We start from the raw sequence: 72,089 nt of genomic DNA on the forward strand, positions 1-72,089 counted from the left end.
AATTTAGCTTAAATCCTCAAAATACTGAAAATCGGAAGGTACCCTTATATGGAGGCTATACCCAAACGTGGACCCAGGTCCACGATTTTTGGTGGATATGTTTTGTGACCACTAAGAACCCTAAGTACCAAATTACAGCTAATTTAGTAGGAAAATGTGGCTTAAATATCCAAAATACCGAAGATCGGAAGGTACCGCTATAAGGGGGCTATACAAAAACATTAGCCGATATTGTTCATATTCATCCAAAAATGATGCTACAGCATCCACTAGTCAAATACAATACGCTAACGTTTAAAAATTAGCAAAATAACGAATTGCAGAAGAACGATAGACGCCGGCTTATTCAGTCGACGACCAGCAAAAAAAAAATCCTTTCATATCGACTACAAATGAAGGAGCCAGACTGGCATTCGCCAAGACCCATTTGAACTGTTTTCCGATGAAACTATGTTTAATTTAAAGTATTCAGATGGTAAAAGGCTTGGACCAAATGGGCAACCGTTAAATCCTAAATATTGCAAAGACGCTGTAAAACATGGAGGCGGAAGGTTTTTTGCTGGTCGTCGACTGAATAAGCCGGCGTCTACCGTTCTTTTGCAATTCGTTCTTTTGCTAATTTTTAAACCTAAGGGATTTAGTATTTGACCGGAGAATGCTGTAGCATCATTTTTGGATGAATATGAACAATATCGGCTAATGTTTTGGTATAGCCCCCTTATAGCGGTACCTTCCGATCTTCGGTATTTCGGATATTTAAGCCACATTTTCCTACTAAATTAGCTGTAATTTGGTACTTAGGGTTCTTAGTGGTCACAAAACATATCCACCAAAAATCGTGGACCTGGGTTCACGTTTGGGTGTAGCCCCCATATAACGGTAACTTCCGATTTTCAGTATTTTGAGGATTTAAGCTAAATTCTCCGAATACCGATTATTTCGCCTGCAATAATTAATAATTTAGTATCCTTTATGCCTAAAAGATGTGATTGTGTCATCCAGAATAGAGGATAAGCAACGAAATAATGATTTCAATAGTTTTTGCTGTACCTCAAATGGGGGGCGCTTTAGTTTTGTCCGCTTATATTTGCGACCTAAAATGTTTTTTGAATTTTAACTTTTGTTTATTAAATTCTGATCTCCTTATTTTTGTATTTTTCGATTATAAAGATATAAATAAATAAAAAGAAAAATAAAAAATAAATTTATAATTTAGTTTTCATAAAAAAATTATCATTTCAAAAAAATTTACTGAGGGGGTGCTTTAGTTTTGGCCGATACTGTATATATACATATATATATATATAATATGTGCTCAGCAAGGTTTCTTTATTTGCTGCGAAGAGTTCAGCCTTTCAAAAATGACATCTGGGAAGTTACCTGACGAAAATGTCGATTGTACGATCGCATACGTTAATATCTCAATGCCGCCTAGATAGGGCGGAATACAGGGCGACGAAGACAAATTCGATCTGAACGATCCCCTTTGCTGGCATTCTTACCTGGTTTCAGTAGCGGAACTATCCTGTCCATTTTAGTGGATTTAACCGTACTAGAGACGCCCATGCATTGTGCCCAGGTGTTCATGGACATAGACGATTATAAATGCGCCTGTGTTTTGGTGGCCTACCTGACTCTTGCTGAAGCCGATGAGCAGGGTTATAGGTCAAAATTTCTTCTAATGTTGTTGGTGGTGCAGGGAATTATAGCAAAGACTAGCAAAGAGAAAATATTGCTAACTTCTTGAATATGTATATAATTTTTAGGTTATGTTCATCTCTTACACATAGCCATTATCAATTTCTAAATGTTTCCCTAAATATGTATGTGTTTATGTTGTATGTAGTTGCAAACAGTTAATAATGCAATAAATATACATTTCTAATGCTATAACTAGTAGGTATATAGAATAATCAATCTTATGGCTCTGAATTGCCCTATTTTATAAATTTTTGTTCATGAATAATAACGCACTATATAATTTGTTCCTCCGATCGCTTCATATCATAATCTCTTCTCTACTAACGTGTAAAGGCACTTAGAAAATGTGCACCACCCATATCGAATTGTTGCTCATAGCTTTCATCCGCCGATGAGGAGGCATTTTGTGCATTGACTGCAGCAGCGGCTGCAGCCAGAGTAGCTACTGCGGCCAGACTATTGTTGGCTGCCACTGCAGCCGAGGGTGATGTTGTTGTGGCCTTTAAATGTTCCATATCGATTAGGGGTGGCTTGTCACCAGGCTTCCAGCGCCTATGAATACCCATTGATTTTAGCTTTTGACACACCGATGATGGAGAAATGGCATAGCCTTTTTCAGCCAAACGAGCGGATACTTTCCAATATTGAATGTTGCTATCCTCTTTGATTAGCTCTAAAATTTCTCGTGTAATTTCTTTGTCGCGCACCTCACGTTCAGCTGCCTTAAGACGACGTCGGGGATTTGAGGGTTTTTGTTCATGTTGTTGCTGCTGCTGTTGCTGAAGTTGTAATTGTTGCTGCTGCTGTTGTTGTAGTTGTTGTTCCTCAAGCTGCTGTTGCTGCAAACGTTTTTGTTGTTTCTGTTGTTCCAATTGTTGTTGCTGCTGTTGCAGTTGCTGTTGTCTTTGCAACAGTTGTTGTATTTGTTGTTGCTGCTGTAAATGCTGCTGTTGTAACTTTTGTTGATGTTCCAGCTGTTGTTGCACCAACAGAGCTTGTTGTTGTCTTTCAGCATCTGTTTCACGTTGATTTGCAGCAGTATCATTGCTTTCACTCATCGCTGATACACTCTCCTCCTCCGCCCTTGTCATTGTCGTCGTCATACGCATATCACGACGATTGCGATATGATAGTGGCACTCCTTTAATAATGGCATCTCTCAGTTTCCATGCTGTCATTTGTGAGACATTCAAAGCTTTTGCAATTTCCATGGTTGAGGCATTCTGACCCACCAACATCTTGGCCATGGCATATTTTTCATCATCAATGAAAACATTGGGTTTTCGGGGTTTCTTTTTGGGATTGTTCGGGGTGGTGGCATCGTTGGAGATTCTGAAAAAGTAGTGAATGAAATAAATTAGTGGGATTAATAGGTGTCTATAGGTAAATTGAATATCTATAAAATATATTCTATCTATTCTGGGAAAACATAAGATCATAGCTGCGTTTTATTCGCGATTGAAAACTGGGTGGAGGGAGTAAGTTTTTTTGGGTGCAATCTTTGGTGCGTTTTTGTTTGGAGGAGGAAGGGGGGAGGTGGCGAAGGTGAATCCCATCCCCAACTCAACTTGCTCGAATTCGATAAGAGTTTCACTTACGAGTGGAATTCGAGCGAGTGTTCGGATCTCTGCATAAGATATTCTGTCTGTAGAAGACCTTTTCGAAGTTACTTACGTTTCATTATTCTGCATTGATGCTATTGGCCGTATGGATAGATTAACCGGTAATTGGTGGCTGTAAGTGATAATAACATAACCTCAAAAATTGTTTGAAAATAACTTTACAAAATTATTTAAAACTTACATGGCTGCAGCTACTGCTGGTGTCAATTGAGATATAAGCGACATTTTATTAGTAGTTGTATTTGATCCAGGACCTAAAGGATCGGGAATGTTGTTTAGAGAATTAGTTTTTAAATATTTTTGTTGTTGTTGCTGTTGACTATTAACACCACATTTGTTCATATCAGTCTCTTGTTGTTGCTGTTGTTGAAGATAATTATGAGTATCTTCAGTCATTTCACTGTCCTGTCTACTTTCAGTACCATCTTCATCATCGTCGTCATCTGATTTCCGCTGTTGTTGTTGTTGGCGATGATGAGTATATTCTTTATTGGGAGTTAATTCCATAAGTCTTTGTTGTTGTACTACAGATATTGTATTTTGAAATTTTAGTTCTATGGCTTGTTGTTGCTGCTGTTGTTGTTCCTTTGCCGTAGTGGCCCTTTGAATAACCGATGTGGCCACTGCTGCGGCTTGTCTTAACGCCTGGGCTTGTTCAAGTTGTTGCTGATTTTCATGTAACATTTGTAAATGATGTTGTCCGCTTGTTAGATTTTGTTCTTCACCATCCTCCACTTCGTTGTTTTCCCCTTCCACTTCATCTTCTGTATCGGGATTTTCACTTTTTATATGTTCAGTAAATGGATGGTGATTTAGAAAGTTATCAGACTTGTGTAAATTCTCCCCAGTGTCCGTTGCGGTGACAGCATTTGGCTCATTCACATTATCGTATCCCACATTGTTATCACCTTCGTCTCCTTCCTCTTCGGGCGGATCTATGACACGTTCATGCAAACTGACACCATTGACCAGACTTTTACGCAAACGCCAGGCAAATGTGCGTGAAATATTCAGCTCGTTGGCTATGACAGTCGTTGTTGCTTCGCGCAAAATCAGTTGTTTGGCCAAGGCGATTTTGCGGGCATCTAATTTTATGCGGGTACGTCCTTTACGTTTGTTATTGGCCATCATAAGTCTGGAAAGGGTAAATAAAAACGAAGTATTAACGAAAAGATTTATCAATTGTTTTAAGGACTGGGAGATAGATGTAAAACATTGTCATCACCGTGATAAAGAAAATGAAAGGATTCAATTAATTGGGTGCCGTTTTTGTTCAGCGCCCGGAAATGCATCGTTCTTGCAATCAATTGCAACCCAGCAAAATGTTCGATGCCAAAGATGCCATTCAATCATGGGTGCAAGTGAGCTGGCATGTCATCTTTTTAGCATCTTCATCGATGAATTTTATATGAGCGTGGACCCCAAAAGATGCTATTCATTTTTGGATCCTAAAGCATGTCATTTACACCAATGCCTTGACATGTCATTTTCACGAATGCTTTGGCATGTCATTTACACCAACTCTTTGCAATGACAATTGGTGTGTCTTTTTACTTACTTAATGTTGCTAAAACAAAATTTTCAGCAACTTTTCCTTTATACAACTGTCAAAATTTGAAATATTTGTAATAATTATTACAAATTATCGAGTACGCAGCACACTTATTAGGTTTGTCCTTGTACTTTCTCAGTAAATATTACTCAGTAACTTATTTTTAGAGAGTAAAGCATTTTATACTCTTTCAAAGTCTTATGTCAGACTATGAAAATTTTCATTAACGTGAAAACGAGTTTATAGGTAAGAGGTGTGAAGGGGGTGAAACTCTGTACACAAGGTTCTGTAATTTGAAATTATTCTTTGTGTTTAAATTCGTAACTCTCAAACCAATGCAAAGCAATGAAAATATCAAAATTGTCATATGATTTCATATATTTGTGTAGACGTCAAAACGTTTTCAATGAATATAGCAAAACGTTTTCAATAATAGTCTGGCATAAGACAAAGGAACAAATTAAAAAAGTAAAAAGACAACATTCAGTAAAAATTTTCAATTTGATTAGAATTACCATTAGCAGATGATTAAAAATCAGCTGTTCGAACTTGCTAAATGTTGCTGGGAAAAATTCTTTCAGCAACTTTTAGCAATTTCTCAGCAAACAACTGTCAAAATTGTTCTCTCACTTCGCTCTCTTTTACTGAACTTTTGTGTAAAAAGACAGCATTTAGTAACATTTCGTAATAATTATTACAAATTATCACGTAAAAAGACACACCTATTATGATATTTGAATTTTAAACTTTTGACAACTGCCTAAAGCTACAAAATGTTACTGAACAAAATTCCTTCAGTAAAAATTATAAGTTCTCAGTAATAAAAATTTCAAAACAAGTTTCGCAATTCATTCTCTTTTACTGAACATTTGTGTAAAAAAAAAACAACATTCAGTAATAATTTGTAATAATTATTACAAATTATCGAGTACGCAGACACACTTATTATCATTACGACAAGAGTTTTGACAACGTTGGTTGTGATATCGAGTCTCCGACAACATCAATCCTATTGTAAATAATTAATTTTATATACATACATACATATCGTCACCATAAATGCCCGGAGACGTAACCCACAAAATCAAAACTTTACAGGAGAAGCAACAAACGTTATAAAATTAAAAACTGTTTTATGGAATTCTAATCTTATGAAGGCGAGTATATGGGATATTATCGATCATATACGAAGGGGAATTAGTAGTGAAACCAAAACCGCTGAAGTGCTTAGTTTTGAGATCTTCCATTACAACAAAATCTGCAATATTATCCCATTTTCAGAAATGCCATTTCTTGAATAGCATCGTTGTTTTTTAACGTAGAAGCTAGAAATTTTGCCAGAGCATGTATTTTAGGTTTATGTATCTGATTACGTCAAAAAACGAATTTCGATTTTCATGTCGGTTACGTCTTCGGGCATTTATGGTGACGATATTTAGAAAAAAATTTATAAAAAAACACAAAATTCATCTCTATTGGATCGATGGAATGGTTTCAAATGCTGACGAAAAGATCGGATCGTTCACGACTTCCTTTGCATGGGTTCAAATGCCGATGAAAATATCGGATCTTTCACGACTTTCTTTGCATTGGTTCAAATGCTAATGAAAAGATCGGATCTTTCACGACTTCGTTTGTACCAATGCAAAAGATGCCATGAAATCACGTCATCGCATGGAACCCACCCCTTCGCCGCGACAATAACCTTCTGTTCCTAGGGGACTTCACTGCTCAGCATTAGCTTTAGCATTCCGTTCTAGAGGGGACGAGATTTGAACAACGCTGACCCAGCAAATTGCGCTATCAACGAAGACGCACCTGCGAGGACAAGAGGAGGTACCAAGCCTAAAGACCGAAGAGTTAGGGAACCTTCTCTAATATGTTAGTAGGCGAGCATAAGCGAAAAAGGTAGGTGGAAGCAAATCAATATTGACACTCTCGATTCCGAGAAATAATGATGATAGGACGGCTGTTACTTTAAAGAGAGTGACAGTAACAGAACCGAATACGTACCAGCCTTTGAAGATGGGGTTGAAGTCAAAGGAGGTGAGTTCTTCGCAGGGTTCTGTGTCGTTCTCAATTTGACCCTTGGAGTTATAGGGGTCGATGTTGACGTTGAGCCTAGCCTGTCCTTTACAGAAATCGGGATTAGTGAAACCTTGTTACATTCAGGATTTCTCTTTGGTAGGAGATGATGTTTCTTTTCAAACTTGTTCACCACTCTGAGATTTGTCCTGATTTACTTGATTTCCCCCATCGAGACAGACGAGGATTTCCAGCTGTTGAACTCCTTGAGGTAGTTCATCGATCTGCGATAGCCCCTCTTCTTCTTAGCCAACAGTGTCACAGAGTTGGTTGTTGCGGTGGAAGCCATTTCGACCAAGATTTTCGTCGGGGTTCCATCTGCTAGCGTCCTGACTCGGAAGACTAGTTTTATCGGCTGCGGTCGATGGTCCGTTAGCTGGTGTCCGATGATCCCGATGATCAAGGTGTTGTATGTTTCCGCTGAGGTCGAGGCCAGATTATCGGCTGGTGTCCATTTCCTTATCCGATAAGCTTTCCTCGGCCCCAGCAGTAGGGCTAGAGGTTGCCGGCTTTGTTCAGCAGACTGTCATTGAACATTTCTAGACAGGGTCAAGGTATATTTATATAAGGTAGAAGTGACAATCAGCTGTATTCTTACTTTTTTTTGTAAATTTAGTTTTCTAAATGTAATAGGGTCTACTCATGAAATTTTAAACTTCAAAATCTGCTACCATAAAATACTGCTTTTCATTCTAAACGTGTAATAAAAATTACCTACGAGAGTTCTGAATGCGTTATATTTAAATTTTGATTCAAATTTGTTCTATTTTAGAGGATTTTCAAAATGTATTTATGTTTTTCCTGAAACAATTTTTGGAACGACCCTATTATTCAATATTTATCTTTGACAATTAACCCCCAGTTTTTGTAACTTATTTTTGTTCGTTCGTCTATATTCGTAATAATTTAGGCATTCGTAGCTCAGCCCCCAGATGACATACACATCTAATTTTTCGTATACCCGTTCCATATATCGTTAAGGATACTTCATTTAAAAATCAGCGCTCTACATTTGCGCCAAAGCGAGTAAATTGATTTACAAAATTTGACAATTCGTGTGAGAAGAATAAAAATTTTTTACAAAAACTGGGTGTAATTTTCTATAATAACAATGTTGGTTTTGCAAATTTGTTAGTTGTTGTAATTCATGCATATAACTTATATAAATTTGCCTTGGACAGGGTTTATTTTATCCGTCCCCTTCCGAAACTACCGTCCCGTCAACCATAAGCTGGGTTTCCCCAGTCCTTGTTTTTCTGATTAAATCTCCATGGGCGTTGCAGAATTGCCGCCATCATTGGGATTAGGTGTGTTTCTTTTGCTTTTTGTTAATTTTGTAGAGTCCATGTGTCATTGATTTAATGAGGACAAGGACCTGACAACTAAGTCAATGCTGCATTGAAACGTTCAGGTTTCAACGCCCATGAGTCATGGTTTTAATTGGGGTATGGTGGTCGACAATGGCATAGCCCTCTAGTGCCATGGGCAAGGACTTGACAACTAAGTCTATACTTTATTGAAACGCCTTGGTTTCAACTAGGTTCCGTTCTAATACAGTGTGTTCCCTAAATACAAATCTTGGAATACCGGTAGGCATGCGTTCGCCTGACACCCCGGCGTTAGGGGATATCTGATTAGTAGGAGGATAACCTTTGGCCGGTCACAATTTCCCCCGTTCTTCACTTCCAGAATGTTGAATTGTTATCCCTGGCGGGGATAGAAGCCTTGAAAGTTGGTAGGGTGATCATGCTACTAAGACTCGGTAAGAATGCCAGCAGAAGCGAATCGTACAGGCTGATCCCTTTCTTGATGTCGGTAGCGGAGATACTAAAGGCACTACTCCTCCCCATAATGAGAAACAGTTTCCCAAAAATCCACAGTACCACGGATCGTGTTCTAATAGTGTCTTTTTTACAACTCTATAGTTGTATTCTCCAGACTTTTCTCGATAATGGTCCGAATGTTGCAAAAATCCTGACTTGGTGATATTCTTCTAAACCGCTAATTCCATAAAACGCTTTCCATACGCTTTTGAGGCCTCACAAGAATTTCATTATAAAATCAGATTTTATTTTAACTCCCATTTAGAGAACAATTAAAATACGCCTAAAAGTATGCTACACCAAATAACATTTTGAACTACAACTGTGTTTAACTCACTTCCGGTTATGCAAATATAAGGCATTTTCAGGTTTACGCATTCCAATGCGTCGAGGAAAGTTGTTGTATTGTACAATATTCTGTTTGAATAGCTGCTGCAAGGGCCTAAAAATAACAAAGGAATTTAATAAAAAAAGAACACAAAGAGGAAATCAAAACAAAACTTACATTTTCGCCGTCTTTGAAGGACAACCTGTGCGTTTATGCCAGCCCAAATGATGACCAGTGGGGAATAGGACATTACAATCGGAACATTGCATGGGGCGACTGAAAAGAGAAAATACATAAACAAATTTGATAAAATAAAAAAAAAAATAAAATAAAAATAAAAGTAATTAGTTAGGTTAGAAATAAATAAATAAACAAAAAATACATCTTACAAATATGTAAAATTCTGCAGTCCAACAATAAAAAACGCCAAAAACAAAAAATAAATAAATAAATAAATAAATAAATAAATACATAAATAAATAAATAAATAAATAAATAAATAAATAAATAAATAAATAAATAAATAAATAAATAAATAAATAAATAAATAAATAAATAAATAAATAAATAAATAAATAAATAAATAAATAAATAAATAAATAAATAAATAAATAAATAAATAAATAAATAAATAAATAAATAAATAAATAAATAAATAAATAAATAAATAAATAAATAAATAAATAAATAAATAAATAAAAAAATAAATAAATAAATAAATAATAATAATAAATAAATAAATAAATAAATAAATAAATAAATAAATAAATAAATAAAGAGTTTTTTCGAGCTTGAGGCCTTTGTTGTTTTATTTATTTAATTTCCAATATTTCGAAATTTAGTGAATTTCATCTTCAGGGAAATTTTGTGTACTCGCAAATACTAAAAATAATAAAAACTTAAAAACTACTGTAGCGTTCCTACACCGTCAATTTCCATTATTGCACTGAACTTGACGGAGAAGGAACGCTACAGTAGTTTTTAAGTTTTTATTATTTTTAGTATTTACACATTTCCCTGAAGATGAAATTCACTGAATTTCGAAATATTGGAAATTAAATAAATAAATAAACAATAAAGTAAACAATTAAATAAATAAATCAATAAATAAATTAACCCACTTAACATTTTATATGAAAGTTATATTTCTGAGACTTTTTAAGATTTTTTATTAATTACTCTTTTCTCTAAAGCTTATAGTTTTCCTGCAATCGGGCCTTCTTTTTAAAGTCCCGAAAACTTTGAAGGGTAATATAGGTGTATTCTTCCATGTCAATTCCTTGGTTTTTGATTGAGAAAATACACTTACTATACTCCTAACAAATCCCTGACTTTATATGAATGTAACATTTATGATTTCATTTTTATCGCATATTTAAATTTTGAAATCCACTGGATTTCTTAAATGTAACCTTGCTTCAACTCTACTTACGTTTGATTACGTCGTTTTTTAACACAACGCCCTCGCCGAATATGTTTTTCAAGGAAACGCTTATAGAAATAGGTTTTCTTGCAATTCGTGCATTCATACACCGGTCCTGCGGTACCATGAACACTCTGCATATGGGCCTTTAACACCTGTCTCATTTCGAATATTTGATAACAATGAGGACATTGATATCCACGCATTGCAATGGCGGTATTTCCATCTGTTACGGCGCCATCTGCACCGATACCACCGCCGCCATTACTGCCTGAAGCTCCAGCCTCTTCGCTGGGAGTTATCAATTCAATTTCAGGTATAAGCGGTAAATGTTCTTCATCATCTTGATCATCGGAATCTGTGGCACTGGCATTGCCACCATCCTCATCACTGCCACCACCACCAGCTCCCGAACCCGTGTGATGATTTTGTAGGCCATTGAATTTACTCAAATGCTGTTGCATATATTCGTGCATAAGACGTATGGAATTGAAATCGAATGTGGGTTGTTTTTGTCCATTATTATTACTGCTGAGGCCCAATTTCATGGCAGTCTCTTGATATTGCCGCACATCATCAGCATTGGCACGCTCTTCATCATCATCATCGTCCTCATCATGTGTTTGCTGATGATCACCATTAATTTGTCTGTGATGTTGTTTATAGCTGCGTTCACTGTTCTCCTCTTCAGCATCATCATCGTCATCTGTTCGATGATGATGTTGCCCATTGGTTAGAACTTCTTCCGCTTCCGATTCATGATTGTCCTGCAGGTTATTTCTTTTAACTTCAATTTTAGAGAGCAGCAGTTGCTGTCGAAAGAAATTATCCGCATCTTCACATTTCTTTTTGAACTGACACGCTGATATGGTGTTTTTGGCACATGTCACACAAACTTGTTGTGGCAGGGTATCACCGCGTTCAATCTGCAAGAGAGAGAAAGGAAATACATAGATTAGTGATATTTAAAATGTGTTTTTATATAAATTGTATAAAATAATTTCGCTAAGTTTCTGGGTTCTGGTGTGTGCAAAAGCTGGGCAATGACAGAGAAAGTGTTCCAACGTTTCGTGGTCGCCCTTGCATGCCCTGCTTTTGCTAATTTATGCACAGAAGTGCTTGTAACCCAATGTGTCCCGGAAGAATGCCTGTCACTCGTACTATTCACCAATGCAAACATCCCAATTTCCAGACACCAGTTTTGGCTGGAGTTGCATTAGAACTTTCTGAATACCTCGGAATCAGGAAATCAGAAGAGTTGGTTAAAGTATTTGGGACTCTTGTATACTTATGTCGACAGTCAGACGGTCCTAAGACTCTCAAGTCGTAGGTCGTAAACTCACAAGCTATCCTTGATTGCAGAAGGACTCTGTTTGTACGTAAAAGTTTGCTCGGGCTAGCTATAAGTCAATCCATTTATCAATTGATGAATCTCTCCGGCCACTAATGTACTTTGAAAAGGCACATCTCAGATGGCATATGGAACCTGGATGTAGCATTTCCAATGTAATCTGGCTTGCGATCTTCCAATGTAGAACCATTTCCCTTTCCTTACTCGATAAGTTAGGGATGAAGATCAGTGTGGGACTTATTACTGATCAGTGTAGGGGTAGATCTCTAACGTCTAGATGGAATGAGAGTGGCGTCTACTACTACGATCGCTCGGCAGTAGGTTCTTCGGTGCCGAATTGACCCGGAACCAAACAACACTCGTATTTCGGCCAGCGGCTGCTAGCTCAGTGTATCTATATTTGTATCGTTTTTCTGTGTTGGAAGGAAGCATATCCCAGAATGCCTGTCTGGATGGAGACGAATAAAATCCAGGAGCAATATGGATTTGCTTGGTTTGTCACATTATATTAGCGGAGAGTGTCAGAGTTCGCCAGCTAGTCTAACAAATGACGTCACCTGACAATCCATGGTATCTCTTGGGTCGGACCATCTCTCCATAATTGTCTCCATCAGCAGACGTCCTGATTTCATCACCTTTGAACGCCGCACTTTCGTCAATCATGGGAAAGCTAATTGGTCGAGTTTCAGAGAGTTCACTAACCACCGCTTCAAGATCTGCCCAACCCTTCTTATGTTCGGAATGAAATCCGAGACATCATCACTGCTGCAATCGCTCGCTATATACCACCTAATCGAATACCAGCAACTATACCAAATTTCCCAGAAGAGGCGGTGAAATTAGCAAATGAGCGTGATGAGCTTCGTGGAGTCAAACCCAGTGAACCCAGAGTCAGGCAGTTGACACCATAATTTAAATAAAATAAATATATTCCTGTTGTGGAATTCCGTAATATTAACGAAATTTACAGTTCGCAACCAAAATAAAGTCGTCGCTAAGTCTTACCGATAGCAACAGTGTTGTCAACTTTTATTGACACTTTTCATTCATAATTTTGCGTCTTCATTTTACCGATTTTTGTCGGTAACTCAAACAATGAGTTACAGTATTCCACTACTGATCAGGAAAATTTTTGAGTCGTTCTAGCCATGTTTGTCTGTTGCAATCACTCTAGCATCCGCAATAATTAAGCTCGTACGCTATATTTTTGCAACCGAGTGTATTTTTTCCATAGGCAGGTCAAGTATGTATGAACGAATATGAGCTATATCGATCCACGTTTTGGTATAGCCCCCATACTGCTATACCTCCGTATTTTAGGTATTTTAAGGAGTTAGCTGCATTTTTTAGCCGAACTAGCTGTAATTTGATATTTGAGGTTCCCAGTGGTCACAAAATTTCTCCACCACAAATTGTCAAGATTGGTCCATGTTTTGGTATTTTTTTACCTAACTACTTGCAATTTGACATTTGAGGTTCCATGTGGTCAAAAAACTTCTCCATAAAAGATTGTAACATAGTAGGTATATTTTTTGGTGTAGCCCCCATATTGCGTTACCTCCCGAATTTTTCGAATTTTAATTTCATTAAATTAAAACCCCATAGAACGGTACCTTCGCTATTTTTAAGATATTAGCAATATTTTTGGAACAAACTACCTGTAATTTGACATTTGAGGTTCCTAGTGGTCAAAAAACTTATCCACCAAAAATGTTAAATATAGGTGCATATTTTGGTGTAGCCCTAATAAAGGTACCTCCCGATTTTCGGCATTTTGGAGATTTTAGCCACATTGAAGGTCTCACACACATTGTTTGGTCTCCTTTGGAGCTATTACATATTTCTGCACAGAATTGTCGGTATAAGTCTCCGTTTTAGTATTTTATTTTAGTATTTTTAAAGTATTAGCCACATAATCCAACCGAAATTTGCAGAAATCGGATGCCAATATAATTTATGGTAGAGGTTATAAAAATTTCGGTTGGGCTGAACTTAACGTTTTTACTTGTTGCGTATGGGTACCAGTAGTGCGATTCTCTAACATATTTTTTGAGTTACCGACAAAAATCGGTAAAATTAAAATGCTTATAAATTCGGTAATTAACGACATTTTTCGGTAAGTTAGCGACCAAGAGAAAGTAGTCGTTAAGTTCTATCGATAGCAACAGTGTTGTCAACTTTTATTTGAAGTTTTCATTCATAATTTTGCGTTTTAATTTTACCGACATTTGTCGTTAACTCAAAAAATGAGTTAGAGAATCACACTACAGAACATGCAGGTACTAGAATTACGATAAGTCTAAACAATGCTAAAACCTTAAGTAAGTCATGAACAAAAAATTTGGCATTTTTGTTCATGACTTACTTAAGGTCTTAGCATTGCTTAGACTTATCGTAATTCTAGTACCTGCATGTCCTGGCTCCCATATACTACATATGTATCAAACATTATCGGGAGTAGTTCTTGATTGAATTTATTCAGTCTAAAACAGTTTTTGATTTTGCCTAGAATTATCTAAGCTTATTTGGCATTAGTTGCTCTCCTGACAAGAAATTGTTATTTCTTTGTTTTTGAAACCTAAAATGCTTCGCATTCATTTAACAGCGCCATAATTCATAGTTCAAAGGTTTCCCATGTCTGAGGAAAAAAGTTTGTTCCTTCCGAACTAAAACCTCTATTTAGTTGTTTCACTATTACGACATCGTTAACGGTTATAGACCGTTATGTTTTTAAGTTAATTGAATATTCACGAATTTGTTCGAAAATAAGGTAAACACATTCATAGAATAGTTAATATATTGAGTAAATATTTGTATAACAAAAAGCTTTTTAATTTTTCTATTTCAGCAGAACACACACCAAAAGATGTACGCATATTTACATGAAGGTATACATACATACGTTATGAACATTATATCTACATAAATAAATGGAAAACATACAAAATTTCCATTAGGTGTAGTAGGAACATTGTACAAAATAATGTATTTTAAGATAGAGGATCAATATAGAAAAAAATAACGCTTTTCACTACTTGATTCTTATAGGTTATGGAACAGAGTGAACATTTTGTATAAAAACAGCTTTATGATGGTGCAGTGGAGGATCCTAAATAATTGAAATTTTCAATGACCATGAATTCTGAGTTTGAAAAAAATTGCATCTTTACATTGCATCAACATACAATACACATAACTTTCATTCATATTTAGTAACGGAGATCTTTTTGCACATTTTTCTTTTTATCTTTTGTAGTACTGCCATAACTAAACTCCATACTTTATGTCATTCTCATTATGTCATAATTACAATCTCCTATTCTTCTATTCTTACGTCATTGGTCAGCGTTTTAAAAACGGTCTTTAGCATAGAACTTATCAATCAAATCATCCGATTTGTTTTTCTTCTTTTGTTGTTTTTCAATATTTTATGGTTACGTGACATTACTGGTAATTGACTTCATTGACGCTCATAATGTCACCGTATCATAATTTGTTTTTGAAATATAATACGTGATACTATTTAGCAAATTACTTAAAGAGTACAACTAGTCGGTCTCTTGGGCGATATGATGAGAAGTAAAAATAACAAAACACAAACATAATGTTTGGGGTAACAAAATTTGTAAAAACTAAACGACACTTTTAAATGGAGATCTATGACTAATATCTTAAATATTTAAATTAAAACATTTAATATTTAAATGAAAAACAAACAAAACATGCTCAAAGTATCAAATAAAATATACTAGGAAGCATTTGAAATTTACAGCCTTTTCTGTAAAATTCTATGCGAACGAATTCGTTCGAATTACTACCAACTCCCTGTTTGCTTGAAATTTTTGAACCAATTCAAAAATATGTTCTCAAAAACAGAAGTTTGGTAGTAACGCGAATGAATTTGTTCGAATAGAATTTTACAGAAACAAGCTCTTAGTTTACCTCTGTATCTTATAACAGGTATCTTCTTCGACAGTATCATCTTCTAATTTCGATCTCTAGTCTTTAGTTTTTCCTTACAAATGGTTAAGTTTAAAAAAAAATACCGTATAAATCGTCCTCGTCACAAGAAAAGGTCAGAAGTCCATTTTTAGAAATTTTACAGGGAGAAGAAAAACAGCATATACGGTGAAAATCGAGCCTCACGATTTTGACTTGAAGTCTTTTATCCCCGTTTTCTTTCATATTTTGGCATATAACAGCCAACCCATTGAGATTTTCGATCTAACTTTAGACAAAATTTGTAGCCAAGACAATAATTAGGAACTCTCTGGTACATCGCAAAAGTATTGTCGGAATATGTCGATAAATTTCACTGTGCTACAAAAGTTGACCAGAAAAATATTTAAGCGTTCTGATGCAAAAATTCGATCGTGTTGTGCTCCATGGACAACGAAAATACTTTGGTTCGTTTGGGTTACTTTGTTTTATTATTGTATAACGGCAAAAGTAGTGAAAAACGGGGTTTCGAAGATTTTAAGAATCAGAAACTCAGCGCGCATATTAAGGTTTTCAATCGCCCCGGCCTAGTGTATATTCGTTATTATTTTTAATCTCACTGTGGGTCTATTTCTAGTTCTAGGAATGTGGCTACTTTGATGGGATGTAACCACAGATCTACTGAAGTTAGTTGAGTAGGTTTGGTAGGGCAGTTGAAAAGCTGCAGAGTGTCGTGTGGACCTGTGATGTGTCACCGATCCTTGTCCTATAGGAAATCAGACGGCTGCACCATCCAGAGGGCAGTTGAGCCTCATGTAGATGGTCCAATGAAGACATGAGGAGGCACCCTGTTGCAGTTATCGGGGTGGCATTCTGACAGGTTTGAATACTTTTCCATCGCATTGCATTATATTCGCGGACAATACTGGCGCCGCATTGCTTACCGCATACCTATCTATCACGCTGTATGTGGTCAACAAAGTTTCTATATCTTCACCCCAAGTGCTGCCGGTTAGGGACTTGATAATCGTGTTCCCATATCTGAGGTTGTCACAGATAGCTGTGGCATGCGTGGACTACATGAACATGCTATCGAATTTGACCCTTAGAATTTTAGGGGAGTTGGTGGTCAGAATTCTGCCACAATCGACCATGACATTCAACTCAGTGCTCACCTCTGCCGTCCATATGGTGAAAAGAGTGTCTGTAGATATAGTGGCGGATATTTTGCATATTCCTCGCCGGGAAAAAGTTGTTGGTAAGATCACTCAAATAGGAGTTCAGCTTTTCATAAATGACAACCTGACGCCAGGATCGTAAAATCATCCTCAATGGTGTCTGGAGGGGGCAGAATATAGAAGAGGTAGAGGTTAAGAAGATATGACCCCACCTTGGGGAACTCCTTGTTTCACTCAACGTGGCCTGGACTTCTTGTTCCTGACAACAGCGTTGAGTTCTTGACGGTATCAAAGGCTTTTGATAAGTCAAGTGCAACCATTACTGTGCTATCACACGTCTTTCTCTGGTTGAGTCCTCGACTAATATGTGAGGAGATGGGGTGCAGCGCTGTTGTCGTGCTGCTTACGGAAAATGTACTGATGATCGGTAACTGGATAGCTATTTCCGACGTTGGGAAGGACTAAACGCTCAAGGGTCTTTGCTACAGGTGACAAAAACGAAATCGTCGTACAGACGATTCACTTTTGCTGGCATCCATTACCCGTCTTCAATAGCGGGACCACCCTGCCCATTTTCCAGACTTCAGGAAAGATGTGGGTGGCTAGCAACAGGTTGAGAACTTTAGTGAGATACTCGACTCCTGGTACATCCAGCTGTTTTAGCATTACCATGGAGATTCCATCAGTACCCAACACTTTGGACGATTTAGAGTTCCTGATGACATTCGCAACATCATCCATTGTAAATGGCAGTGGAAGAGATCGACAGGAAGAGATCTGATGCGATGTCGTACTCTTCTCTTGGCCCTGTCACTACCTACCGGGGTGCTTGACAAACTGTCGATTGAAATAACTCGCTCACCTCTTCGGATCAGTCAGCATAACGTAGCCAAACGTGACTGAGATCCTATTTTCCTTCTTTCCAGGTTTCGAGAGTGACTTAACCTTTGCCCACAATTCACTTTTTCCGATACCCATGTTGCAATTCTTCACATTATTTAACCACATGTTGCGCTTATTCTCACCAACCAACCTGTTAACTTCCAGTGTCAGTTCCCTGACTCTGGGGTCACTGGGGTTGGCACGACGAAGCTCGTCCCGCTCATTTGCTAATGCCGTCGCCACTGCTCGGAAATTTGGTCTCACTTCAGGTATTCGACCAGCATGTATATGGCGAGAGGCTGCAGCTGCTACCCGAACATCCGAAGGGTTAGGCAGATCTCTGAAGCTTTGATTAGGGAACTCTCTGAAACTAGGCCAATTAGCTTTCCCATGGTTGATGAATGTACGGCGTTTAGAGGTGATGATAAATAATAGCTTTCTTCGTCCACTTCTAGGTATTTATTTTCCAAATCATCCGATGGTCCAGAATTGTACCGAGGCGAGTTACATATTTAGTTTCCGGAGAAATTACCAATGCAACTTTGTCTTCTGAATAGTACGAGTTCCGTCCTCATCGGGTTTACACTAAGACCATTGTCATGGGTCCGGCTTTATAGTTGTACCAGAGCACCTTACATAAGGTCAAAAACGATGGGTAAAAATAATATTACATATTACAATATTAAAGCACTACACGCAAAAATTTCGTCATCACCAGGCTTCTGGTGATAAGCCTGAGTAGAGGTGAGAGAACTCCACCCGTTTCGAATTGATAATCCTGCTTTTCATCATCTCACCGTCCATTCCGCTATGATGGCGGAAATTTCTGTGTTGTTAAGAGCGAAAAATACAAATATTTCATAAATAAATTCACAACTAACAAAAAAATAAAATATTGATTGGATCCTACAGTAAACTCATATGACCAAGTATGATGGTACGTACTGTCAACCGAACCCATCATTGTCGTTCAATACCGACACCACACACAACAATTTACATTTCTATTAAAATACAAACAAAAAAATAAGAGAATAAAGTGTAAAATTTCAAACTAAAAATGTAAATTATTCTTCAAAATAAGAAATAGGGAGTGGTCTTGAATAAACACAACAACAACAACAAAACACAAGAGACACACTCCAATAGTAAGTCATAAAATTCGAACCATCGACCGTTTTCCAGGCAGGCAGGCAGTCATTCAGTCAGTCAATGTACAAAACAAACAAAATATGAAACTATTCACAATTCCAAATTCTATACAAAATAAAATAAATATCCAATTGTCCCAAGAAAGAACAACAACAACAGCAGCAACGACAATAAGTTTTTGTACATCAAAAAACAATAAAAGCCCAACGAGCATAGGGGGTAAGACCGACCAATAAAAACTACAACTTCCATATACTGCTGCACACACACACACACTTACAAACTAAATTTGTGAAGAGCAGAAAAAATTATTAATTTAAAAAATAAATAATAAAATGTTCAAGTAAACGACGCAGAAGAAGAACGGTAAAGAAAAATAAACAAATAAAAAAATAATAAATAAACCAAAACCCCATAACCATGGAAGAAGAAAAAGAAATAACCTAACCTTACAAATGAAACATTGAACCGGGAACGAACAACTAAACTTTCCACTATGGTTTTAACTAAAAACAACATATTAACTGTGCAAGAAGACATTGTGTATGTGTGAGTACTAGAACAAGTGCAAATGAATTACCATTTCCGCAAAGTGTGGAAGAAGGAGAGAGAGAGAAAAAGAAAAGCAAAAGAGATAGAGCCACATTGTAAAAGATGTGTGACTTTTCTTGTAAACCTTATGTAAGAAGAAGAATAAAGAAACCGATTAAGAAGTCATTCTATAATCGGTTTTCGTGTATGTTCATCGTTTTCTTTATTGCAGTAAAATTGTTTTTGTTGTTGCCAAAATTTAATTAAAATCGTATTCAGTTTTTATTATTAAATAAAATATCACAGCAGTTGAACTGTGCGCTATGATTCGCCACTCTCTTCGCTCACATGCACACACATACATACACACATCTGAGATTGCACACATCCGCTTTTAATGTTTTAATAAAAAAGACAAATTTTAATTGGTAAAGTAAAATGTTAGGAAAAAATGGCAGTGATGTCGTTTCTAATTTGGATTTTTGTTGGAAACATCAATGAAGTAATTCCCCAGCTAACAATTTTTTCGAGGGCTCTAATTTCCGATTTTTTCCCAGATTTTTTACGAATCTCTGCACATTTTCTGAAGAATCTTAGTTCCGATTTCTAATCGATTTTCTGAGGATTTTTTTTGTTCGTTTGTTGTCGAAAACCCAAAGTGATTGCTTATAAAATTTGCATATACAATATTTAACTTTTTTAATATAAATGCAACATCTAACAATTCCAGCTTCCAGAAAATCTAAACTTTTCTTCGAATTTGTTTCCGAATTCGCACCGATTTTTTAAGAAAATCTAAATTTTTCTCCGAACGAATTCGTCGGGAAACTAATATTTTTTTAGAATTTCCTTAGAAAAAATTTCCGAATTCGGTGACCACGTCCATACAACTTTCAACAACAAGGTTTTTTTATCTGCACCCCTACTGCTGTCGGTCTGCGCGGACGACATGAACATGCTGTCGAATGTGAGCCCTAGAATTTTGTGCTAGTTTGTGGTCGGAATTCCGCTGCCATCGACCATGACATTCAACTCTGTTCTCAACTCTGCCGGCCATGTGGTAAGCTTATTGGCCGTAGATTTTGTGGAGGATATTTGCATATTCCTCGCCTGGAGAAAAGGTGCTAAGATCAGTAAAATAAGAGTTCAGCCTTTCACGAATGACATCAAAGAAGGTACCTGACGCCAAGATCGTACAATCATTCGCATACGTTACGATCTCAATGCCGTCTGTCGGGGACCAAATACATGATAGAGTTTAAACGGGGCTTGGACTTCTTGTTCCTGTATTCCACGCGCGACTGGCGTCCACACATACAATTGGCAGGATTGTTGTCTGCTCCACGTTCTCAAACAGCGAGGAGTGCTTGACAGTATCAAAGGCTTTTGGCAAGTCAAGCGCCACCATCACTGTTATATCACACGGCTAGCTCAAGTTCGACTAATATGTGACAAGCTGTTGTCGTGCTGCTTACGTAACCCAAGTTAATAATCGCCAAGTGGATAGCTATTTCTGACACTAGGGTGGACTAAAGTCTCAAGGGTCTTTGCTATGGGCGACAAAAGCGAAATCGGTCAGTCCGATTTACCATTGCTGGTAACCTTGTCTACCCATTTTCCAGACTTCAGTTATCAACGCTATCGAAGGCTTTAGAGCAGTATCGGGCTGAACATTGTGCTTGTATTGTGTTGTGTCATGTTTTTTGGCTATGAGATTTCAATTAGATATTTTAGTTTAGACCACTTAATGTTCAGTTTCTCCGATTTTTCTTAACTCATTAGCTCCTTCCCATTTGCTTTGTATGTATATAGAGTCATTTTTAGATAATTTGCATTGTTTGAAAAAGGTATTTGATATGCATCTATGGAATATTTTGGATGTGCATATTTGGTTTGTTGTAGTTTAATTTTATTTGCCAGTCACTTGTCCATGTTGTTGTATTATTCAGCGCTTCCTGTATGTTGTTGTTAGCTTCATGTTCTGAATCTGCCACTGTTAGGACAGCCGTATCATCAGCAAAAGTTGCAATTATGGAATTTTGAGGATTTGATACGTCATTTGTGGCTCCAATTTGAATCTTCAATTTTAATTCTAAAATAATCTCTCTTCTAGATGTGAGAATTCGACGTAAATGTTTATGATAAGTCGAGGAACATAGGGGAGCTTTCTTAGTTTCGAAGAATTATTCAATGATATTTATAATACGGTGGAATTGATCAATAGTTGAGTAAGAATTTCTAAATCCGCATTGGTAATTTGGAATGATATTATTGTGTGTTGTTATAATATTTTTTGCTAATAATTTTGACATGATCGCCAATTAGTCTATAAGAGGTGATTTCTGTTGGCGGCTTTCCACGTTATGCGATCATTAACACTTCCGATGTTTTTGAAAGTCTTGGTACATACCGCAGGTTGAAGCAGGCATTAAATAGTTGGGTAATTTTTGAGCAGCAGTTATATATTTTTCGCTTGTGAGTGATAGAAGATGTTTTTATACAACGTATCCTTAAACTATTTTATTTCTGAGTTGAGTTCTTTAGTTAATTGGTTAAGAATTGTTTTTAATGATGGATATCGAGTTTGTTGTCATTTTTGGTGATTCCTTTTAAATAAGATATTTTCTTTGATGTAAGCCGGGTATCTGTTTTCACAAACAGTAATAGGGTAGTTAGGCGTACTTTGCCAGGCAGCGGAATGGATAATATCCGTTATGGGGTTTCTACACGGTATGTTTTATGCACAGCTACTGTCACTATTTACAAATCTGAATTTTGTAAACATGGTGTGAACCATACAAAAATGTTTTGCATCAAAGTGATATGCCCTATATTCTCGTCTGTTCAACAAAAGGAAAACAACTTTTTTGTTTGTTCGCAATATAAAAAACGAAAACAGCAGACAACGAATGAAAAATAAAATTTTGCTGTGCAGAAGGAATTACATGATCGAAAAAACAGTGACAGTTGATATCCATAACATGTATAAAACATACCGTGTGGAAGCCCCATTAGATTCTGGACTTCGAGATCCAACTCTTCTATCGTAAATTCCTGAGAAAAAAACTGATTGTTTTGCCTATCGGTCAGATTATTTGTTAGGTATAGTAAGGTGTTCTTTTGCGGAATATTTTCAAACAATGCACTATAGGTAATTTGCCCAGTTTTTGAGGCAAAAAGTCGATTTTGCAACTTTTGAAAATAATATTTTTTAGCGAGCATTGAAAGAAGGACAAGTCAAAATTAATTAATATGAATGATATTTTTCAAAATAGCGTCATTATCTTAAACCGCGATAATTGCAGTCAAAGTGAGAATTTCGAAGAAGAACTAAAAAAATATATACTGTAAGGCATATTTCAATGTACGCGGAAAAGTAAACCAAATATAAATATATGTAAAATGGAATAGATTGGCAATTGCGAGAGGAATTTATTTAATATATAATATAGCTCAAACATTTTGGGTAGCGACCAAAAAACACAAAAAGTCAGAAATAAATATTTTATTTTTCTTATACTCACTTCATACAGACTTATACTAAATTGAGCGTGTTTGGCCGTGATTTTGCCTGCTAGAACACATTACTGAAAGTCTTTTACATTGGTATTACTAGATTTTAAAACCCGATTATGCTCGTTTTTTGATATTTATGAGATTTTATTAGGTTACTTCTCAATACAAATTCTTAAAATTGTGGAAGTTTGATTTGAGGAAATACATAAATAATAAATGTGAAAACTTTATCATGAGTAATACTTCGAAACTCAAAGTTACCGTCTCCAATTTAGAGTTGTGTAGTTCCGGAACGAACTAGTTCCAAGGAACTATTCCGGACAAGGAACTATTGGAACTATATCCGGCTCTTTCATTTATATAGTTCCTTTAGTTCATATAGTTCCAGCCGTGCATATAATTCCTTTCATTTATATAATTCATTTTCTTTCTTCGATCTTTCACGTTTGGTTCCTTCATCATTCAGATGCTGCCACATTGTTAAATAAATGTAAATTACATCCTCGTTACATTGCTGCAATTTATTTATTTGTATGTCAATTCATCCACCCATGGTATAAGTAAAGAGGTAGATTTAAATGAAGAAAATCTATAGAACCCTTGTTTTTCTTGAATTCCTAAAACTTCAAAATAAAAGCAACAAGTGGGTTTGTTTACAATGCATTTTTTGAGCATTTTATAAAAAACGCGAAAAATGAATGAAGAGTTAAGTTTTCTCCACATAATTGAGTTGTGAATATTAAACCATGCATCCACCAAAAAATGAAAACAAAAAAAAGAGAAAGATGCGTTAAACTACTTTATTCTCGGAACTATTTGGAATGAAGGAAATAAAAAGAACGAGGAACGAGAAAGATGCATTGAACTATAACGGTCCCGGAACTATTTGGAATGAAGAAAATAAAAAGAACGTGGAACGAGAAAGATGCATTGAACTATATCGCTCTCGGAACTATTTGGAACTATGGAACTATATTAAGGAACTAGTTCCTTTTGGCAAAAGGAACTAGAAAGATCGATCCGCTCCAGGAACTATATTACCCAACTCTACTCCAATTGATGGTTAATCATTATTGAAATAGAAGAAAGGGTCCACGTTTGTCGTTGAAATGCGAACAATTTTATATTGAGTTCATCTGCATCAACTTTAGTGAGGCCAGAGTCTTTACATTTTTCAATTCCCAGATCGTTAATAGTTTTTCACTTAGTGGGTATGCTCGTATTTGAAATCCCACCATATGTTTCTATTGTAGAATTGACCAGTAACCTACATATTGCTGGCGCTTAAAAACGTCACTTCGCAAATCAAGTGGTTTGTGGTTTTTGCAGGCACAACGTTGTCAGTTTTCAGCTCAAACTAAAACAGCTTAGTTTTACTTTTTTTAGAAATGCTAAAGCCGGTTTAGCCTCTTTATAACTTATGAGCTTTATTTTCAATTTGATCGTCCTTATATATAAATTATAACGGTACTTAATTCTAACATTTTGTTTTTCTCAATCTATCCTAAAACACAACAAAAACAATCCCTCCAATCTGCTGATCAACTTAACATACTACAGGTGATCGGTATTAGGGTAGTTCGCACTGATATTTGCATAGTCCCGGTCCACACTAAAGCGATTTCAATGAAATTGGGCGTTCTTAAATAGAGTTCCATACTAAAGTAATTTTATGAAATTGCTGTAGTGGGGAACTCGATCTAATAACTCCTAATTTCATGAAATTATTTCATTGAAATCGCTCTAGTATGGACCGGGGTATATGGATACCTATGTGTCTTTGTTTCTAATGTCATTTCAAATAATATCTCACACATTTTATAATTTCACACCACTGTGCAATTTGAATCTGTAATAAATTAATAATTGATCTGATTCACATTTCATGAGAAATTCGGTCCTCATTTTCACAAACAAATAACACAAACACTTGCACAAACAATTCGCTCTCACATGACAAAATGGAAATAAGATAAAAAACAACAATCACCCAACAACAAAACAAAAACCATGGATGGATGGTTGTTTGGCTTCGAGAATACATTTTGTGCAATATATTCAGTCAGGCAACAGCAACAACAACCATAAAAGAAACCCAATGCAGACAAACTCACACAACTTTATACATACAATTAAAATATACATATTATTGTACTTGTGTTGTTATTGTTTTATTTCGATTTTGTGTTAAATAAACACACCTATTCTGAAAATGCATTATCATGAGAAAAGATAATGGATTTAAGAATTTCCTTCTTAATTCACACAACAAACACACACGCAAGCACATGTTTAACTATCTTTCTCCCCTCTATGATGGTAAAATTTCAGCAGGTATGCTATGCTTGGTTGTACGTTTGTTTGTTTGAATTTCGTATGGGGAAGCCGGCCAGAGCAGAATATTTACCCCAACTCTCTTGCAACCAGTTTGGTTTTTGTCTACTCACAACCAAACCCACCAGGCTTTCAAACAAAACAAAAAAACAGCGGCACATCAACCTTACAACCAAACAAGAATAAGCAGACTAGGCTGAGTTGGGTTGATTGTGTGTGGAGCAGCGAACAGAGCAAATTGCAAAGTCATATTTCATAGGTCTCTCTGCAAGCAGAGCTCCAGCCAAACAAAACAAAAGAAACAACGACTCCAAAAGACGGAAAAGAATTACAAGAAAAACACACACACTAATAATCATTTTTGTTACAAAACTAAATTCTAAGTTGGCAAAATGATTGGAAGCAAGAATTAATAGCAAGCAGAAAAGCGAAGGCAGCACCATAGTCGTCTCTGCTACATCGTGCAAATGAAATTACAACCACTGTTTATTGAACCAACGACCAACCTTAACACCAACAAAAGCAACAACAACAGAAAATAGCACAACCCCTTCTTCCACAAACACGGCGTTCAATGAACGAATGTTGTTGCCTTTGCTGTTTCTGCGTCTGCCGTCGTCTTTGTCGTTATCGTTCATCAAATAAACTATAAATGTTTGCTTTTGTATGTTGTTGTTGGCTGAATTTAATGAAGAAACAAACCATCAGAAAAATATGAAAAATAAAGATCCCAATAAAAAGCCAAAGTTATGAAAAAAAGAAAAATAGTACACATTTTACAGTTGCGGTCAAAAGTGATTTAGTTCGAGTTATTGTCAAACCGTTGCATCTACAAACTTTCGTCATCAACGCACCATCTGGGCGATAATGGGATAGTGAAGCAATTACATATATAGCCTCTCCACTCAACTGTCTAACTTCAGCTGCTCGTGGTATACCCTGCTTTTAACAGAGATCATTGGCCTCTTGTGTTGACTTTGGAGAGTGAAAAGGAAACAAGGAATGTGGAAAAACTGACTCTTATGCCAAAAGTTGCATGGAAATCTCACAATAAGAACGCATATCAAACTGCTCTAAATGAAAACATTAGATTATTATCAGTAAATGCGTCTTTGAATGAATTTACTGACCTAATTGTGATGTCTTACCCAAAAACAGCATACAAAAAGAAATGGGAATATAAAAATAAATGGTTTGATAATGCATGTCTGAGAGAAAGGGAAAAGTCAATGAAGCTGTTGAGAGTATATCGATCTTCAAATCAGCAATGTGACAGAATAGAATATATCACACAGAAAAAAAAAGTATCAAAATCTTTGCAAAAGGAAGCAATTAGAATGTTATAATGGCATAGAGAGCAGGTTTGATTTGATCTCTGATAGCAAATCATGGTGGAAATTGGCGAATGAAATTAGGCAGAAGGAGAACATAATTGGATGTCATATTACAGCCGAAGCTCTAAAGAACCATTTCGCGACGCTTTTGAACCCCGATACCCAAACCACTTTAATATATTATGCTCCATCTCTCTCGAAAAATGAAAACCTTGATAAAGATTTTACTCTATGGGAAATAAAGACACAACTTCGTAAACTTCAAGAGAATAAAGCACCGGGAGAAGATAGAGTAACATATGAATTTTTTATGAATGCAACAGATGATTTTCTCATGCTACTTTGCAGACGGTATACCCAAATATTAAATGGCCTGGATGATTTCGAAACGTTTCGATCGAGTATTATTTACCCAATACACAAAAAGGGAGATGTTAACTTATCTAGCAATTACAGAGGAATAAGTTTCATGAACTGCATTGCCAAATTGATGATGGGTATGATAAACACTAGGATAACTGATTGGATAAACCGATTTAAAGTACTTAATGAATACCAAGCAGGATTTAGAAGTGGATATTCAACTGTCGACAATGTGTTTAACATATCAGCGATTGTAAATATAAAGTTTGAAGAAAAAAAGAAGGTATACGCATTTTTTGTAGACTTCAGAGCGGCGTTTGATACAATTCCTAGGCAATACCTTATATACAAATTGCATGAACTGGGATTATCAACAAAATTGGTGAGGTTTATAGAAAATGTATATATGAACAACAAGTCGGCGGTTTGGACAGGCAAAGAATTATCGGAATATTTTGAATCAACATACGGTGTTAAGCAAGGATGCCTATTGTCACCGGTATTATTTGCATTATATCTAAACGATATGCATGATTTTCTAGGAGGAGGTATTTATATAGACGATATTAACATACGATTACTCATGTACGCAGACGATATCGTTTTGCTAGTGGATGATGCCAAGACTCTACAGATGATGATTAATAATCTGTCGAAATATTGTGATATGTGTGGTATGGAAGTGAACCAGAACAAGTCGGAAATCATGGTATTTAGGAAGGGCGGCAAACTCGCGGATAATGAAAAGTGGTTATATAAAGGAGAATGTCTCCGGATAGTAAATGAATATAAATATCTCGGAATAACACTAACCCCTAGGCTCTCCTTCGCGAAGCACATTGAATACAAAAACAATGCATCAAAAACATGTTTAAATATAACCTGGAAACAATTCATTGGAAAACCAAATATATCTATATACGCAAAATGGAAAATGTTTCTTTCAACCTGCAGGTCAATCCAAAGCTACGGTGCTCAATTATGGGGTCATGCTTACTTCGAGGAAGTGGACAAACTTTATAGATATTTCCTTAAAAAAATTCTGAAACTACCAGATCATATACCCAACTATGTCCTAGCCCTCGAAACAGGGTATGAGGAAGGGTTCTTTTATACATACAATCTACACTTGAAGTACATATCCAAATGCTTATTCGATATGCAAAGTCATCGATTGCCACATAGACTCATGTTAAAAATATTAGGGAGAAATATAGCCTGGTATAAACATTTGAAAACAACACTCGCAGAAAATGATATATCTACTGAGAATGTATGCGAAAGCAAGAGCATTTGGTTCTCAACATGTTGTCAGCTGTTCGAAAACATCAAGCAAAAAACCGTACACAATTACATAATCAATGCACAAAACTCCGCTTTCAGAATTTATAAAAGACTGAAGTACGATATTGGTCTTACATATTGTTGTAAAGATTACAATCAAAACCAAATATCTCTCATCATGCGCGCAAGAGGTGATTTACTATGTCTAAATGGCTCCACCTATCGAACAAACAGCCTACAAATTTGTTCATTATGTAACCTGCGAGAAATTGAAACAATCACACACTTTCTAGGTCGTTGTCCTATTTTTAATAACTTAAGAATACGATATTTTCAAAAAGCACAGCTAAATGACTTAGAGGTTATTTTTCAATTGAACGGTGGTGAAGATATTGCCTGGTTACGTCTGTACAATTATTTGAGAGAAGCTTTGAATTACAGAACATTCTTAATAAATGAATTTAATTACTATTGAAATATAAAACTCAAACTTCCAGCGGACGATTCATAAGAATCATGCTGTAAACCATCTTATTTTTTCGGAAACTAATTATATTCTTTAGCGTAAGAAATACTGTTGTAACGTTTATGAAAAAATAAAGATACATACATACATACATACATACAACAGAGAATAAAATGGAGGCCGATCTTGAGCGGTATAACTTTTGCCATAGTTATAGATTAAATGTTGCCACAGAACAACCAGCCCATTGACGAAGATGGCAGGCCCATCACGCAGGCTAGGATATGATGGCTTGATTCTCATTGTATGTGAAAAAATAATGAATTCCCATTATTTCTATAAAAGAAACTCTATCCTGAAAACCGATCACGAGTTTATGCATTGATAAAGGACTACGATTTGGAACTTGGAACGTAAGAACACTATACCAATCCGTTAAACTATCACAAGAGCCTCTCCCAATTAACCTGCACCCTGATTTTAACAGAGAATAACATGGAGACCTATCATGTGCGTATAACTTTTGCCATCGTACAGAGTTAAAATTGTCACAGAACTGCCAGCCTATTGGTCTATAAACGAAACTCTATCCCGAATACTGGCGACTACTATATGCATTAAAAAAAAAACTACGATTTGGAACATGGAACGTAAACCACTACCGATCCGGTAAACTATCACAAACCTGTAGGGAGTTATGGGATAGGAGACAAAGTTAGCAACTCCGTCATTGATTATCAATTTATTAACGAACGGACAGAGTTTGACAGATTCAAAGGCTGTAATAAGAACCTGATCCTACCGATCATGAGCGATATAACGACCATCGTTATAGAATAGCTTAATTCTCTTTTTATCTGAAACAATCATCAAATCAATACCCAGTATGTCTATAAACGAAACTAGATCCCGAAAACCGACGACGACTCCACGCTTTTATGAGGAATTACGATTTGGAACATTGAACGTAAAAATACTATTCGGCAAATTAAATAAGTGTGTAGATATTGATGTTCGAAGGCTGTGATAATAACAAACTGTAATACAATGCTATAGAACCAAAAATGAATTCTGCGATGTTCTAAACAACTCAAAACGGAACTCGACAAAAAGATTTAATTTTGGTTACGGGCGACTTAATGCGGGGTACACACGATCAGTTTTGACTGTAAATTTTTCGGAATTATCGATTACTGCCAAACAGTCCAGAAACCACAAAATATTTTGTGGTTGCCTGATGACTGACCAAATCAGAGGCAAACACGGGCATGAGGATCGGCAATGTGAACATCTAAAATTATTATATTAAAGTATTATTATTGTATTAATGTATTAAATACCATGCTAGGCCCCTACAGAAGATGCGTCGGATGAAACACTTTAAACTTTATTTTGACGCGTCAAATTTTGGGTTATTTTGGTAATCTGATTTCATTACTAATTAATTCACTATTAAATACTTAAAAAGTAACATTTATACGTTGTATGTATAATATCTCTATGTCAGTGTAATAATGCAATTTAAAAATGTTGAGAGGTGTAAAGTTTATTACAGTCGGACCTCGATTATCCGTGATGGTCGGGACGGGAGGCATTACGGATAATCGATTTTCCCGGATAATGGAGGCAATGCTTTTATGCAATTTTTGAACATATTTTTAAGTAAAAATGACATAATATTGTACAATAATATGAAAATCTGCAATTTTTATTCAATTTATTATGGTAATCCACCAAATTTTAAAAGGATACATAATATCGTCATCATCAGATTCATCTGAAATGACTTTGCCCCCTGGTTTTTGTGATACCATAAATACACAAATTGTGCAATACGGGAGAATTTCCAGTTTTCGTTTGTTTACCTTTTGTTTGCTTAATCAGATTAATTGGAAAGTGTGTTTTTACTCCCGGGCAATGAAGTATATAACGAAAACTAGAGGAAATGGAAAAAAGTCCAACATTTCTTTTCTATCACGGATAATGGAGGTTCTCGGATAATCGATTCACGGATAATCGAGGTTCAATGTATTATGCTCACTGTGCATATGTATATACAGTTAGTCAACTAAGTTATTGCAAACGTGTCAACTAAATAATTGCAAAATTGAATGAATGTGCAATAAAATCATGGGATTTTCTCCGCAATTTTTTGCAATTAAGGATTTTTATGACTATTGTGGTATGTGGACATGTAGATCCATAATTTTTGATCATAAATTAATTGTTGTGTGTGTAACATAGACGGTATATTCAGAAAAAATCAGGTAAACGGATTTCGGAAAATATGCTACATTTGGTCTATTCCAATTATAATAATAGTAAATCCGCCAGAGAAATCGCTAAAATCACCTCTCATAAGCTGAGAACTGTATACAACATCATATACCGCAACGAGAGAAAACAGGCTCAAACTAAAGACGTTACGTGGCAGGCCAAAAATAGTAACCCCACGATTTGACAGGAGAATAATTAAAGAAATTGACGAAAGACCTCAAAGCAGCACCAAAAAATTGCTTTTTCTAATTAAAATAGATTTTGGAGGAAGTGTGTCACATGGAAAAGTCAGAAAATTGCTACATAATAACAAGCCTTCATCACGAGTGTGTAGATAAAAACCATTGCCCTCCCAGCACAATATATAGAAACTATTCAGGCTTGTTACAGACAACTTTTCACGCCATATTTAGTATTGGGATGACATTATATTTTCTGATGAGACTAAAATTATGTTGTACTATTATGATGGGCCTCAAAAAGTATTCCGAAACCCCATACAGCCATGGAAAACAAAATGTTAATGCATACCGTAAAGTTCGAAAAACTGTCAGTTATGGTATGGGGTTGTATACCAAGCAGTGACGTTGGTAACATACAGATTTTGGAGAAAGCAATGGCTGAGGAGTTTTATTTATTTCAAGAAAATTCAAACAAATTGCAATATAAGTACTACCAAGAAAACGACCCTAAGCATAAATCTTACTTACATATGTAGGACTTGGTTGTTATACAACTGCACCAAAGTCATTGACATTCCAGTCCAAAGTCTAGATATTAACCCCATCGACAATTCATGGGTACACCTGAAGAAAAAAATCGGGAATAGGTCGCTCACTAACGGGAGGGACTAAATAATTAATGCATTTTATTTTAAAAATGGCAAAAATACCATTGGAATATGACATTCCGAAAGTTTACAACTTTATTACATTCAATGAAGTCAGAAGGGCTGACTTACGAAACCTAGATTGCTTTGCAATTTTTAAATTTTGTCAAAATATTTCAGTCGCATTGTTCCGCGAAAACCAATTAAATGCATCAGAAATAAAAACTGCATTGATTCTATGTGTTTCGAAGTGTTTGTGTGGGACGGAAAACCGAAGATTCCGCGTGGGACGGAAAACCGAAGCTTCCGAGTGGGACATAAAGCCGATACTTCCGAGCGGAATGGAAAACCGAAACTTTCTTGTGGGACAGAAAGCCGAAGTGTCTGTGTGGGACAGTAAACAAAATTCACCGTATGCAATATATTAATGGGACAGCCACAATGGGTAGTCCCTTCCAAAGATTACCAACACTCTACTTTGGAGAATAGCAAGCCCCCAGCAGTAGCAAGCTCACTTCAACGGCGAAAACTGAAATACTAGAGGCTCAGCTGATATGAAGTGAATGCGAATTATTCTGCATTGACTACAGAAAGCAAATGGCTTCAATGCATGACTAGGGTAGATGAAGGTGTTGTTGAGTTCATACTTATTCACTGCTTCTACGATGGTAAAGGAAGGCCACAGGTGTTGCTGTATGTATGTGACACTTGTCACGTTACAAATTTCTAACATAATGCTTCTTAGGTGTGACCTTGTAAATTTATTTCTCCTTTTTGAAAGAAGATATGTTAAGTCAGAAAACATCTGTTCACACAAAGATTTCGACGGGAATTGTGATAAACATTTATTTGATATGTCCTTTAGATATGAATATATGAATAATCAAGTTGATAAATGTCTTTCCAAAATTCTAAATGTCCTCCAATGCCATTTCAGTATGTAATATTCAGGTATTAAAATCTGAAGAAATTCCCACAAATCAATAAGGAGTCTTTCTCTTGAAGCTTTGTGTTAAAATCTATAATGAAATATGGGTCTTCCAGTAATGAACTTTCTTCCATATTTTCCTCTACTAAAAACACCCTCAAATAAAAAGTCGGTTCAGGCAGTCGCCTCAATCTAACCATCACATCTCCGCGAAAATTCTTAGAACTCACAATCGCGTAATATTTTCATATTGATCGAGCAACCACCAAATCTAAGCGATGACTGAGTTTTTCCGTAGAAACTTATTGTATTGGACACACTATGTTTGATCCTTTCACTCCCCAAATTATCCAGACATTTATTTAGTTCTTGTGGATTTATGAGAAGCATTTGTATTCGAATTGTCACAGTGAAGCATACATACATATGTATGTACATATATGTAGTTATATTTTTATAAATTACAAATCAAAAACCATTATTCAAAATTTGTGAATTCTCATAAATGAAAAATTTTACTCGTTGAACTAATGAATTGAAACTTCTTTTAAAGTCGCCCACGGTATACCAGTGTGCGCATCTTCAATTATGCCCCCAACTGTTAACACTCTTTTTATTCTTCAATTTATAACTAATGTGCGCACGTAGTAAACTAAACAAAATTACAAGAACAAAAAATAATATGAAGTAAAATAAAATATAATCAACAAAACCATAGTCACATACCATGGGGAGGGGAGGAGTGAGTACAAACCTAACTAAATAAGCAACAAACGATGTCGATACAAAACGGATAAAAGCAATAAAAAGTTTTTTAAGAAATATAAAAATTTGTTATAAAAACGAAAAATAATAAATTCAAATAAAGAAACAACAAAAACAATAAATTTCAAACGGTACAAACAGTAGATGTTATGTGGAAATTTTGTTTGTTTTGCTGTTAGTTGTGTTGCTGCTCCGCTAATGCTGTTTTGAGTCTAATAACGACGGCAAATACAATTTGGCAGCAACCAAAGTCATTGTAGTAGTAGCATGGACGACGCCGTCGACGATAGGAACGTCAACAGAGCTACGTTGACACAACAAAGTTTTTTTTTCTTAAATGAATGAAAATTAAAAAATTAATTATACAATTCAAACAATAGAATCATTGTTAGGCAGGGCCTCCCCATGGCATACGACGACAAACATACAAAACCGTCAAAAAGTGTGATTTTTTATGTAAAATGAAATGAAATTCGAAAATTATGCTTCTGTGGGATACAAACGGGAACCAACACACATGTTCTTCTCATGTGAAAATATTAGTGTGATTTCTTTTTTATTTTACGAAAATATATGTATGTACATATTAGGCAAATATAATTGCTGGGGTCTACCGCCATATTTACATTAGAGCTATCACCGAACTAGGTGTCATTGGTCTAACGTACCTTCGATTGCCAAATTAATATAACGATCGGAATTATTTGATGGTGAACAAGGGCTAAAGGCTTTGTTTAAAGGATAATATTTCCACAATGGAATGTCAGAACGTTCTATCAATCTGGGAAATTTGCTGAATTATCAACAAAAGGTGATCGATTGAATATCAGTGTATGTGGTATCAGCAAAGTCAGATGGAATAGATGTGAAGAAGTGCGCAATAGAAAAGATGATATACAATTGTATTCCGGAATGCCGAATCAAGAGGATAAAAATATAAGAGACGAAGGGATAGTTTTAACAAGGTCGTCTCATAAAACTTTTCTAGACTCGAATGCAATACCGGAAAGAATTATCACTGCTAACTTAAGAACTAAATATGTACAATATAATTACTGTAATGCTATGCCAATGCTACGGCCCCACAGAAGAAAATGATCTAATAGAAAAAGAGTTTATGGTCAGCTGAGAAGCCTAATTGCTAATGTACTAAGGAAAAATGTTATACTGCTGCTTAAAGATGATCAAGTGGGCTCCGACAATAATGTGTTTTAGAAACTCAAGCTTTAGGGAATCACAATATTAATGGCGGAATACTTTTACTGTTATTTTTGATCTTAAGTTAGGAGGTTCGCTTTTCCCGCAAAGGAGAAACCATAAAACTTCGTGGTATGCACCTTGTCGGAATTATGAGAATCAAATCTAAAATACTTCCACATCAAGCAAATGGTGCAGCATTCTCTGTGATGTTCGCAACAAAAGAAGTGCAGAAATCGTTAATGGCCATTGTTTCGTTTTTGCAGAAATTAAACTAAAACTACTTCCGCAAATTCTCACAAAGAAAAACCTCTGATCCTAAGAAATTAAAAATAGCACAGCCAAAAATATTTTCAAAACAGTTTTAGGATTCAAGCGAAAGCAACAAGATGGTGATTGGATAACCAGTGAAATGTGGGATCTTATTAAATGAAAAGGAAATCGTACAGGTTAAATTGACGAAAATGCTGAAGACGTGATGGAACTACACAAAGCGAAATACAAAAGGCTATCCAAAGATATAAAGAAGGAAAAAAAAGGTTCTGGATGTTTCAAATGTGTTGTAACCAATTAGAACATATTATTAATATCGGTACTTTTAACGGTTGAAAAGTAAAATGAACTCACAATGACTTAATTTTTTACTTCCCTTAACATTTTTAAATCGCAGTGCAACGCATTTTTATTTTTCAAACATTTTACGAATTTCCGTTGGGTAAGTAAGTGATACTCATCCCGAATCTTATTAAAGGTTTTTTTTTTTTTTGAAATTTTCATTGCTGGGAGAGTTGAAATAAACGCCATCTGATGAATTATACAATGAAAGCTTTTAAATTCTAGGTCATCTTTTATAAGTTGATTTATTTGTATTTATTTTAGACAGAAGCTTTTCCTTTACTATTTAAATTATGTCTTGCCTTTACACTTTGCAATAGAAAGGAACAAAATTGTCAGAGAATATGCAAGAGTCTACTATTTTTTTAAATTCTGACAAATTTTCCCTTTATAAACTTATCAAAAAATTAAAAAAAAGTGATTTACGTTTATAAACATGTTAAAATGATAAAAATAATAGTTGCAAATCTCAGTTTGTTGATAAAAATTTACGCCCCATTTTTCACATCTCACCTCAGAACCACCTTTCTTGTCAGCAAACTAAGAATTGCAGCAAATACAATTGCATGGCAGTGCAAACCAATACTAATTTAGATTAAAATTACTCGGCTCAGCGTTCGTTTGAATATTTAAAATATTCACTTGAAATAAAAATATCAGCGAGAAAACTTTCAATAAAACTCCATATTAAAATACCGTTATTTATATGCCTGCATTTTTCGTTTGAAGTCGATTGCCATCTCCCCTCTTGTTTGTTCTCTCTCTTTGCCTTTAATTGTAGAAATTTCAAAAAGGAAATACATTATTATTATTGCTTTTTATGTTTTTAATATTTTTTCCTATTGTTGTACTTGTTTTGTCGTATTTGGTGGTTAGACCAAGAAAATATTTCACACAATTTATAAAACGTACACACACACACTTGTATTAAATTGGCCACAATACATTGTAACTGGGAATTGGTGCCACACAAGAAAATATTTATTTTAAAACGAGACTTGAAAAATAACAACAAAAACAAATTTCAATAACATTTCAACAGTCAAGCAGTCAGTTTTTGAGTCAATACGTCAATTCTTGTGTCCGTTATTTTGTTGATTTTTATAATAATTCTGCTGTTTCGGTTTTCACCATTTCATTTCTTTCTTGAATTCTGTAACTTTTGTTTATTTTATTCGGTGAAGTATTATCTTAGATTTAAAATTAAATTATTAAATATTTATTTACCGAGCGGAGCCGGTATCGTAGATTCAATATTAAATTATTAAATATCGATTTCAAAAACATATAAGTTAAACGGCGGCACGAAACTTTTGCCGCCCGCATAAGACCAACTAAGAATAGAATTCACAAAAGTAGCGATCATTTACTTTCGGTATTCAATTTTGTATACAATGCTTTGAGATGTCATATTTATTTTTATTTTATTATTTTTGCTTTACCTTTGGAGACATGGCTTTCCCAAGGGGTTCTTTTACACATGACTTTTTGATGGGGATATCATTCGAAAATTAAAAATTTCGATATCAGACGATACTTGGAACCTAATTTCTCAAAGAGGGGAACTTAAGATGGCGTCGAACAAGAACAATATCACACAAAAGCAGTATCAACGACTGGCAAAACAAGTGAAGAAAGCAGCAATGGAAGAGAGGATTAATCCTGCTCAACACCATAAACAAAATACTAGAAGTCATAATTCAAACAAGTAAAAACGGCATTAAGTTTGGCCAGGCCGAACTTTTTATAACCTCCACCAAGAGTTGTATTTGAAGTAAAATGGAACAATTAGTTTCCTTTCGTTTATGAAGAAGGCTAAATACCAAATTGCAGCAAGTTCGGCAAAACAATGTGGCTAACTTTAAAAATACCGAAAGTCGGAAGGTACCGTTCCATGGTGGCTACACATACCAAATCGTCGATCTATACCTACAAATTTCTGGCGGAAAGTTTTTAGACTCAAAGAAGACTAAATACCAATTTTGCGATATTTCGGTAAAACCTTCAAAATAGCGAAAATCGAGAGGTACGCTTTTATGGGAGATATAGAACCCGCGGACCTATACTAATAATTCTCTTCTGAAATATTTTTTAAACCCATAGAAGACTAAATAACAAATTTCAGTATTTCGGTGGGATATTGACGTCACAACCTTCACAATTACGAAAATCGGGAGGTATCGAAACAAAGACTAAATACCAAATTTCAGCCATTGTGGTGGGTTGCTGTGGCCACAACCTACAAAATGCCGAAAATCGGGAGGTACCGTTCTATGGGGGCTATAGAAAGGCGTGGACCTATACCGACAAAATTCTGGGGGGAATTTTTTACCCCCAACGAAGACTAAGTACCAAATTGCAGCTATTTCGGTGTGATAATGAGGCTAAAACCTTCAAAATACCGAAAATCTGGAGGTATGGTTCTATGAGGTCTATATGAAGGCGTGGATCTATACCGACATATATCCGGGGGAAAGTTTTATACCCGTAACGAAGACTAAGTACCAAAATTCAGCTATTTCGGTGTGATAATGAGGCTAAAACCTTCAAAATACCGAAAATCGGGTGGTACCGTTCTATGGGGGCTATATCAAAACGTGGACCTATACCGACAAATTTCATATGGAGCGTTTAGTACCCCAAATTAAGACCAAGTGCCAAATTTCAGCCATCTCGGTGGATTATTGTGGCCACAACCTTCAAAATATCGAAAATCAGGAGGTACGGTTCTATGGGGACTATATGAAGGCGTGGACCTATACCGACAAATTTCTGGGAGAAAGTTTTGTACCCCCAACGAAGACTAAGTACCAAATTTCAGCCATTTCTGTGTTATAATGAGACTAAAACCATCAAAAGACCGAAACTCGGGAGGTACCGTTGTATGGAGCCTATATCAAAACGTGGACCGATATAGCCCATTTGCAATACCATACATCCTAGGAGTAATAGAAACTTCTATACCAAATTACAAAGCACTATCTAAAATTGCGAGCTGTATCTTGATTTCAACAGACGGACGGACAGACGGACGGACGGACAGACAGACGGACATGGTTATATCGACTTAGAATTTTACCCTGATCAAGAATATATGTACTCCGATGAATATTTAGATGGGTTACAAACGGAATGACGAATTTAATTATACCCTCCATATTATGGTGGAGGGTATAAAAATAATTCAAAGGGATTTAGAAAACATTTTAGGGGATGAACAAGTTGGCTTCAGACCAAATAGAAGCTGTATACACGAGGGCCCGGATTCTTGTTTTATGGAAATTTGAAATGAAAAATAATATTTCCTTTATAATTTATTTATGATATTTTTCCTTTGCAGCATTTTTCATTTCACATTTTCATAGAAAGGGAAATATTCACAACATAACCTGGATTGCGCATCGATGGAATATCCAAGAATCACGAAATCGAGGTCTCCATGACCCCCACCATCGTCTCACCTTCACATTGAGACTATATCAACAAATCACAACAAACACATTTTTTTTGCTTTATGAAAGGCGTTCATGAAATGCAGAATTTTGAACCTTGGCAAGACTTTATGAACACTATTGCTAAAATGCAGTAATTATTTTTTCCTGTGTATGATGGGCTTCTAAGATTAAACCTGTCAGTCAAATATTATCGGCTTTGCTGATAATATAGCGTTGGTGATAGTAGCAAAGACTATAGAAGAGGCGAAAACAGTGTCATAACCCACAATTCATGCCTTAACTCAAGGGGACTGCAATTAGCAGAACACAAAACAGAAGCCATCCTTATAACAAGGCGCAAAAATGTGGAGTACCTTGAACTCAAAATAGGTAGCTGTGTAATAAGAACTGCAGAAGGTATATAATACTTGGGAGTTTTGATAGATATCCCTCTATCCTTCAAGCAACATCTCGACTACATAAAGCTCAAGTCGGATAAAGCATATGGAGCGCTATGTCAATAATGCCAAATACGAGGGGTCCTAAATATCTGATCAGAAAGATGTTAGCAGGTGTAGTCAAAAATGTAATTCTTCATGATGCACCTATATGGCACAAATCGTACCGTGAGAAGATAAATTCTGTGTATAGGCTTGTTGAACTTTGTGTGTGCAGCAATGACGTCGACCGATCTGTTGCAATCCCACGGCAGCGGGTTCTTTCGTACCCGATTGACCCGGAACCACACGGCATCATCGTTCCGGCCAGCGGCTGCCACCTCAGTGTACATATGTTTCGTTTTTCCGTGTTGGGAGCAGCATATCCCGGAATGCCTGCTCCGAATTCTTTTGGTCCGCGCCGGGACGGAGGAAAACCCATGACCAATATATTTGTGCTCGGTTTGCCACATCCTGTATTCCGCCCCCTCCAGACGGCATTGATATCGTAACGTATGCGGATGATTGCACGATCCTGGCGTCAGGTACATTCCCTGATGACATCTGTGAGAGACTGAACACCTATTTAACCGATCTTACCACCTTTTTCCACTCGAGGAATATGCAGATTTCCGCCACAAAATCTAAAGGCACTCTGTTCACCACATGGACAGCGCAGTTTGGGCGAGAGTTGAATTTCATGGTCGACGGTAGCAGAATTCCGACCACAAACTGCCCCAAAATTTTAGGGGTCACATTCGACACTCCATTCAAGTCATGCGCACACGCCACAGCTATCTGCGACAAACTGAAAAGCTGGAACAAGGACCTCAAGTCCCTAGCCGGCAGCGCTTGGGGTGCAGATAAAGAAACCTTGTTGACCACATATAACGCGATAGGTTGGTCTGTGGTAAGCTATGCGGCTCCAGATTGGTCCCCGAGATTATGGGATACGAATTGGAAAAAGATGCATACCTGTCAGAATGCCGCCCTGAGAACAGCAACAGGGTGCCTCCTCAAGTCTTCAGTGGACCATCTACATGAGGAGGCAAAGATTCTTCTTATTTCAGTTAACAGGTTCCTCTGTATCCAGATTAAAGAATTCTGCAACCTGGACTTGTTGCGTCCATGAGGAATCAGGAGACAGGTGAGTGGGGTTAGCTGGGCATCTGAACAAATTCAGTGTATCGTATGGTCCCAATCCACATGTTGGGCATGTGTTGGGTATCGTGGCGTCAATTCAGGCCCAATATGAGTTGAGGCGGCTGCATCGTCCGCATCGTAACTGCGATGAATGAAGGGGGGTGGTCTCTAAGTACGGCATTCACACTGTATCTCTGTACTGCCTGCGTAACCATATCGGTGTGAATGCTACCCAAGCCTCTTTTATACCGATGGACCTCTCTCTCTCTCTAGATCATGAAGATCTCTCCTGTCCATTAAATCGTGACAGGGATGCTCACTGCCATAACACCCAAGCAAGTACTACATCTTATTGTGCTGAAGCACCGGTAAAATCTTCGTCTCCTCATGAAGATGTTGCACTGGTGTCATGAGGAGGCACCCTGTTGCAGTCCTCTGGGCAGCATTCTGGCAGGTTTGAATCTTCTTCCACTGCGTAGTGCTAACCTTTGCAGACCACGCTGGCACCGCATAGCTTACCACAGACCGGCCTATTGCATTGTAGGTGGTCAGCAAGATTTCTTTGTCAGCTCCCCAAGTGCTGCTGGCCAGCGACTTGAGCACCTTGTTCCTACATGTGATCTTATCGCAAATAGCTGTGGCATGCGCGGATGACTTAAACATGCTATCAAATGTTACACTCAGCATTTTGGGGTAGTTAGTGGTCGGAATCAGTGCACCATCGAGCAATAAGTTCAGTGGGAGCCTCATTTCGGACATCAATGTAGTGAACAGTGTGGCAGTGAATTTAGCGGCGGATATTTTCATATTCCTCAGGTGGAAGATGTGCACTAGGTCAGCTATGTAGACTTTTAACCTATCACGTAATCAACGATAGGACCTGAAGCCAAGATCGTACAATCATCCGCATACATCACGATCTCTATGCCATCTGGAGGGTGTAGAATTTCAGAAAGGTAGAGATTAAACAGTTCCAGAGATATCATCCCTCCTTGGGGAACTCCCTGTTTCACTCTACGGGTTTTGGACTTCTTGTTTCTAAATTCCACAAACGACTGGCGTCCGCACATATAGTTGATTACCCAACGTTTCAAACATGTCAGTGTGAATGCTATCCAAGCCTGCCTGATAAGCTCGTTAGTCTAGAGGTTCTATTTTATACCTTTGGACCTCTCTCTCTAGATCATGAAGATGCTTTCATGCTTTCGTTGCACTACTTGCTTGGGTGTTACCGTGAAAGGCATCCCAATCACCATCTGCTGGCTAGACCCGACACATTCAGGAATATCAGGAAGGATATTCATCCTCTAGAGAGGGAGGTCCAACAATTTAGGAGAGAGTCCCTAGATCAACAGGCATATCAAGCAGGTTTAAATAGTATTCACACGGATGCAGTTGCTATGGCCATAAACAAATATAGTGTGAATAAAGTTCTCGGAGTGCATCCCCCATCTATCGCAGCGGAGGAGCGTCAGCTGCCACGACAAACCAGAGTAGTTTTGGCTCAACTACGCTCAGGATATTGCAGTCGCCTAAATTCTTATTGGGCGGAAATCGATCGCGCCGTGCAAGACATCTGCCCAGTATACAGCATGGACCCGTACGACACAAAGCCCCTTTTAACTGCTCCGCCAAACCTACTCATCTAACTCCAGTGGATCCGTGGCTACATCCCATCGAAGCAGCCATTTTCCTGGAACTTGAGATAGAACCAGAGCCAGATTAAACAGGAGCACGAACATACAAACATAATAATAAACACTGTTACAACAACAATAACAACCGATCTGTTGTCAAAGCAGGCGGAAGGCACGTTTGAGTTATGAAGCATAACGATTAATGACAATGATGTGGAGGCAGTCACAAGTCTAACAATGGTAGAGTGGCAGAGAAGGTGGACGACGTCAACAAAAGACAGGTACCTAAAAACTAATACCTATAAAACTTGGTGTAACAGGCAACACGGCGATTTAAACTTCTATCTAACCCAATTCTTGAGTGTTTCAGGTTGCATATATTTCGCTTTGGACTCGATAGTTCGCCCTTCTGTCCGAACTGTGCAGAAGAAGTAGAGGGTCCCAGGCAAGTCTTATTTGTGTTTCCCAGATTTAATGAGGAAAGGTTTAATTTGGAGTGGCAAATTGCATGTACAATAAGTATAGAAAACATAAACCAATTAATGCTGGAGTCCCCACAAATTAATTATGTATGTGAATGTGTTAAGTCTATAATCCCGCAATTACAGCGACAAAATGAGATTCGAAGAAGGATGTAATTACTAGCTGAGCCTTTAGAACAGCGACGACCACAGAAATACAACCAAAGCGAAGACATGTACGAACGTATGAGTGAAAAAAGCAACAACCACATTATGTTTTTGTTTGTTTTCATTCATTTTCACTGTACGTGAGAGAGAGACCCAGCAAAAAGTTTGCCTCCAAAGAGGCAGTTAAATGATATGTACAAGTGATCTGGAAGTGCATCAAATTATGCATTTTCACTCATGATTTTTACAAGAGAGTGACTACGGAAAGAGGCACTCCATTGCACTGCATTTTAACTGACCCTTTGGCACTGCATTTTAACTGACCCTTTGGCACTGCATTTTAACCGACCCTTTGGCACTGCATTTTAACCGACCCTTTGGCATTGCATTTTAACTAACCCTTTGGGGTAGAATAGGAGGCAGTCCAAAGCACGTGTTTTGATACAGGCATTCTGCGGAAATTGTGCAAGCCATTACAAAATATGCCAGAACAAATAAAATGCATTATTTGTGTAAAACAAAAATATTAAGAACTTTATTACATTAACACAAATTATGAAAATTCTCCATTGAATTCAATCGCAAACATGCGTGTTTCCTCTTCTCTCCATTTAATCCAAGCTGAACTGTTTTTGCTTCATCTGCTAAATGGATTATCTTCCCATCACCAGTTATGATTTCGACATGTACTCCAACAGCACTCCATTCGGAAATTTTCTCCTCGTGAGTTACCGGAAAATGTTCACAAATTAAATATTTTTTATTTTGCATTAACAAATGTTTGGAAATGTTAACACGCTTATCTCTTTTTGGAAAATCTATTCCGCTGCCCGTAGAGATGTACAAACTGATTTATGTACATGTAGGGATCTCTAACAACTGCTAATAAAATGTAGCGAATGGAGTGCCTTTTTCACGACTCCGTTTGGACTGCATCCGGATGCTGTTAAATTGTGGGGAATTGGAGTGCCTTTTTCACGACTCCGCTGAACTGCATCCGGATGTTGTTAAAATGTGACAAGTGGATGTGATTCTTTGGATTGCATCCAAATGCGGTTAAAATGTGAGGACTTGAGTGCCTTTTTCACGACACCGGTTGAACTGCATCAAAACATGCCGTGACAGAACTAGTCCACATTGCACTACTTCCAATTTATTTTGCTGGGAGAAGCAAATGCAAAAACAACTCAGTGGGCGCCCTCACTATACGATCTAAGCAAAGAAGCTCGTCCCTGCTTTAGAACCATTCCCACCCTACGATGATTTGTTCCCCACGAAAAAAAATGTACTCAACAATGTGTAGAGCTTGTATACTGAGAGGACCTTATAATGTAGATGGTAAGGGGTAGTGTCGACATGTTGTTTTTTAAATGGTTTTATTTATGTATGTGATCATTTTGTCCCTTTAAAGCCCTGCATGTGGATAGGAACCGCATGCGACCGCTATACCAACTCAATTGTATCCTCATTCTCTTTAGGGACGCAGCCAGTCCAGGTTTCAGAATTTTAGGTAAAATCAAATTCCCAACGGTTGCGAATACCCCTCCTCAGTGAATACCCCTACATTTGAAGAATATTTCAGCCATATAAAAATTCTCTACAAAAGGTTTATTAATACACGTCGTTCGAAGTCGGCAATAAAAGTAGATCCCATATCGTTGAGCTAATATGAATCGGGATGGGAGAAGTTTCCCTTGTCCCTTTTGAGATGTTTGCCGAACAATAGCAAATCTTTAGCTTTAAAACACCTACAAAAAACCCTTCAAATAAATTTTTGTAAAGTGTTTGCATACTTTTCTGTGCCACTGTAAATTCATTCTGAAATCTATTAAAATCTCAATTTAAATCAAGAATTTAAAAACTCTTTTGATAAGTTAAATATAATTTTGGGTTTAGTGATAAATATCGTTTACCCAATCTCTGATAATATCGTTCGAATGTTCGAACTCAAGTCCAATATCTCGTTCATATTTTTCGTTTCAGTTTTCTTCAGATAATAAAATAAAAATTGATTACTAAATCAGAGTTTTTATTTGAGGCTAAATCAAAACGAAATACAGAGAAATACAATGTGAACGATTTTTATTAATTGTTGAAAATTTCATCATTGAAATCAAAACAGAATTATTGTTTATTGTTGTTATTAGCTTTATTATTATTAGTGGTGTTATTGTTGTTGTTGTCGTCGTTATATGAAACCATTTCACACTGTACTCCTCTACTCGTTGGCATGTCTACTTAGGTGTGGTGGTGCTCATTGGTGGCTTCAGTGCAAATAATTTTTTTGCAAAAAAAAAATTATTAAATTTCATATCAAAATTGTTGAGATTTTCAATTAAATCAAATAAATAAATGAAAAGAAACGAAACGAAGACGAGACAAGTAAACAACAAAAGGCAATGTGTGAAGACAATGTCTTGGGGAGAAGGTAAAGCGCGGTGTGGTGGCAGTTGAACAATAAAGGGAAGGAAGTAAAAGAAACAAGACAGTAATTTATTTATTTGGTGAATATGCTGTTTGTGTGAAAAATATTAATTTTGAAGAATGATGAAATAAATAAAGAAACTTCTCCATATATGGCCCACTCGCACACACTCTCACACACACGTATGCGACATTTACGCACATTTATTTCACTGTCCGTTTTAACTTACTTAACAAATAACAAAAAAAAAAAAATAAAAAATGATAATAAATAATTGTTTATTAAATTAAATTTCAACTTGTGTACACAACTGGAATTAAGTGCGTTTGTTTGTTTGTTCGATCAATGTGTGTGTGTTTCAGTATGGGCCGTCCACATTTGTGCAACTCAACAATACCGCTACAAATACACCAAAACCAACCAAACCTCCCCATACTTAAACAACCATCAACCAACCAAATTTGTATTTCATTTTAGTTTTGGATTTTTTAATTTTTATTTTTCATTCAATTAAATTTTTTCTCTTGTCATTGCGTCTGTTTTTATCGCTTTGCTGCTACCGAGTTGTATAGACAATGTTGGTTACTTATTTCGTACCTACTTACTTTTGTGAACTAGTTTGTTGGTTAGGTAGGTAGCCCTATACAAATCCAGATCCAAACTGAGCAAAATCACCAGAAGATTATATAAGAGGGCGCCTGAGACTAAACCCGACATTTATTGGAACTCGTACATATCGAGTTCTAAGAAATATAAGAGCGAGATCAAATGCGCCTATGAGTCGATAGATGGAGTCAACGCCGCAGCTAGCTTTTGAAGAATATTCTCCAAGTACTCCAAATCCAAGCAGACTCAGTGTTACGACTTCAAAATCCAAGCAGATGTGGATATGGGCAGTCAACACCTTCAAACCCTTTAATTCACCTAGTTAGGATGATATAACACCGGCGAAGCTCCAATTTGCATCAACGCGAATGTACCAAATCCTGGAGGAGATCTATGTGGCATATGCTCTGTCCGTGATGTTGGGAGTTATGTCCGGACATAGCTCCCAAAAATGTTGGGACCAAGGCGGACAAAACTCTCAAAATCATGTCCATTGGGAGTTATGTCACGGCACCGGTCTGTCTTTTTCGTGAATACCTGGCCTGTGGAAAGAGGGTGAAAGTCACTAACATTCCTAAAGCAGGGAAATCTAGTCACTCCACACCGAAGGACTACAGACAGTCGTCGTTTCTCCTCAAGACACTCGAAAGATTCGATCGACCTGGAGATTAGGGGTCATGTAGACACCGACTTTTTAAACAACCGCCTTTTAAAAATGTCAGTACACCGGAAACCTTGACATGTTGGATAAATAAAATGCTAGAAAACAGAAATTCAATTATTGGAGAGATGAGAATTAGGAAAACAAAAACTAGATGTACACCTTAGGGTGTGTTGCTCTCACCGTTACTGTGGCTACTTGTGATCAACAACATACAAGCGGAATTGGATAATCAGGGCACTGAAGTTACGGCCTATGCACATGACGTAGTGTTATTGTCCGGCAAATTCCTGTCCACAATATCAGAGCTTATACAAGGAGCCTTAATAACGCTGTCTCGAACAAAGGCAGAACTGGTATTGTTCATTAGAAAAGGTAAGCTCTCACCCGAAGCTAAATACCTAGATACAATTCTGTACTGTCAGCTGCGATGGAAAGGAAACGTTGAGGAGAGGATTAAGAGACAATTAATAGAACTCTATTCGTGCAAGAATTCTGTGGGGAAAAGCTGGGGACGGAACCCATCTATTATATACTGGATATATAACAGGTCCATCCAGGTAGTGAGGTCCATCCTATTCTATGGATCTCTTGTCCGGTGGCACTCTCAATGCCAGAATTAGACTAGGTGCAATGAATAGCCTCGACTTTAATAACTGGAGTCGTTAGAAGAACTCCACAAGCAGCTTTGAATGCAATGCTGAACCTTCGGCCTTTGGATCTCACGTGGTGCTCTAAGACTACATGAACAGAATTCTTGGCGCAACAGTACCTATGAACATGGATGTATGGAATTAGGAGCAGACCTTAAAGTGGACCATCGTGCGAAACTTATCGACTATATATCACCAGTCTTGAGATTTGAATATGTAGATGTCGTTATCCCAAGTAGAGATGTCTGGAACCGTAGATACCCTCCTCTGGACGGTCTGGCATTCTATACAGACGGTTATGAGATGGAAGAAGTTACCGGAGCTAGGTCCTTGAGTGCAGAGTAGCTTTCGAAAAATAAACAAGTGGTTTTCGATTATGCTGACAGTGTGATTTTATAAGAAACGAGAAGGCAGATGAATTGTCCAGGCAAAAATCAACAAGTCTAGTAACCATTGCCTCTTTCAAACCAAACATATGTCACCTTTTTCGGAAACATGAAACGTTCTATGATAAAAGAGCCAAAGAATTATGGAACAATGAACCTAGGTGTGCCGTGTCAAGAATCACTTGGCCAACTCTATTAATCAACAGAATACATTCATTCAACACGTTCGCGGACGTGAATGCTATAGCATTCATTTTCATGGTGACGTAGGATGAGGTGAATGCTATAACATTCACACGCAATGCCAATCTTTAGTCATTTACTTGTATACAATCGCATGTTTTTGTGATTTATGTTTATAATACGATTCATTTCATATATGTATGCATATCCATAATAAAATAAATAAAAAATTATAATAATATTAATAATAAATGCACAAAAATTAATTTTGAAAAAAATTGGCTGTCATTTTTTGCACCTCTCTGAGTTTTTTGCGTCCGCGAACGTGTTAATATTGAGGAAAATTATAGCCTTCAGATCATCGGGTAGCTGATAGAATTCTCCCGGACATCATCACAACTGCAGTCGCTCGCTTCACACGGACCGAACAGTCAAGGTTACATTTGATCTATCCAAGGCCATCGATACCGTCAATCACGTCAAGCAGTTCGAGGAAGTCTTGTCTAGACTTCCCGCCAGTCGTGTTTATAACATTAATCAACTATGTATATGTGTGGACGCCAGTCGAAGACTCGTTGAGTGAAACAGGGGTAAAACGGAGTGATATCTCCGCAACTGGTTAGCCTCTATAAAATATAATATAATTGTTCCACAATCATCCCAGAAGGAACAAGGGAGACTTCTCTCATATCAATGAGTACCACTAGATTCACATTAGTTCAATGGTATGGGACCTTCTGTTTATAGCCGAGTCCGAACAACGTGTCTTAAGTCACCACTTGTATAGAAGTTTTAAATGGCTATCAGAGAGACTTGAGTAGCATTCACACTGATGCAGTTGTGCACGCATTACAGTGTAAATGCAATACTCGGATACCACCCGCATCCATCGCAGCAAAAGAATGCCATCTGCCAAGGTAAACACGAGAGTGTTTTCTTACCCTCCACCATGGTATGGAGTGTATATTAATTTTGTTTTCCGTTTGTAACGCATTGAAATAATATTTTGCGACCCTATACATATGTATTTACGTACGTACCTGAATGGTTTGGGACAGCACGACACCCTGCATTTCTTTAACTGGAAGACTCCAGATTCTTTGTGGACACAGCCAGTCTAGGACAAAGTTTTTTTATCTGGACACGGAGGAACCGAATAACAGAAAGATATACAAATGAACGTATTTGCGTTCCTACAACAATAACTTTTGCAATGGAGTTCTTGTAGGAGTAGAGCTCAATAAGACTATTTTTGACCGCTTCCTTATGTTCCTTTTTCGGTTCATTGTACCGAGGTGTTTAGCTGCGAGAGTATCAGTACTACTACAATATAATCAGTATAAGCTAAGCTGGTCGAAGATCATAAGAATTTACTCCCAAATAAAGTTTCATTAATTATACCCTACACCACTATGTGGGTAGGGTATTATAAGTTGGTTTTGGCCTAAAAGTTAAAATAATGGTCGTACAATGTCTCGACTAGTTGAGTAGATCTGGCTATGTGTGTCCGTCCGTCCGTCTGTCCATCTAAAACTTGTAATCACATTACAGGTTGAAATTTTGATCGGGTTGTTACAAAATTTTGGGTGCTGATGGGTGTCCCGGGGGGGAAGAAGCCTATTGATTATGGTGATAATTGGATAATATTCAGGGATCAGAATGTGAAAAAAACTTATTTGGAGAAAATTCAACGTTTTATTTCAAAACGAATATCTCCGCTTCTATAAGGGGTGTACCGAAAGCAAAACTTGACAATGAAAGTAGAAAAGACCTACTTTACAACGATGTCGTAGGTAGTCAAACCACGGAAATATCGCAATAGTCACTAATAGAACCCAACATTTCAGTTTTGCATTTTAATTCTAATGACAAATATCACAACTTTGGCTAACTTTGTTTTTTCAAAAATATTAAAACAACAACAATGAGATTAAGCCAGACTATTTTGAAAAAACAAAATTGCAAACGCTATCTCAATTAGAAACATTGTGGCGTTTTTATTGGGATAGCGTTTGCAATTTTGTTTTTTTTTTCAAAATAGTCTGGCTTAATCTTTTAATCTTTTAATTCTTTTTATATTTTTGAAAAAATCTTTTAATATTTTTGAAAAAACAATGTTAGCCAAAGTTGTGATATTTGTCATTAGAATTAAAATGCAAAACTGAAATGTTGGGCACGACGTGTGTTGTTTTTGCTGTAAAGCAGACCAACCAAATTTTGGTGTGTGTATTCGTTGAAATTCGACGACACATACTAGTGGAAAAGGTTTGAATTGTTTTCGCAGACACTTTCGTCGGAGTTGTGTGAGGTTGCCAAGGAAAAACTTCTCATTGAACTTTTTTCTTTGCTTACCTTTATACTTCGAGCTGACGATTGATGTTTGGGTATAACAAGTTTTTTGTTGAAGAAGTTATTGGAAAATAACTTCGGTGGAGAATATCCACAAACAAAAAACAAGGGAACTGATGAGATTCTGCCTTACACCTTGGCGAACAATGCCAAATCTTTTCCACTAATAAACTAGTTGTTTTAAAATATTAAAACAACAACAATGGGATTAAGCCAGACTATTTTGAAAAACAAAATTGCAAACGCTATCCCAATAAAAACGGCACAATGTTTCTAATTAAAGAAGAAGTATAAACTTCGGATTAATGCTGTCTGGACAAATGGTATTAAATTAAGCATCTTCAAAAATATTTAGGGCTTCTTCAAAAAAAAAAAAAAATTTCAGATGGTTCATTAAGTGGTATCTGAATAAAATGACGAAATTTTGTTGGAATGTTGGAGAACATTTTATTTAGATCTTCTGCATTGCCAGAATTGTAGCCAATATACTTGCGTTTAACAATTCCAGGTTCAGTAATGGTCTTCCACTTGCTTTTGGAATCAATAGCGGAAATATCGCGGGTAGAATAATATTCAATTGAAACATACTTTTTGCAGTTATAAACTCTTCTTCTTGAAGATGAGAATTCTTCATAAAGATCATGTATTTTATATTTATATTTTTCTATTTCCCTTGCTCGCCAAGCATTAATTTAAAACAATTCCAAGATTTACGACGGTTTTGAGTTATGTTCTCTAAATTGGGGCTTACGAGTTCATGCACTTATTACCATCGATTTTTATTACTTGACTTAGGTTTTTTCTTAAGTATATTCTGTTGTCGCATCCTCTACCATTCTTCCTTCTTTATCGATAATAGTTGTTATTTCTTTTTTTACTTTTTTAAAATTATATTTCCTGATATATACATACAATAATTTAATTTATCACTAGAAGCCCTCAAATAATAGATTCATAAATTTTAATATTTATTTTTAAAAAAATCTTAATTAATAATATCTTTTTAATTAATATTAAATTATAAAAAGTTTTTCTTAACCTTATCCCACAATGAATTCATTATTTGCTGATGAATTTCGTTCGCATATTAATTTTCCAGATAGAGACAGACACACAGAGACACGTTATCAAGATTTACTTTTCTTAATGTAAATCGATTCGATTCCAAGCACTTCCCAATGCCATAATTATTAATTAATTACGAAAATAGCATAGATAGAGAGAGATACATACCGATATACAATTTATGGATACATACTAAAAAAGTAATACAACGTACAATGTAAAATAAATGAATATGTACATACATATGTATATCGTCTGCTCCGTCGGAAAAGGTCGTAAGTCCACTTTTTTGGAAATCGCGTTTTTGTTACAGGATGATAGTACAGGTCAAAACACGTCGTATGATACAAAGAAAATGGTAGAATGTCGCGTTTTTCTATATGTTTTGCCCATGTCGGAAAAGGTCGTAAGTCCACTAAACGTACAAATTTGAGTACGAAAAGGTCGTAAGTCCACAGGAAAATGTATACTTTAAAAGAATACTACAGCTAATGTAGTTCAGATACAATGTTTAACGTCATCTATGGTTGGGGTACAATATAAAGAACTAGCCACCACTTTGGATGATAATCGGATGATATTTGGCGGAGCCTGTGGACCAAAGTTTTGAACAAAAATGTGATAATTTCTATATTGCAATGAAAATTTACATTTCAAATCTATTTTCCCCTATAAACGAACTGATTATGAAAGATGGACTTCTGGCCTTTTCTTTGATACGAATTGGGATGCTGTATGTGTTCAAATACCTCATATATTGAAAAATAAAAAAAAAATAAAAAAAAAATCAAAATTTTTACTGTTTTTACTGTCGTATATCTTACTTAACTTTATCAACTGGTAATTTGTGGTTTCTCTAGGGATATTTATTCACATAACGAGATTAGTTTGTATTCTGAATTCAATAAAGTAATACCTTCTAACGGACGGGTAAGTGCAATGTTTTTATTATTAAATGATTCTAAAATAATAATTGATTGAAATGATATTAAACTAAGAAGGCATCATGATTTTTGCTAACAAAGAACAGTATGAATTTGGAATGGAATTAGACGATGGTGTCATGGGTCTATTTCCCAATGGTTTTCACGGTGATTCCGAAAGCTCTGATGATTAACTTCTAAAAGACACAGGAAGACGTTACATGCTGAAGATTCTACATGGTTTGCAGACAAAAACAAAAGATGCAGTGAGTTGCGACTACAATGTAGCTAAGAAACCACGTGCATTAACGGAAGTAATCATGAAATTTAATTGATGGAGAAGGTTGTAAGGCAAAAATACAAGGTCGTAAGTACAACGTGTCATGTTTTATATGAAATATTAGCCGAACCGGCCCACGTTGCTGGCCCTTGTAACAGTTAATGTTACCTTTTCTTATGTCAATTAAATTTTTTTGCGTCGCAAATTAGTTGGGGGCTATATGAAGGTGTCAATACTAAACATCCTAGAAGTAATAGAATCTTCTATACCAAATCACGAAGTTCTATCTTAAAAATTGCGAGCTGTATCTTAATTTCAAAAGACGGACAGACGGTCATGGTTATACCGGCTTAGAATTTTACACTGGTCGGGTCTTATTGCTAAAATATGTATCCAGGATTGGGGAAACGGAATTGTTCGTAAGTTATATATATATATATATATAGCGCATTTAAAAAATAGGGCACAGGTGTAACCCGCTCCTCCGAAATTCAACAAAATATATAGCCTACTTCCACCAAGGGACATCCCTGTGCATAATCTGAAAATTACATGGAATAAGTTCTTAGAGTCGGAGATTCAACAAGCGTTGCCTCGCAAATTAATTTTCTGACCGATACTTCATAACTTTTGCAAAAAAGCGATTTTTAAAAAATAGGGCCTGCCCCCCGCCCCCTCCGAAATTCAAAAACTATAAAGCCTATTTTCACCTCGGTTGTTCCTTGTATATTCTCTGAAATTTTCAAAAAAAAAAAATCCGTTCAGCCGTTTTTGAGTCTATGCAGAACATACACACATTGTCTTTTATATATAAGATTTCACAAAAAAGTTTTGGTCCATTAAACCCGCTAATAATTATCTCTCACCATGTTAAATTGCAAACTTATTCTTTGTCTTAAACTCAAATCGTTCTTAAAATTTCGCTCCGATCGGAATATAACTGCGATCTACAGGACAGCTACAAAGTCGGGTAAAATTGGGGGTTTGGTCCATTTCACACCTTTCGATCATAACCAACATCTAATGGGGTCACTTCTGGTCGGAACCCGACCTCTCCACAAAATTTCGTGACGATCGGTCCAAAATTGAAGGCCTGGAGTTTTATTACAATTGTTAATGGATAGACGGTCACACATAGCTAGATCGCTTTATCTCGTCAAGATATGAAAAAATGGCAAGGGGAAGGGGTCTACGACGAATACTTCGCGATGTTACACGAATATTGGACAAAACAAACTTATAATACCCTTTCCACATTGTTTTGTAAATTATAAATATTTTATTTAAAAACGTCCGTAAATTGTAAAAATACAAAACTGTACAAGGAAAAGGTCGTAAGTCCAAAGACATCCAATTATCTCCCAAACGCGACGGAATTTTATCAAACAAAGTACAGGTATTGAAGCGGAATAAATAAACGAAAAATACTGTCTTTACCACCATAATAAAATCTTTAATACAGACAGCGCTGGAATGTTTTTTCTTTCTCCTGAAAAATTTATTGAGAGGGACTTACGACCTTTTCCGACGGAGCAGACGATATAGTATGTATGTAGTTCGTTCATTCGGTCTTTGTGGTTATTTTTTGTTTGTTTTTTATTCATTTGTAATAAAAATTTAATGAAAAACACCTAAAGAAAATAACAAAAAAATAGTTGATATCAACTTGAACAAGGTAAATTGTTGAGACAATAATACATTTTACAATTGTATTGACAACAATAACAACAAGCACACAAAGAAGAACAGTAGTAGGTATGTAGGTATGAATGTAGATTACTCTGCTGCTCTATGCGTTCGTTGCATATTAAGTTACCCACCTGAACATTGGCCAATGTTGTAATTTTTCGCCATAATGAATCTTCGCCAAATATTGAAATCATTTGGGTGCTGCAATTCACATTCGATGAGATGCAAATGCGACATAATTGTACATTTGTTGTTGTTGCTGGCAGCGGAGAAGGAGGGGATGTTGATGATGACGACGATGATGTTTTTGTTGTGGTGATTGATGTTGTTGGTATTGCTGCTGCTGCTGTATCCATATTGATGACATTTAAATGATTGTTATTGTTTGATTATATCACAACTACATTGAAATGTGGAAGTGCACCACACATCACACTCATTTACATATGACAAATTTATTCTCTCTCACGTTATTTTGTAATATGAATTTATTTGCTCTCTCTCTTAATTTGCACTTCTTGTTTATTTATTTTTGTTGTTGGTATGGCGTTAGGTTACACTTGTCAATGTTGTTGAATTCATAAATAGAGATCTCTTGTAACGATGGTGATGATGACCTTTCTCATTGATTTATTGCCAATTTCACTTTTCACTTCTCCGCGCTCTCTCTTGTTCCCTAGTAGGTTTTTTGTGTGGTTACAATGCGACACTCTATAAAGTTGCTGACAATAAAAACAAATGTTGGTAGGGAGGCTTGCAACATCTAGAATAGGCCAATGTGGCTGTTGGTGCAAAGCATATCCGACAAGTGGCAGAAATAACACAATCTACGAGATAAACACACTGCAAAAATAATAATACAACTTCATGTAATACTTATTTTTTTAGTTAAAAACACAACAACAAGAAACACAATTGTATCTTCACACGCAATGTTGTTCGTTGTTGCATTTGTTCCTTGTTGTTGTTCTCATTCTTATTGTTGTTGCGGAGGTTGATTTTCAAGTTTAACCTATCGAACTGTCGTAACATATGGAATGTTTGCGACGAATGGATGAGATAGATGATTGCTTGGGTGGTTTGAGGTTGTCACGGATGGGTATGTATCAGGTATGATCAAACTTGTATTGTGCATGCGGACGAACTTAAAAAAACACAACACAGCCGACCAGGGATGGGAGGTTATTGGAATTATAATAAAACTCAAATGACGTATGGGTTTTAGTTTTTGTTACACGCTATATTTGCGCAGGTTTATTCCAAATTTCATTTTTGTCCACATAACGGAAGAAAATTTTTCTTATTTTTTATTGAAATTTAATATTCGACTAACAAATCACATTTTCAAAAAAAAAAAAAAACAAGTAAGGAGTTCCTTCCACCACGAGTTGTATTGAAGCAAATGGAACAATTAGTTTCGTTTATGAAGAAGACTAAATTCCAAATTTCAGGAGATACCGTTCTATGTTGGCCATATCAAAACTTCGATCTATACCGACAAATTTCTGACGGAAAGATTTAAGACTCGAAGAAGACTAAATACCAGACTTCCGATATTTCGGTAAGATAATGTGGTAAAACCTTCAAAATACCGAAAATCAAGAGGTACGCTTCTATGGGGATATAGGAAAACGTGGACCTATATTGATAGTTCTCTTCTGAAATATTTATAACCCCGTGGAAGACTAAATAACAAATTTCAGTCATTTCGTTGGAATATTGACGTCACAACCCTCAGAATTACGAAAAATGGGAGGGTACCGTTCTATGGGGGCTATATCGAAACTTGGCCATGTTCCGACGAATTTCAGTCGTAAAGGTTTTTACCTCCAACGTAGTCTAAATACCAAATTTCAGCAATTTCGGTGGAAGGTACCGTTCTATGGGGGCTATGTCAAGGCGTGGACCTATACCGACAAAATTATAGTGGAAAGTTTTATACCCCAAACGAAGAACAAGTACCAAATCAGCCATTTCGGAGGAATATTTATGCCACAAACTTTAAAATACTGAAAATCTGGAGGTATTGTTCTATGGGGGCTATATGAAGGCGTGGACCTATACTGACAAAATTTTAAAGGAAAGTTTTGTAGCACCAGCGAAGGCTACGTAGAAAAAGACAAAAATAAAAAATGTCCCATCGCTAATTAATGCATAAATAGTCTTATAAAACAGTATAAAACGAAAAATATATTTATTTATATATTTATTTTAGCCCATTTTTGCACTTTGCCGTTTTCGACCCCAAAAACAAGTCTTTTCGCAATATTCACCCATAAATAAAAAACCTTTTGAATCATCATCGCCTTAACAGATAAACATAACGCTATATATGGTTACATAAATATTACACAAAAACGTATTTGTGAACATTGAAAAATGGAATTACCAAGTAGGACTATATAGTAAAAGTTTGGATTTTCAATTAACTAACATAAATTCGCATATGCATTTGTTATTTAATAGTTGGCAAGCTTAGCCTTCTTCTGTCACATATTTCAAATCAATGATTCTTTAAAATATCGTTATAAAAATATTTCGTAGTAACACTGTGCAGCAGGTTTTTCCCAAATATTATAGGGGAAAATAAAAAAATTCATTACGCGATATCTCAGAAACTTGACCTATGGCGAAAATTTCCTTTTGGGTTCTTAATATACTAATCAAGGGCTTTCATCTCCAAAAGGAATTTTCCACCCCCAGACTTTGAGTTTCATTTTTTGTCACTGTGTAATTAGAGATCTTATGTTCAAATAAAGCATATTAACAGCATGGTTTAATAAACCATCGGCTGGATAGTTGAGTGGTTATTTGCAAATATTTAGAACATTTACACTAATAGTTGAATTCTTCAATTAAGAATTTTCTAAATTTTAGTGCTTCCTCCAAAAATGTATATAACTGCAGTCAGCAAAATTCTTCCCCACCATTTAATACACTAATGATCAAGCCACCCTTGTGTCACTTCATGCGGCTCCTAGAACAAGTATACAGGGAGAAGGCTGGTCAGATTTGGAACATGAGAAAATTATGAAAAACCCGACCTGAAACTAATGGTTGGAGTAATCACGGGACACTGCAGAATAAGATCAATGACCTGCAAATGGGATAGAGATGACTCCACGGACTACTGCAGATTATGCGAAGATGAAGAAGAAACAGAGACGATTGTGCACTTATTATGCCGTTGTTCAATGCTCAGGACCAGGAGAATCCAAACAATGGGTGAACATACAATTTCATCTCTCACAACATTCTGCCTAGCAGAGCGGACAACACTACTTCTTCTCGCCAAGGGTCTGAAGTGGCTTCAACTTGAACGAATCATAGATCCTCTCCTTTCTAAAATAATTTCTCAATTGTCTTTTAATCCATAACTCTTACTTAATTATTCTCAATTATTCTTAATTACTTAATAATTCTTATTTCTTACTTCTTAACATGGTACCTTCTATGCAATTTAATCTTTTCTTTTCTCCAACCCACACTATAGGATGAGTACAATGGACCATAAGGTCTCCGAGTGGGGTGGCTGTCTAACACGACAGCTGCGCGTCTTTTAACCTAACCTAACTTCCATTCAACTCAAGTTTTAAACAGTCTTGGAAATTTCGGCAGCTACATGTTCAGATTCCACATAAAAGACAATTTAGTATGAGAACTATCCCAGCATGGCAAAGACAATGTGGAATGCATGCTTCTACAGTGCAAAATTCAATCATGTAATCATTGAAGAATTTTTTAAGGAAATACAAACAATTATGGTATTGTATGCTCTTTCTGAATTTTTGATCGGCTCTAGTTTCCGAGATATTCTTAAGTATGGAATTAATATTTTAATAACTTACAAGTTTCAAAACACTTTTCAAAATCAGAACATTAATTTTCGATTTAGAAATTTTTAATTTATTGAGGCAAATATGTTCTATATACTATTAATAATAATTCAAGTCAAAAATATGAATATTTTATTCAGTCAGCTACATCGCTGTTATGAAGCAGACATTAAAATGCGATTATCTCAAAACGGAAAATGGCATATGGAAAGTTTATTCTGAGTCTTTAAGGGCACCTCTCGGATCGGGCTAAAATTCTTACCATAGCTAGCCCTTGGTGCCTCTCGGATCGGTCGGCAGATAGGCCTTTGGACCCTGATTACAACTATATACATATAACTTTCTTGACATTTCGGAAATATTGTACTTCAACACCATTTCGTTGTTTAAGGGCACCTCTCGGATCGGGCTGACATTTTTACAGTAGATAGCCCTTCGGAACCTGATTACAAAGCTATAAAATTTTCCGAGGGAAGTCCACACTTCCCGAGCTATGGGTCTTGACATTTTAAAATTCCAACGTTAAGAATATAGGTTTCGTTTTAAAATTTAGGAAAGTAGCCGAAGGCCGGCTACTCAGGAACACTTACATTTTAAATGAAAGTTTTGATTGTGTAGTCGACTTTTGCACCTGCCCATAGATGAATGTTTCAAATCCCCGGCCGAAGGCTACTTATGAACACTAAACGACGTAAAGGCCAATGTACTCGTACATAAGCTGCCTTGCCTGCTTGCCTTGCTTCCTTATGATAAAAGAATAAAAAAGAAAAGGCCAACCCAGTTCGAAATTTGCTTGGCCTCCTTTATTCTTTTATTTTTATTACCTATGTCAGAAATGAAGCTAAAAAGCAAGGTAAGCAGGCGAGGCTGCTTATGTACCCAGGCCTTAAAGTACGACATTTCCGAAATGTCAAGACCCATGTCTCGGGAAGTATGGACTTCCGCCCGAAAAACTATATATCGTTGTGATCAGGGTCACAAGGGCTACCTATGGTAAGAATTTCAGACCGATCCGAGAGGTGCCCCTAAACGACACTTGTTTTCCGCTTAAGATAATGACATATCATATCTTCATATACTTGGTATACGCCTAATAAATCAATGCAGTGCGATTGTCATGACAAGTCCTAGTACAAATACCGTATAATTCTCTGATACTTATTTTATTGTTCTGATTAATTCAGTCATTTTACAATTTTCCATCCCTGTTATTCTAACAAACACATGTAGAACAAAGCATGGAACCAAAATATTAGAGTTGGGCAATCTCGTTCAATTGAACGATCCGGATCACTATCTCGTTCAATGGACACCGGTAATTTCTTTGACAAACTGCGTATTCTTAATATCACACGTTAGTTTTTATGATGTTACTAATTCGCCTTTGAACGAGGACAGTGATCCGGATCGTTCAATTGAACGAGATTGCCCAACTCTACAAAATATCAACAACAAGTGTGTGTCATACCATGAATCGAACATCAAACCACATCGAACAGTAAACACAACGTACGAATACACAAATTATACACTTTGAATGTGGGTTGGTTGGCTGGTTGTTGCTCCTCCTGCCACACGACACACCACGCTGAAGAATGTTATGCGAATTTAATGCAAGCAACCACCGGTGGCAGCAGCAGCAACAGACAGCGACATTTGCGCTGCTGCAACAAAGAACTTTGCAAAAAATTATCACATGCCACACACAAGCAACCAAGTCAATGTAATGAAGAATTACAAAAACAGCAGAAAATAATTGCACAGGCAACAACAATAAGAAATATCGAAGAAATATCTTTCACACGATTCTGCAGGGTTGGTAGAAATGAATTTTGTTTTTGTGTAAATTTATTATTTGAATTTTAATTCTTCGTTATTCTTTTCCTTCTTCCTCTTTATTATTTCTCATAGATTTTATTATGGAATCGGTATTTTAATTTTACACACACAGATAGACACTTTAAAAATAATCATTTAATTAATTAAATTCACTCACAAAATAATTTTTCTTTTTAAATATAAAATAATTAAAACCATCCGCACACACACTCATTCAGCTAGGAAACGATGAATCCGGAAAATAATATCCAAAAAATCATCAACAACAATCAAACAATAATAATAATCCAAAAGAGATATGCGGCGGCAATGCGAACGAACGTCATAAACACGTAACGACGACAACCGACTCGTGATCCAATAACGAAAACTGACTGCGGCTGACTGAGTGTCTTGTGTATGGCGGCTCAACGACAACGCGCGACTCTAAAAAGAAAAACCCCAAAGTGCTAGAGATCTGCCGGCTGTGCTGCTTGCGGCTCTGCTGTGGTATGACTATGACGTTGGCGTCGCTGCCCCTACTAGGTATCTTCGTACATACGTCTTGCTTGCTACAATAATAAAAATAATAACAATAATAAAAATAATAAGTTACCGGTGTGTGCGCGGAGTGAAAATTGTAATGATGAATGATGATGGTAGGAAAGCGGTGAGGAGGAGGGTGGAAAAGGTAGGAAGAATAAATGATATCTCAAATGAAAAGTAGTAACACACAAAAATGAAAAATAACAAGAATAAGGAACGTTTCTGTTTGTACATTAATAAAACAATATACACATACATACATATCTACAAACACTGAACCTCACACATCCAGCATTTCCCCTTCCCAATACAATGAACATTCCCCTATTCGCATGACGTCGTAGAAATATCGAAAATCCAAATGAAAAACAAACAAAACAGCTTAAAATGATTTTTAAGAAAAATTACAATTACATATTTACACAACAACTACAACAATAATCTCATGAAAACTAGTATCTCGTACACATTTATTTCCACACGAACATGCGCGCATTCTCACTCTGCACACAAAAATCTCAGAACAAACAACACTACGAATAAAGTAACTAGAAGATACTCTAAAAATCAGGAATAATATTTAACAGCAACAACAACAAGAGAAGGCTGGTTAACAAATGAATAATTTACACCTCCACCCATTTTAACGAGACTTCTTAATTCATTACACACGACGCACTTATCTTCGTTAATAAAGCGTAAAGTGATAACAGACATAAATATTCGAATGAAATGGTAACTAAAAATTCAAATGAAACCAAATGAATCGTTGAGGGAGAGGAGAAGATGGTGTCAGTATAAAGAAACCAAAGAAATCTTTTGTCTATAGAAGATCTTATAAAGGCGTTCTGACTATAGAAAAATTGTATAGACACTTGAAATATTCCTTAAAAATCCATGCCAAAATAGCTGAGCACGACCCTTGAAATATTACTTAAAATTCCACGCCAAAATATGTTAACACGACCCTTGAAATATTCTTTAAAAATTCACACCTAAATAGCAAAACACGCCTAAATAGCTGAGCACCACTCTTGAAATATTCCTTAAAAATCCACGCCAAAATAGCTGAGCACGACCCTTGAAATAGTCCTTAAAAATCCACACCAAAATAGCTGAGCATGACCTTTAAAATATTCCTTAAAAATACACACCTAAATAGCTGAGCACGACCCTTGAAATATTCCTTAAAAATACACACCAGGAAATTTTCCTTAAAAATCCACGTGAAAAAAGAAGAAATATTCTTAAAAGTCCCTGCTAAAATGGCTGAGCACGACGTTTGAAATATTCCTTACAAATCCACGCCTATACATATAGCTGAGCACGACCCTTGAAATATTCCTTAAAAATTCACACCTAAATAGCAAAACACGCACGACGTTTGAAATATTCCTTACAAATCCACGCCTATACATATAGCTGAGCACGACCCTTGAAATATTCCTTAAAAATTCACACCTAAATAGCAAAACACGCACGACGTTTGAAATATTCCTTACAAATCCACGCCTATACATATAGCTGAGCACGACCCTTGAAATATTCCTTAAAAATTCACACCTAAATAGCAAAACACGCACGACGTTTGAAATATTCCTTACAAATCCACGCCTATACATACATATATGTATCTGCCCCCCATACCATTGCTATCGCAAACGATCCGTTTTCGAATGTTTTTCGATAGTTTTGCGGATATTTTGTTCGAAAACGACACACGAGAACGAATTGAAAACGATTCATCCGTCGCTCAGTTTGTGGCAGGAAAACCTTCGAATTCGAATATCGTCAATAATATTATTAGTGAAGGAAAGATGATAGTTTTTACGATAGTGCCGAAAAAGCATTTTTGGCGGACATGACGTGTTTAACTTTACCTGACGTCTGTTGATATTTCTGTTATCCCCCCATACCAAGTGCGGATATTATTCGAATGTCCGGCGCAACTTTCGAAAACGATATCACTGTCGAAGGATTAGCAAATGTTTTTCGGGTGTACACAAGCACGTTGTTCTTTTGTTCGTCAAAAGTTTAAAAACGATATCATTTTCGAACATTTTGCGAATGTTTTTTCTTCATAAGAAAAATTGTTTCGAGAAACATTTTTTACTTCGGAAATTTTTTACGTTTTAAAAAAAATTTATGTAGTTCGTAAAAAATTCCCATTTGCTTTTTTCAAATATTTTCGATATAAATGCTACGTATAATATTAACAAGAAGTGATGATAAACACAAAAGGATACAAATACAAGACAACAATGTTTATAAACAGTTACACGCATTGAATCGCAAACATTACAAAGAAGAAAAGGTACATAACAGAAATATCAACAGACGTCAGGTAAAGTTAAACATGTCATGTCCGCCAAAAATGCTTTTTCGGCACTATCGTAAAAACTATCATCTTTCCTTCACTAATAATATTATTGACGATATTCGAATTCGAAGGTTTTCCTGCCACAAACTGAGCGACGGATGAATCGTTTTCAATTCGTTCTCGTGTGTCGTTTTCGAACAAAATATCCGCAAAACTATCGAAAAACATTCGAAAACGGATCGTTTGCGATAGCAATGGTATGGGGGGATGTACCTTTTCTTCTTTGTAATGTTTGCGATTCAATGCGTGTAACTGTTTATAAACATTGTTGTCTTGTATTTGTATCCTTTTGTGTTTATCATCACTTCTTGTTAATATTATACGTAGCATTTATATCGAAAATATTTGAAAAAAGCAAATGGGAATTTTTTACGAACTACATAAATTTTTTTTTAAAACGTAAAAATTTCCGAAGTAAAAAATGTTTCTCGAAACAATTTTTCTTATGAAGAAAAAACATTCGCAAAATGTTCGAAAATGATATCGTTTTTAAACTTTTGACGAACAAAAGAACAACGTGCTTGTGTACACCCGAAAAACATTTGCTAATCCTTCGACAGTGATATCGTTTTCGAAAGTTGCGCCGGACATTCGAATAATATCCGCACTTGGTATGGGGGGTGAGCACGACCCTTGAAAAGTTCCTTAAAATTCACGAATATTATTTAAATATAACAAATCTTGGGTGCCACCGTGGTGCAATGGTGTGCACACCCGCCTTGCGCGCTGAAGGTCGTTGGTTCGATTCCCCGGCCAGTCAACATCAAAATTTTAAACGGTGGCAAAATACCCCTCGGTAATGTTGGCGACATTTCCTGAGTATTTCAGCCATGTAAAACTTCTCTACAAAGTGGTGTTTTAAGACACGCCGTTCGGACTCGGCGATAAACAGTAGGTCCCATATCATTGAGCCAATATGAATCGGGGTGTACTCATTGATAGGAGGGAAGTCTCCCTGGTCCCGTATGGGATGTTTGTGGAACAATTATATTATATAACAAATCTTCTGTCTATAGTAAACCTTGTGAAGATCTGTTATCTATAGCCGATCTCGGTCTATAGAATACCTTGTGTATAAAAGAATTTGTTGGGGTCATTTGTCTATTGAAGACCTGGTAAAGATCTTCTGTCTATAACAAATCTAGATCTATAGAAGACTTTCTATAGGTTCCCTGTATATAGAAGACCTCATATAGGTATTCTCTTTTCTGTTATTTAGAAGTCCTTCCAAAGGGCTTCTGTCTATAGAGGAGTTTTTTCACCCTGTAAAGACATATATGGCTACTCTATCATCAGTAGCAACGCTTAGTTCACGAGAGAGGTATAGGGAGAAAAGTTTTTTCCTCGAGAAATGGAAAGCGGGAGTGTGAAAACATCGAAATGCACAGGAGCCATATAGTGGTACAGCCACATCCCCTTGTAGAGACCAACAGATACATATAGTGTGCTCAGGGTATGGAAAGAAAAATTTTTTTCCAAACTGTTGGTTTCTAATACTAGCAAAGACGACGAAGCCCTGCAAAAACCCCTTACTTAATAATGTGTTTTTATAGTGCCTTTTGGTAGTCGTAACTACTTACAAAACCCCCTACTCTCCCATTATTTTAACAAGAGCATGTCGCACTGATTTACTATTTATTCTCTGACCACTTGAATAACTACATAGTTATTCTATAGTCACTGGAAGTTAAAAAGTAAGCTATAACCAAAAAAACTATTTTTTATTTTTAGAACAGTTGAGGTGGAATTTGTACGAACACACGAACTTCTGCTTTGTAGCCGAACACACTACACACTTCGCCACGCGTAGAAACATGTGCACCACCAACTTTTCTTTGTGTTGTTAACTAACGATGAGCGTTGAACACACAACGCTAGGATTTGTTGTCGGAAACACACGCTGTGTGCCACCGTACTCATAACTTAGTAAGTAGTAATATAAGTAGTTATTTTTGTTTACATTACTTTGTAAAGGGTTACATAATGACTAACGGATCCGAATTTTTGCTGGGAGATATCACATATCCAATCCCATAAAATGTTATTGCATGTATACCGCCGGGCCAAGATGAAGTAAAGACAGCAATAAGCCGGCTGAAGTGTTATAAGGAAGCAAGAGCCGATGACTTACCAGCCGAGCTGTTTAAAACCGCAGTCGACACTCTGATAAGGTGTATGCTTCAGCTGGTAGAAAGAAGTAGGGAGATATGACTGTGGGCTCAAACTATAGGGCCATTAGTCTGTTCCCTATTGTCTATAAGACAGTGTCAGGGATATTATACGAACAACTAAAGATATTATACGAACAACTTTAGACCTAGAAAATCCAACATTAGCCAGATATTTACCCTGCGGAACATCCTGAAAAAGACCCAAGAGATGCAGATCGACACCTACCATCTTCTTATCGATTATAGAGCAGTCTTCGACAGCCCTTTACGTTCAAAGGTATTCACAGCCATGTCTGAATTTAGTATCCCCGCGAAGCCCATGACTTACTGATATCCGGTCCTCACTTAAAATTGGAAAGAACCTCTCCAAACAGTGAGAGTGACGTCATAAGAATGAGCGATGACGAACTAGCTAAAAAATGCGTATTGTTACGGAATTAGGTTTAACTAATTTCCGTGTAGACGTTGTTTTATTCCCCAGTACGATTTGTACCAAATAAAACAGGGTTCGTTTTAGATTACGTTTCTACAATGCTTTATTTACTTTATTACACTTATTCGGAACCGACTTTAATTACTAAGCACACAGCAAGTCTCTAGTTAGCACGCAGCACTTCTTTAACCGATCTGTTCAGTTCAACGCTTAAAACACAACTCACCCGTCATTGCCAGTTCCCCTGTATTTATACCCCAAAGTCTCCCTGTTCTAGAGTCCTCTAGAACACATATGGCAATACCTCGAATCTGTGCAGCGAACACACAGACGCACATTCGCACTAAGCGAACAACCATACTCACATACATACATGGGGGGAATACAATTGGACGACAAGCACAGTAATGACGTAACTACAACAACAAACAGATGCAAGAAATAAAGAAGTGACAAACTAAACAATAATTACATGACTATGGCAAAACAAAATAAAAGCACATTAATGAAAGGTAAAGTAACATCTAGATCAGAGTGAGGCAGAGAAAATTTTTGGGTCTCTCTTGTGCTCTCAATGAGCGTAAATTTGTTGTTGTTCACAACGTGTTAGCATCTACACAGGCTGTGAGCGATAACAAATTTACGCTCACTTAGAGCAAATGGGCTCTCTTGTGAGTCACAATGCCTCCTCCTGATCTAGATTAATGAAGAGAGTTCAACATGGTAGTTGTTGTTGCTTAAATAAAGTAACTGCGTAATAAAAACTTTACGTTACAATTCAAATTTTTAAATTAACGGAAATTAAACTAAACTAACTTAAACCTATCAGTTACATTCGTAACAGTATAAATAAGGATCGTTTGGCAATATGCGCAGAACTGGACGGCGAAGGCTTCGATGGAGTCAACAAGTGGAAGCCTAAATCAGAAAACACGCTATTCTTAATTGGAAAAGTAATAGAGAAGAATGGAAATCCTGTCTCAGTTCGGCTTATGGCACAAATGTTCTGTAGAGGCCCAACTAAGTAAGTTTATATAATACATAACTTATAAAGGTACTTCGCTTAAGAAGTCGTCAAATGCATTGTAAAGGCGTTTTGTTTGCAGAATTTTTTGTAATGATCATTTCGCTATAGAAGGCCTCGTAAATGTCTCAGGTCTATAGCAGGTTTATATGTATTAAAGACCTTGCGAAGTTTAACTGTCTACAGAAATCCATTGAAATGTCTTCTTTCTGTAGAAGACTCTGTAAAGGACTTCTGTTAACTTTTTTCTGTTTATATAATAACTTTGCAGGAATGAGACTGACAGACTTCGCAGCTACATTTCGATATAAGTTGGTCGACACCAAATTAAGTCCTAAAAAATTAAATGGAATGTGTTGGAAAATAGATTCGGGAAGTAAACAGTAGCAAGGATCGCTACCATGTGGGAACAAAGGCTCGCAATATCCTTAATTGAGTACCAGAGGCTCCCACCAAGGAACCGACGATACAATTAGGAGTGTCCTGCTGATATCGAAGAGAAGAAACTACTATATCGGGAGTGTAAAAAAATCACGATTCACAGAAATCTCTCATACAAAATTTCGAAATAGTTCAGTTTAACAGCTCTTCTCGAATCGCTTTGATTTCTGTTGCAATAACTTTTATTCGCATCCCCCCATTACGAAGATATACGTTTTTTCAGGGACCAGCCCATACTTCCTGAGGAAATGACCGAAAGCTGTAAAAAATCTCACGGCCGCAATGTGTAATGGCTGGAGCGAACGATAACTCTTGAACGGATCAGCCGATTCGGTCCAAAATTTCCCTCACAAGAGTTCAAAACTTTTTGCTAAAATTATAGGTGATATTTCTGTTGAACGGAGCAACAGATTTGGTCCAAACTTTGGATCTCCTAATATTTATACCAAATGTAGTTGAACTTCCAAAATTTTAGTCTCCCCCTTAAAGTTTTAAATTTAGAACAAAAGTTTAAAGTTTGTTTAAGTGCAGGATTTGTTCGAAGAATATATACCGATGTTACTTCTTGTGGTCCTGTTTACAGTGATATTATGTTTTTTTGTGGGCAAGTCCATGCTTCCAGCAATAGTGATCCAAAACCTCTAAGTTATACGGTGACCAACCAAAATGACTGCAGGTCGCGCTATCTATCGAACAGAAATGACTCCCAAAATAAGATCCATTTCCAAAGTGGACTATGCCGATGCATTCCTTCAGGTACGTCCGCCGCAACACTTTTCAGCTTTTATCCAAATATACATATACATACATTTATCGCAAATTCATACGTCCAAAAAGGACCACTAAATATGAAAACCCCCTAATTCATAATTATGTTTTGGGGAAACGAATTTCGGTTCGATTCGAAATTGTCAATAGATGAAGGTTTCAATTCACACAGTCTGACGCTGTAGGCAAAACCGACTTATACATTTTTACCTGTTTTTAATAAATAGACATATTTCCATTTGGATTGGTATTGCGCACTTCTAATTATTTTTTTGCGGCTCGGCCCTCCTGCAAAGTAGATTTGGATTCTCAGCCCTCGACCTGCATACTTACTTTAAGTCTCCATTGGTTTATGTCCTTAGTAGAGAGGAAATACATTCCTGCACCAATTTGTTCCTCATAGTAATGACGTGTAGCCCGCAGCTTATCCACGTTAGCCTTGCGATATGTCTTATCCAGTCCCTAATTGCCCGATCAATCTGGAAGTTATCCAAGTTTTTCGATACTTACGTTATTGAAAGCGGGAAGACCTTAAGGCCTTAAGGGAGGATTGCCGGCTGGGTTTCTCGCTTCGCTCCGCTTCATTTCATTTATTCTGTTCCTTGAGATATTCGATCTTGTTTGTAGCTTCCGAGGAACTGGAGGGAGTGGTTAAAGGGGATAACTCGAAGTCGTTTTTCATTAACAGTTTACTAATTTAAGAGGCAAGCTAAGCCTGATTAGCTTAAGAATTACAACGTGTTTTTTTTTCTTAGACAATTAGAAGACAATCTACATGTGTTCAAATTTAAATATTATAGGGTGCGATCGGATATTTAAAGTCGACAACTTATAAGTTTGAGAATTGGCTTGCTTTGTGAAAGATACGCGGCTAATGGAACCACAAGGACTCCCAATTTCAATGATCTGTGTTCGGATGCGCCAATATTGCTTTGCTTCAGGTGGTCTTGTCACCTTTCCCGCTTATGCTCGCCTACTAGCCTATTACGCAATTCTTAAGTCTTCAGCGCTCATTTGCTAGTCCGCTCGTCTCAACTGGGAAATCTTGTCTAATTTCGGGTATTCGACCAGCAGATATGATATGAGCGAACGGCCGCAGCTGTGATGATGTCGCGCAAATTCTCTCCGCTACCCGGGGATCTGAGGACAGCCTTCTGAAGCCGTGATTAAAAAATTATCTGAACCGTTGCCAATAAGCTTTTCCACGGTTCAGCAAAGTTTGGCGATCAGAGATTATAAAGATTATTTTTAGAAGATTTTGTTTTCATCTTATGGACTACACCTTGAGCTATTTTCGGAATTTTTGTTATTGAAAAATATTGCACAGTGCTCTGACAAATGACCGCCTACGAAGAACTGTTTTTACTGAAGCAGTTTGCGATACACACTGTAGATGGAAAACGAATAAACCGATCAGCATATGTTTTTGTGGGATCATAAAGAACCTAATGATCTTGTACTTAAGAGAAACGTAATTAAAACAACTAAGAACGGCGTTAAGTTCGGTCGGACCGAACTTGTTATACCCTCCACCATGAGTTGTATGGAAGTCAAATGGAACAATTAGTTTCCTTTCGTTTGCGAAGAAGACTAAATACCAAATTTCAGCAATTTCGGTGGAATATTGAGGTCACAACCTTCAAAGTACCGAAAATCGGGAGGTACTGTTCTATGGGGGCTATATTAAGGCGTGAACATATACCGACAAATTTCATATGAAAAGTTTTTTACCCCCAAAGAAGACTAAATACCAAATTTCAGCCATTTCGATGGATTATTGTGGCCACAACCTTCAAAATACCGAAAATCGGGAGGTACCGAACTATGGGGGCTATATTAAGGCATGGACCTGCACCGACAATTTTCTGGAGGAAAGTTTTATACCCCCAAAGAAGACTAAATACCAAATTTCAGCCATTTCGGTGGATTATTGTGGCCACAACCTTCAAAATACCGAAAATCCGGAGGTACTGTTCTATGGGGGCTATATGAAGGCGTGGACCTATATCGACAAATTTCTGGGGGAAATTTTTGTACCCCCAACGAAGACACAGTACCAAATGACAGCCATTTCGGAGTGATAATGAGGCTAAAACCTTAAAAATACCGAAAATCGGGTGGTAGCGTTCTATGGGGGCTATATCAAAACGTGGACCGATGTAGCCCATTTGCAATACCAAATATCCTAGGAGTAATAGTAATAATACCAAATTACAAAGCTCTATCTTAAAAATTGCGAGCTGTGTCTTGATTTCAACAGACGGACGGACATACGGACATGGCTATATCGACTTAGAATTTTACCCTGATCAAGAATATATATACTTTATAGGGTCTCTAATGAATATTTCGATGTGTTGAATGACAAATTTAATTATACCCTCCATATTATGGCGGAGGGTGTATAAAATTCATTCAAAATTTCGGTTTTAACTAAAAAATGCATAGCTTTTTGCCACAAATTCGTCAAAAAAATTTTATGTCTCTCGTTTAAGTACAAGCTTTTTATATGTATAATCCCACAAAAACATACGAAGATTGGATAATCCATTTTCGAGCTACAGTGGGCACCGCATTAAAAAATGCCATTTCCAGAAAACCGCGTTTCAAACTTCGAGGTTACATACAAATCTCTTTCTAACGCTCATATCTTGGATGTCCCCGGCCAGGCAACTTCAAACATTTTTCAACGGTGGCAAAATATCCTTAGTAATTTTGGCGACATTTCCTGAGAATTTCAGTAGGCCCCTTATCATTGAGCTTATTATGAATCGGGGTGCTCTCATTGATATGAGAGAAGTCTCCATTGTCCCATCTGGGATGTTTGTGGAACAATTATATAACGCTCATATCTCACCTAATTTTTGTCCGATCGACTCGAATTTTTTTGCAACATATTCTATTCTACTTGTCCATATCCACACCTTACTGCTACCTCTCTTACATGGTATGGGTCACTAGAGTCAAGCTCAAGCGAGATAGATCTGTATCGGACAAATTGGTTAATAAGGAAAGCAAGTCCTGCCCCTCTTCTACGATTCTTCCGCAAAACGTTATAATCATCGCAACGTTGCAAGCTACAGGTGACGGTGAGCTTTGTTTCCTGGATCGAGGTAACCATTATAAACGTGTTCTGAGGCAGCAAGCAGCAATATAACTCCTGTCACAGTAGTCCAGGAGGCGGCTAAGTATAACCTGGGAAGTATAACCATTCCCTAAATCCATTACATCTCTATTTATGTCACTTTACATCTTCCACAATAATATTCACATTGAATTTATTCTGCTCCGCACAACGACACTCAAGTGTATCGGGGCATAGGCTTGATGTTTTTCAATTCAATTTACGTCTGAACAAAAAATATGGAAAAATAATTTTTAAGAAGAAATAAATAAATGAAACAAGATAAGATAGGATATTCCGCACTTAGTGGTGGCCAAGTGTGTGCAAAGTGAAGCGGTGGTGGCAGCGGCAAGTGTGCGTGGATCTGTGCTGTGTGAGTGTGTGGTGTTCAAAAAGTAATATTACAACTACAAAACTCTTTCATAGAGCAGCGAATGGATGAATAGACGACCAACCGACACACATTCGCGCATTTGCATTCGAATTGAAGAGATTCCGATTTGAGTTCGGATTCAGATTCCCAATCGTCGCATATTGGCACGTCACAGTTGTGTGTTGCCTGCATCTATTCGATGGATAAATGACTGGATGATGATTCGACAGGGGGCACCGAATTGGGGGAAGGTTGACATAGGCGAAATGCCGAAACGAATCGAATTATTTCGTATGATTATAATGAGTGGCATTGCAGTTATTGTCGTAGTCGTCGTTCGCGTTCTTGTTGTTGCTGTTCGACTTGGTTGCATGGATGGATGGATAAATGAAGGAACCCCAGTCTCGATTTGTTTGTTTGTTTTGTTGCCGCCGTATCTCTGTTGGCGGCTCTGTTGTTGCTGTTGCAAATATGTAGTTCGATGTGGCAGAGAGCATGGAATGTAAAGAAATAAAAACAGCACACAGACACACAACGAAGTCACCAAAGTAAATATGCAAAAACAACAGCAACAACAACAACGACAACGTTGCAAATAAATTACACTCTCAATGTGAATGCATTGGAAACGAAAATGAAATATGTTTTTATTGTTTATTGCCATTATTTCAAATAATTATTTAAATTGAGAAGACAACGTAAGTAAGCGCACAGTGGTTATGAGCGGTGCAAAAAGTGAAATATGTTATGTAAAATTTTAAAGCCTTAGGCTTTTGCTAAACGGTATATAAAACTATGGCTGGCTGGAGAGACCGATTAGTCTAGAAGAGATTTGTTCCAAATTTTGTGCGTAGTAGTATTTCCAGAAGGTCGTTGGGTGCCACCGTGGTGCAATGGTCTGCACACCTTGCCTTGCACGCAGAAGGTCGTGGGTTCGATTCCCCGGCTAGGCAACATCAAATTGTCAACGGTGGCAAAATGCCACCGTGTAAAACTTCTCTATAAGCGGTGTCTTAGGACACGCCGTTCGGACTCGGCGATAAACTGTAGGTCCCATATCATTGAGCTAATATGAATCGGGGTGCACTCATTGATATGAGAGAAGTCTCCCTTGTCCCGCCTGGGATGTTTGTGGAACAATTATTTTTATATTATAGTATTTCCAGAAACAAGTCCAAAAATTGGCAATATTGGTCCCCA

General features: G+C 36.7%; 1 protein-coding gene and 1 long non-coding RNA gene across 5 annotated transcripts; one reads left to right on the top strand and one right to left on the bottom strand.

Annotated features, from left to right (window-relative positions):
• Positions 1 to 1,736: 1,736 nt before the first annotated feature.
• On the bottom strand, positions 1,737 to 60,201 carry LOC141396486 (uncharacterized). Of its 4 annotated transcripts, none has more exons than XM_073971979.1 (8): positions 59,859 to 60,201; positions 54,107 to 54,802; positions 10,544 to 11,460; positions 9,289 to 9,387; positions 9,121 to 9,225; positions 3,505 to 4,458; positions 3,376 to 3,435; positions 1,737 to 3,033 (listed from the first exon to the last, which is right to left on the bottom strand). In XM_073971979.1, the coding sequence occupies exons 2-8, from the start codon at positions 54,329 to 54,331 to the stop codon at positions 2,022 to 2,024; spliced, it is 3,372 nt and encodes a 1,123-aa protein (XP_073828080.1). In that variant the 5' UTR covers positions 54,332 to 54,802; positions 59,859 to 60,201; the 3' UTR covers positions 1,737 to 2,021. The 4 variants fall into 4 exon arrangements, with proteins under 4 accessions (XP_073828080.1, XP_073828081.1, XP_073828079.1 ...); XM_073971980.1 differs by having other exon boundaries at positions 54,107 to 54,738; positions 59,808 to 60,201; XM_073971978.1 differs by having other exon boundaries at positions 59,808 to 60,201.
• Positions 60,202 to 70,782: 10,581 nt separating this feature from the next.
• On the top strand, positions 70,783 to 71,529 carry LOC141399078 (uncharacterized). The gene is made up of 2 exons (XR_012411763.1): positions 70,783 to 70,889; positions 70,948 to 71,529. It is a non-coding gene; the product is annotated as an uncharacterized lncRNA (long non-coding RNA).
• Positions 71,530 to 72,089: the final 560 nt, after the last annotated feature.

Source organism: Musca autumnalis, unplaced genomic scaffold (assembly GCF_047663935.1).
Source record: "Musca autumnalis isolate F117 unplaced genomic scaffold, ASM4766393v1 scaffold_3, whole genome shotgun sequence".
Classification (NCBI taxonomy): domain Eukaryota; kingdom Metazoa; phylum Arthropoda; class Insecta; order Diptera; family Muscidae; genus Musca; species Musca autumnalis.

What these genes read in the sequence shown, in the direction of transcription:
- LOC141396486 (XM_073971979.1), bottom strand. Translation starts at nt 54,331, where the DNA reads ATGGATACAGCAGCAGCAGCAATACCAACAACATCAATCACCACAACA. An exon ending in CCTTCAAAGACGGCGAAAAT is followed by an intron (nt 9,226 to 9,288) that starts GTAAGTTTTGTT and finishes TGTTATTTTTAG; the next exon opens with GCCCTTGCAGCAGCTATTCA. An exon ending in TTATATTTGCATAACCGGAA is followed by an intron (nt 4,459 to 9,120) that starts GTGAGTTAAACA and finishes TACCCTTTCCAG; the next exon opens with ACTTATGATGGCCAATAACA.